General features: G+C 38.8%; 2 long non-coding RNA genes across 3 annotated transcripts in view; one reads left to right on the top strand and one right to left on the bottom strand.

Moving 5' to 3' along the window:
* Positions 1-25,697: 25,697 nt before the first annotated feature.
* LOC120536773 lies at positions 25,698-30,337 on the bottom strand. The gene is made up of 2 exons (XR_005635195.1): positions 30,292-30,337; positions 25,698-26,286 (listed from the first exon to the last, which is right to left on the bottom strand). It is a non-coding gene; the product is annotated as an uncharacterized LOC120536773 (long non-coding RNA).
* Positions 30,338-70,533: 40,196 nt separating this feature from the next.
* LOC120536772 overlaps positions 70,534-72,089 on the top strand; it is a 13,292-nt gene continuing 11,736 nt past the window's right edge. For both annotated transcript variants that reach the window (XR_005635194.1, XR_005635193.1), the window contains exon 1: positions 70,534-70,814. This is a non-coding gene — a long non-coding RNA (uncharacterized LOC120536772). The remainder of the gene's footprint in view (positions 70,815-72,089) is intronic.

Here is a 72,089-nt window from a genome sequence, read left to right as displayed (position 1 = left end):
ACCAGCCTTTTTAACACTTCAATATCTTTATGTAAGTATTTTTAAGTGGTCCTCTGCATTTGGGAATTTTAGCATTTGGGCAAACGTGCAAACCATGAATGCTCAATTTTACATTTGTCTTTTGTATTGTCTATTTTTCTTTTAATGTGGTTTTGAGACCATATGCCTATTATTATTAGTTTTGAGTAAATACTTTGTTATTATACTCAAGTGTGTGTTCTGTGTACTTTCACTTTTATTTCACTACATTTTCAATTGCAAATAGTTACTTTTACTCTGATATATTTTGCTGAACACATTTGTTACTGCAATATTAAACCAGAAAACTCAAGCGCTATGCATATACACACAATGTTTTACACAGTCAATTGCCTAAAATATTACCTTCCCCAGTTTAGTGAAATTTGAAGAATTGTGCACCACTGGCTCTAATACAAGGTCATTTTCATAGCATTTCCGAGTATACCTCCATTAAAACAGAGTAGGACTAAAATGCTAGAAAGGCACTGCTTAAAGTGCAGTTGCTTGGCTCATAGTGTAGTGATTGTAATACATATCACATGCAAAAGAAGGTGGTCTGAATTGTATTTTTTAATAGTATATATGACAGGATGGGCGGTTGTATGGTGGCACAGTGGTAGTGCTGTTGCTTCACAAATAACAGACCAGTGTTCAAGTCCAGGGTACTCCATGCGTGGAGTATGAATGTTCTTGCCATGTCTGTGGAGGATTCCTCCTGATGCTTCTGGTTTCCTCCCATGGTTTAATGACATGCAGATTAGATGAAAAGGCAATGCTTAACTGACCCTGTAATATGTGTGTGACGATAACTGTTTTCATTGTTTTTGGTGCGAAAGGAAGGAGATGGGCGGTCTAATTGCCATTAGTTTGGCTCATTGGATTTGCCGTCTGGTATCAGGTTGTTAACAGTTCACTCTATTGGTCCTGCAGACCATTTTTGTTGGAGTTTGCTGCATTGCTCTCCCTATTGTAGTTAATCAGCCCTTTAGCTTTCCTAAATTAAAAGATCTTGGAGGTGTGGTGCACCTGCAGCTGCATACTCTTTATTTGGTTAGTATTTGTTTATGTTATTCTGAGTAGGTTTTGGTTGGGATAGAGGGAGTTTGTGTTGAGATGTTTTAAGGTTGTTACAATGTTTATTGTGGGGTTACCACTAATGGATGCCATGGGATCAGGGTGAGGAAGGGGCTGACAGTACACTTCTATAAAGTGACTGTACTCTTTTTTTCTTCTTCTCCTCCTTCCTTTATATTATTCTCTAATACATGACTGACATCACTGTTGCCTCCTGAAATGTTTGGGTTCTTAGGCTGAAAACACAATAGGCAATTAGGCAAACGATTAAGTATCATCGATCATCTATAGCATAGAAAGGTTGAGACTGCCTTCTTACAAGAAACTTAACTGTTGCCCATAGATATGCTTAGGTCCTTCCTAGAGTCTACATTCTCACATTTCCATCCTTAATAATCTCAATCTCCATATAGAAAATAATCTAATTTTTGGTCTGGATGCAGCACAGCATCACTATTCTTCATAATATTTTGAGGGCTTTGGGCTCAGAATGTTTAAATTGCTGAGGTCCACATTTTCTGTTTCACATATAATAATAATAATAATAATAATAATAATAATAATAATATTGTTATTAAGTTCCATTTATAGAGCTCCTTAAACAAACCCAAGGTCGCTTTACACAGTAAAAAAAAATACAAAAAAATTACACAGAAGACAAAAGATAATAGAAGAGGAAAGTTTTCAGTTGAGATTTAAAGGTGGAAAAGAGGAGCAATCTCAGAGAGACTGAGGAAAAGAGTTTCAGAGTTGAGGAGCCAAAACGCTGAAGGACCTGCCTCCTGGATGGGACAGTAAGGAGATTACTGCTCGAGGACCTGAGAGAGTGACAAGAAGTGTATAGTGCTAGGAGCTGAGAGAGGTAGAGAGGGGCAACGTTATGTAGGGCTTTGAAGGTGAGAAGCAGAATCTTCAATTTAATCCTTGATGGCACCAGTAACCAAGGTGGAAGAGAACAGGGGAGATGTGAGCAGAACGCTTTGTGTGGGTGAGGACTCTGGCTGGAATTCTGAATATACTGAAGCTTCAATATAGATTTTGCAGGGAGGCAGATGAAGCGGGAATTACAGTAATCAATACGAGACATTATGAAAAATGAACCAGAGTTTGAGCATCGCTAAAGGACAGAAATGGACTGAGACAGGCAATGTGACAGAGATGATAAAATGAAATTTTGAAAGGAGACCTACTATGTAGCTCAAAGTTAAGTGATGAATCAAACAAAACAAGAAAACAAGATTTCTGACAACAGGAGCAGGTATACCATCAACAGAAACAGAGAGGTTGAATGCCTTAGAAGGTTGGGAGTTTGGGCCTACCACTAAAACATCAGTTTTATTAGCATTAAGTCTGAGAAAGTTATTTTGCATCCATAACAAGATCAGTGATGCAGTCAGTGAGTGTGCTGGGAGGTGAATCTGTAGGGAGTCTGTACTAAGTTATAACTGTATATCATCTGCATAACAGTGGAAGTTAAGGCCATGCCTATGAATAATCTGACCCAAAGAAAAGATATAAAGTAGAAAAGTAATGGCCCAAGGACTGAACTCTGAGGGACACCATGCGACACACAGGTGAGGTGAAGGATTTTTATTGGCCGAGTGTGACAAACTGTTGCCTATTAGAAAGATTTTATGTGAGCCATTGAAGGGCTAAGGAAGAGATCACTACAGCAGAGAGACGTGACAGGAGGATTTCATGATTAGCAGTGTCAAATGCTACACTTAAGTGCACTTTGAATTGCTAAATCTGACGTTCTTTCTTATTATTTTCAGTGCCCTCTTTCATCAAGTTTAAAATTCTAGAACTATCTGCTGTTCAAATGAATGGTGTAGATGGCTCCAGAATTTTTAATGGCCATCCTTAAGTGTTACAACTATGAAATCACTTGTTTGGGTTAAGTTAGATTAGAGTTGGGAGCATAACCTGCTATAGAGCTGTGATTAAATGTCCCTATATATTCATTTCATTTATTTTTGTTTCATTTACTTTCATTTTTAATTGTATATTTACTTAAGAAGGGTTTTTATGTAAAAAGAAAGCCTCACGTTTTCAACCAGACTTTACAGGATAAAACTGTTGTTACCTACATGAATGCTGTTCTCTACTATTATAATGCAGTTGAGTAAATACAGCCATTTTTTAACCAGTTTTTCTTTTGTTAATTCTGATTATTAAAGTTTCACAGTATTTCTTGCCTTGCAAATCATTTCAATATGCATGTTTTGAGCCATTAAAATCAAGGCTCTTACAAGCCTTTTATTGAACAGAGCACATTTTAATCATACCCATGCTCAGTGCTTTACTAACCTTGTTATTCATTGAAACCTGTCTTATAAAATGAATGTAAACCCTTTATCTGGTTAGAGAAACTGGGATTTGGGCCACTGGGAAACAGGGATAATACTGTTAAATTTCTCCACGAGTAACCTGGCTATATGTTCATGTAATCCCTTAACTAGGTTTCAGGTAAGGATCTTCTTGTTTGCACATGTCTGTTGGACCTTACCCCGGTTTTATGAGTGCATGTAACCTATCCCAGGGTTTCAAGTGCTCTTTTCAAAGCAAAAGAAATGCGAAACTCATCAAACTTTGATCACAAATGGTCTAAGATTAAATTACAGACTAATCCTTTAATTTCTTCTGTCATTATGTCTAACAACTACACTTCACAAACACTCTAGTCTTTTAGTGTTAATCGCTGTTTGTTCTGTTCCTTCTTCCTCCTGTTCTTATTTACAGTATAACCTGTTTTCTTTTTTCAGTGATACACAATATTACTGTGTATGAACACTTACTCTGGATAGGTTGGCTCTTGCAGAAATTACACAGTGTATTTGGGTCTTACTATTATTAATGACATTTTCTTGAAACTCACTTTACTTCAGAATCACTTTTCAATACCTGCTTCCCTTTGCATCTAGAAGAGCTAACCTAAAATCAGTTAGGTCTGCAAGTACTTTAGAAAACATTACAAAGAGAAATTGTTCACTCAAATATACAATGTTTTTGAAAAGGTTTGAGTATATGTTTCAAATTGATATAATGCAACCAAAGAAGGCACAGCCACACAGGATGACCACTCACTCTGTGCATCCTACAATTGGGTTGGCGTCTCACAGTCTTGAAGCTGTTGGCAACCCATAAAGATATTTTCTTTATCTCTGTGTTGCAGCTAGGGTCTCCGATAGGTTGGCTGGGTGCAACCCTATTAAACAGGCTCGAATCCTTGCATCATTCTTGTCTAAATTATTGACTAAAATATGTAAGCAGATCAAAAAATAATGGTTGATCCATTATATTTTCCACTGTTTGGTATCTTGATATTGCTTCCTTCCATATATCTAGCTGGTTATTAGGTCATCACAAGGATGGTGTTGCTTGCTATCTTGTCATCCTGAGGAAGATGTAGTTGAATCCCTTCTCATTATGTCCATCAGATAAACAAGTGTGTTATCTAGTCACTTTTGGGAGCCTGCAGCCATTTGAAGTGCTTTTTCCTCCTGTATCACTTTTACCACATCAAGCCTTAAGCAAAGCAGCAAGACCAGACAGAGTTGCTTGTTTCCCTTGTTCTATACTGGGAATAGCCTTTAGTATCTTTTTCTATAAACACATCATTATTAAACAATCTTTGTTTTCCACACATTAAATATTTTAGGAGATATCTGTTTTTTCTCTGCTATATAAACTAAAATACATAAATAAAATAAATCTGACTCACAAATCAGATTCCAGGAGTGTTAAGTTCTAAAGTTTTATGAATTGTCAAAAATAGCCCACAAATGAAAGGGATTATACCTGTGTATGTTCATTTCCCTTGAAGTAAGGTAGTTTATCTTAACTGTCATCCCTATAATCTCCTTGTCCCAGTGTTTTTGTGTGGTTCTTCATAGAACCATTCCTTGACAAGACACCATTCCATTATTGGAAGTGTTCTTTGCATATGAAGTTGGTTCTTTCTGCTTTGTGATTGCTGTGTCATTATAAGCAGCAAGAGTCCTTTTAAAATTACGTGCCATTGATATTTCACAAATTTGGTACCATCTGTTCATATTTATTTTCTGTAAAGAGCCCATTAAAGATCTAAATAAATGAAGGTCCATTTTGGAACCTTCATGTGGCTGGGTCTTTAAGAAACAAAATTGCTCCCCTGTGGCATCACTCTGAAGTTTAGCATCTTTAAAATAATAGGGATATTGCAGGATGACAAATCTTGTCTTTAGACAATGTAGGCAATACCTTTTCATTTATCACAATGTAGCTCATATCGTATTTCCCCAATCTTTGACTAGTAGCCACTGTAAAATTAAGCCACTCGACACACGTATAAAGGTTTGGGGCAGCCACCCATATAATATTCCTAGCTGCAAAGGAGTCTTTAAGTTTCAGCACTGATGTAATCAGTACGGAGTCCAAAACAGAACTGCTCAAGGGTTGCAAAGATGGCGGTTATAAATGATCAAACAGGAAGTGACATTAACAGGAAGTGATGTTGGTTGACCGGAAGTGATGTCTCTCTGACATCAGTCTGGGAATCGGGACAGGAAGTGACAATCTTGTGGGCGGAACTGGAAGTGACGCTTTCCTGGGCCGGAACTGGAAGTGACGTTCTTCTGGACGCCGGAACTGGAAGTGATGTTCCTGATTCAGATAGGCTTTCCCTGCGGCTGGTCTGCAGAGATAGCAAGAGAAGGTTTATTGCACCCGCCCTCCCTGGCCTGGCGTGGAATTACTATTACTTGGTCCACACAACGCCCTCCTATTCACACGCAGTGTGACACCACATTATGGCTATGTACTACTAGTCCTGAGTTCAAATGATAATAGAATACTGTAATTACTACTTAGAACACCACATCGCCTACTGCTATGTAAATTTATACTGCACCACCTTACTTTAGTTAATTAAAAAGAAATCTAATTAAATCACATTTTTCAAAGTTATTTTTAATTAAGAAATGACATGAAATCTTTAAATCTGACAATCAGTTGCTAAAATTGCATTTCTTTACAGTGCTAAAATAGAAGGCATTGAGTACTCCATCCTTATTGAGTTTATAAGTGTACTTTGATAGAGTTCAGTTAACATACTCTCCTAACATAAAGGTGTCAGACAGATGCTTCAGAGCGATGCCATAGAGGAACTAATTTTGGGTCCCTGAAGACCCATCTAAATGAAGGTTCCAGAGAAAACCTTTATTTATTTAGATCTGTCACAGGTTTTATACAGTAAATAACCATGAATAGAGGGTAACAGGTTTGTGAAATATCAATAAATCATGATTTTAAATGGGAGTCTTGCTGCATATAAGTGCCTAAAAATCAGCTGCCACCTACCTTAATGATTACCGCCCTGTGGCTCTAACCCCAGTAATAAAGAAGTGCCTTGAGAGAATCCTCCTAAAGTACATCAAGGATGCCATCCCTGCTGGATTTGACCACCATCAGTTCTTGTACAGGAGAAAAGATCTACAGAGGATATCGTCTCAATACCACTTCACACAGTCCTGACTCATCTGCAGTGCCCTAACACTTCTGTTAGGATGCATTTCATCAATTTTAGTTCAGCATTTAACACCATAATCCCAGAGAAGCAGGTACAAAAGCTTTATAATCTGGGTCTGTCCACGTCCTGTCCTGTTCTCACCAACAGGCCTCAGGTGGTTAGAATTGGAGATCGTAATTAGATTCAACAATAACCTCATTTATTTGGAATTCTAAACATCCACGCATCAAAAGAGCGACCCTACAAAGACAAAAGGCAGAAGGCGGCATGGCTCTACCTAACTTCCAGTTTTATTACTGGGCGGCAAATATACAGGCGATAAGAACCTGGACACAAATAGAAGAACATACACAGGCATGGACCGCAATAGAAGTAAAATCCTGCAGTACTTCTTTGTATTCCTTGCTTTGTGCTCCAATAAACACACGTTATCGGCAATACACTAATAACCCAATTGTGCTCCACTCACTTAGAATCTGGAACCAATGTAGAAAGCATTTTAAGACGGAGAAGCTTCTATCTGTGGCACCCCTGCAAAAGAACCACCTCTTTCAACCCTCACAAACATATGCAGTTTTAATATCTGGAAAAATTTGGAATTAACTTGCTTAGAGATCTTTATATAGACAACGTCTTTGCATCCTATGAACAATTACATTCCAAATTTAACATTCCAGCTACACATTTCATTCACTATCTTCAAATCAGGAACTTTGTTAAACAGAACCTTCCAGATTTTCCTCATCTTGCACCCTCATCCACGCTGGAAAAATTATTGCTCAATTTCAAGGAGTTAGACTCCATCTCTACAATATATAAAATCCTTTTACAATCCCTTCATTTCAAAGATCCAAGAGGACACTGGGAAAATGACCTCTCAATTAATATATCAGAAAAGGAGTGGAAAGTAGCAATGCAGAGAATTCACTCGAGCTCCATATGCGCAAAGCATACAATTATACAACTCAAAATTATATATCGAAGCACATCTGTCTCGACTAATACTCTCCAAAATGTTTCCAGGGCATGATCCAACCTGCAAACGTTGCAACCAAGCCCCAGCCTCACTGGGTCACATGTTCTGGGCCTGCACCAAATTAACATTATTCTGGACAAAAATTTTTAATTACCTGTCAGACAGCCTTGGACTCACAATCCCTCCTAACCCATTAACAGCTGTGTTTGGGGTTCTTCCAGAGGGTCTTAAAGTGGAGAAAGACAAACAAATTGTGATTGCATTCACTACACTGTTGGCACGCAGACTTATTCTGATAAACTGGAAGAACCCAAACTCTCCTCTTTAAGTCAGTGGGAAACTGATGTGTTATATTATTTAAAATTGGAAAAATCAAATACTCAGTTAGAGGATCTGTGCAGACTTTTTTCAAAACATGGCAGGATCTAATCAGTAATATTTTGAAATGATTTTATAAAGCACAGAGAATTTGTTGATTTAGGTATTTTTACAAGCCTTAAATTTTACACCGTTTGGCTTGCTCTCTCTCTCAAGGGTGGGGATCGATCTGTTCTTAGCATAATTCTTTTTTTTGTAAAACTTGATTGCTATGTATTGATTGTAATAAAATTAATAAATAATAATAAAAAAAAAAAAAAAAAAGAATTGGAGATCGACATCAGCCACACTGGTTCTGAACACAGGCACGCCACAGAGTTGTGTGCTCAGCCCAGCACTCTTTACGCTATGTTCACACGATTGTTCTGCCATCCATGCCACAAATATGGTTGTGAAGTTTGTGTATGATATGACCGTGGTGGGTCTCATATCAGACAATGATGAGACTCACTAAAGAGAGGAGATACAATACCTAGCACTATGGTGCTCACCCAACAACCTCGCCTTGAACACCAGCAAGACCAAAGAGGTCATTGTGGTCTATAGGAGGTCCAGAAGAACAGAACATGCTCCTATAGTCATACATGAGGAGGCTGTAATGTGTGTGGACAATATCAAGTTTTTGGGTATCCACATCACATCGGATCTGACCTGGTCTTTGAACACATCTCACCTGGTAAAGAAGGCCCAACAAAGACTCTTCTTCCTCAGGAAGATGAGACATGCTGGTTCTCCTCTCAGCTGCTCACAAACTTCTACAGATCCGCTACAGAAAGCATTCTCTGTCACAGTATGACAGTGTGGTAGGGCAGCTGCACAGCACAGGACAGGGAGGACTTGGCACGGGTGGTGAGAACAGTACAGGGATCACGGGAAGTCCTCTCCTAGACCTGGACTCTATATATGCTGGAAGGGTGCAAAAGAGGGCCAAATGTATAGCTGCGGATCTCACCCATCCAGGAAATAGACTGTTTGTACCACTGCCTTCGGAAAGCAGTACAGAAACATAAAACACGTACCAGCAGACTGAAAGACAGCTTTTTCCCCAGAGCTGTGAAGTCCATCTGCCCCTGCTGATACACACACATACATCTGACCCCGAACCTGCCCCTGTAGACATGCACACGCACTCTTCCTTGTAATCAAACACACACATTCGTATTCCTCCCCTGTAGACCCACACACACAGATCACTGGTCTCTGCAGGCGTAAAGGAGACCTCAGGAAAAGTCTGGACCAGATGATGTTTTATTGCTGCTATCTTTTATACTTATTATGTTTATTTTATTATTTATAGTGTATTGTGTATTTAAGTATTGAAGCGAGTCCTACCAAAAAAAAAAAATGTTATGTGCATGCATAATGACAATAAAGAATTCTATCTAGATAATAACACAGGCTAACTTCAAGTTTTCTTATTTGTTATGTGCTGCTAGATCGCTACCATAAATTAAAGATTTTGTTTTTCCTATGTATTAAGAAGTTTTTCAAAGCACAATTAACCAACTTTATATACAAAGAACCCTCCCAGAATGAAACGGTGCTCAAGCAATGAGAAACCACACAAACCATTTGAAAACCATATAGTGCCATTAAAGAACCAGGAGTGTAATTTATTTTGATTGCACATTACAAATAGCAAAGTAAAGAGCAGAAGCTTTGACTGTTTAGTAACATGTTATAATTTTAAACAATAAAATAGACATACAGATTTTTCAGGTATTTGCATTTATATGGTGGTGTGCAGACCGCCAAGTTCCACTGCTGCCAATCCTCACCCATCTTTGTGTGTGTGTGTGTTTGGGAATCATAAATAAAAGTTTATGAAATATTCATATTTGTAAATTCACTAAGAACATGATAGTTGATTTGTTAATAGATAGGTGACCTCCTTGAGAGTGTGGCTGCATTTCATACCCCAGCCAGTTTAGTCAGCGCTGATGGTAACTAAACATTATCTTTGGCAAGCAGCTTGTGCATATGTCCAAAGTCACAAATGTAGACAATTGATAACAATTTATAATTATAAAGCAGAGTCACTTATTTAAAAATATATATATATATTACAGATAACAGAAAATTCTTCATATTGCTTCCTAGTACTGAGCTACATGACTATCTGTCTGATGTTGCACCAGAATATCCCTAACCTAACACAGAACTTAGCTGTGAAGCGTAGGGCAAAACAGAACAAAGTTGGGCAAAATCAGATGTGCTAGGTTCAATTGCTGTGAGTGATTTAGTAATGAGCAATCCTAGCAAGGTCATACTGGACAAATACTGAGGCAGCTCCATGCAGGGCAAGTTTTGGTTTGTTGCTTTCCATGCATGTATTCTGCATCCACCACTGTGTTTCAACTGTTTAATACACACATGTGCTTTCCGCTTGGTTAAGTGCTATTCTAGTGTTGAGCGTGTCATTAACATACTCTGTAGCATGATCAGAAGTCTGGTGATATGGTCAGGTGGACAGGAGGACAGAAAAGCAAACTCAAGTTAAGCTGGAAGAAAACAAAAATCTGCAGGGGTTCCAAAGCCAAAGACCACTTAAAACACACTGGGCATTCCACCTAACCCTAAATGTGCTTAAATCATTCCTCATTGTTTCCAGGCTTCTGAGAGGATTTCATGCAGTACGTCTTGTAGACAGCTGGGTCACTCGCCTTTATTCTAGCATCATACAGTAGATGGTGATGGCACAAAGTGCCACTACATGAGAACAGGAAAAGATAGCAGAGAAAATTAGAGATTAGCAAAGACTGCAAATCCCTGAAGAGTATGATAATTCTATGTCTATATAGTTTATTAAGAGTACAACAAAATGTATCTACAAAAATGCCAAATTTATTGGTTTTAAGAGTTTTTAAGTATTCTACAATATTAGCTTGACATATCTCTTATTAAAGTATTCCGGATGTTTGGTGGTTTACAGCAAAGGCCACCTCACCACTCCTTTTAAGCTTGGCTCTTGGAATAATAAGCAGACCATCATTAGAAGATCACTGTGGCAACCTAACGGAGCAGCGGAAAGAAGAAGAAGAGTTAAGACTGAAACTGAAATATTAATGAGTAACATAGAGGATTAAAAAGGGCAAGGTCGTAGAGTGGAATTTCAGAAATTGGCACAATAAGGGTAATTATTTGCAAGATGCCAGATGCATGATTTACTGCAACAGTGTGTAATGGCATAAAAAATAAGCCATATGAAGATATTAATTTTCAAAACTCACAATACTGACCTTTCCTTTAATCAATATATAAAATAAGAAAATAGACTGAAAAAGAAACTCAGTGTGAACTGTGTGACCTGCCAGCAATAAGGACACCAGAGTAAACAACCAGCAATTAGAAAACCTGCATCTTTTCACATTTATTTAAACTATCCTTAAACCTTTACACTCTGGACTCTCTTATTTTATGTTAAACACACTGTGTATATTTTAAACAACTTCTATAGACTGACTTTAAATCTTTATTGACTTGAGCCTTGTATCTTTTAGATCATTCTTTTAGAATCTTAAAGAGATTGTTAATTTATTTGACCTACTAGGCTCACCCGCCTTTTAAGGCACTGACTTTAAGTTGACCACTTCTTAAGGCAGTTCAATATGTAGATCAATTTGATATTTTATACAAACTCATTAATTTGGTTATATTGCATTTGAGCGTATTACTTTAATACTGTAGTTTCTGTTATTTTTGTGATGAAATTTAAACTTTTTTCTATATTGAGGTCACCCATTTGAACCCCCCTGATATTTACTACGCGGTGAGGCATTTGTACTCCATCAACATTAATTATTTCCAGAGACATAATTTTGTCTATTTTTCCAGCGCATCGCGCACAAAAGCAAGGGAACGAAGGGAGCACCAGAACTCTGCTCACATCGCTGCCGCTTGCACTCAGTCGCAAGCCGCAAGTTGTAAGTCTGTAATAAGTGGAATACCGCAACGTTTCCATTCACAGGACGGAAGGACAATCCCACCGCTTTTATATAGTAAGAAAGAAGAAGAAGATATCGCACAGTCTGGAAAATCATCTTTACCTGGAAAATGAAACTACAAATCCCATCGCATTGCAAAATGGAGCACTCACGGATGGAAGGACAACCCGACTGCTTTTATATAGTAAGATGTAATCAAAATGGACAAACAGCCCAAGAAAGGCAAACTCTGAGTGGTTATTCTTGTAAGCCTTGTTAATTCAATGTAATGTAACGTTAGCCCTTTAAGTTTGGGTGCATGCTGGGCAGAAAAGATGGAAGGAAGAAAAGCTGGTAGAACAGAGGAGGTGAAAGAAAAGCAAGTAGAGATGAGAAGAAGAGCTCAAAGAAATTAACAGGGACCTCTGCAGACTGAACATCAATTTGAAGCAACTCTGCATCCGGACTTTAAAAGACTCATATTCCATCACCTTAATTTTCTGCATAAAAATTTTCAATAAGACTCTTTTTCAAATATTTATCTTAACCTTTGTATCTTTTCAAATATATTTCCTACATTTGCTACCATCGGTTTTACTGTGTTTTTATTAATGTTACTTGATAATACTAATTTTATACTGTTTAATTGGATCAAGGTATATTGTTAAGGGCACCTGGTTATTACCACATTCCTACAGAAGTTAGCAGCTGAAAAGAGACGTCTTCAATACAAAACAGTGTGGTGAGCAGGCCCCTGTTTTGGTGATTGTCACGGGTATAGCTCTGGTCTGAAGAAAACCATTTGGTTTGCTTCAGCAGAGCCAGAAAGTCTCTGCTTAAAGCCACTGTTCACATGCAGGAAGACTCTACATGTGGGGCAATTTAAAGCAGCTGTATTTAGGCAAAATTCCCTGATAATTTACAGTGTCAAATGAGAAAAGCCTCTGCTGTATAAATGAACAAGAAAAGGTGATATAAAGGAAGAAAGATATGATGTGTGACATAAATAACAAAGGGAATAAGAGATGAAGAGATAGAAGGAGGAGACAAATTAAGAGTGGTCCATTACACGTACAGTGACAGTGGTATTTATAAAACAAAAGTGGGTGGGTTCCCAGTCTCAAAGTAGTGTTTGTGTGTTAGTGGGATGTGTGTTTGGCTCTGCATGCTGCCACATCAAAAGTAACCAGAGGAAAAGAATGGACAGTGTGAGGGAGTACATGCAAAATGATTTAACTGGCAGCTTGAATAAATTTGAACATAATTAATATTATATGCTGAAAGTTACGGTAAGTGTGCTGTTTTGCAAACATCTGTGCTGTTGTTTGGCCCTTCAAGCCATTCTTAATTTAAGCATAACAGAGTTGTGTATGATGAGTAGAAACTGAGTTAAAAAATTTTTAAATAAAATGGAAAAAAAAGTTAAAAAAAATTTCCAGTCTAGAGCAAATAATCATATCAGTGCTTTCTGTTTTAACATGTTCTTGGATCTCACTGTATTTATTTTGTGTGAATAATTTCACAGTCACACCTTCTTTCTGCCATATCATTATAGAAGTAATTTTACAGTCACACCTAGTTTCGGTTATAACTTCATATTTTAAAACACTTACATCATGTCACCCAAGCGGGTGTGGGCATACTTATTGCCTCCCGACTTGATCCTGTTCATTGGGGTTCACCCCGTAGACAAGAGTGTAGCCCCTTCCGCCTTCAGGTGGAGGGACAGGTCCTAACTATTGCTTGTGCGTATGTGCCGAACAGCAGTTTAGAGTACCCACCCTTTTGGAGTCCCTGAGGGGCTGCTAGACGGCATACCTTCTGGGACTCCCTCTTTGCTGGGAGACTTCAATGCTCACGTGGGCAATGACAGTGAGACCTGGAAGGGTGTGACTGAGAGAAATGGCCCCGATCTGAACCCGAGCGGTGTTTTGTTATTGGACTTCTGTGCATAGGGATTTCCATATGTGCACCTGGCACCAGGACGCCCTAGGCCTCAGTTCAATGATCAACTTTGTGGTCGTGGTCGTCGTCAACTGATCACCACCTGGTGGTGAGTTGGCTTCGCTGGTGGGGAGGATGCCGGTCAGGCCTGGTAGGCCCAAATGTATTGTGAGGGTCTGCTAGGAACGTCTGGCAGAGTCCTCAGTCAGAAGTAGCTTCAGCTCCCACCTCCGGCAGAACTTCAACCACGCTCCAAGGGAGGTGAGGGACATTGAGCCTGAATAGGCCATGTTCCGTGCCTCTATTGTTGAGGTGGCTGACTGGAGCTGTGGTTGTAAGGTAGTCGGTGCCTGTCATGGCGGCAATCCCTGAACCCCTGGTGGACACCGGCGTGAGGGATGCCGTTAAGCTGAAGAAGGAGTCCTACCAGACCCTTTTGTCCTTTGGGACTCCAGAGGCGGCTAACAGGTACCGGCAGGCCAAGTGGAATGTGGCTTCAGTGGTTGCTGAGGCAAAAACTTGGGCGTTGAGAGGAGTTTGGGGAAGCCCATGGAGAACGCCTTCCAGACGGCTTCGAGGAGATTGTGGTCCACCGTCCAGCGTCTCAGGAGGGGAAGCAGTGCAGTGTCAACACTGTATATGGTGGGGATGGTGCGCTGCTGACCTCGACTCGACGCTGAGGGTTAGTGGGGAGTATCAAGACCTCCTCAATCCCACTAACATGCCTTCCAAAGAGGAAGCAGAGACTGGGGACTCAGAGGTGGGCTCTCCCATCTCTGGGACTGAGGTCACCGAGGTGGTCAAAAACTCCTTGGTGGCAGGGCCCCGGGTGAATGAGATAAGCCCGAGTTCCACAAGGCTCTGGATGTTGTAGGACTGTCTTGGTTGACATGCCTCCGCAACATCGCATGGACATCGGGACAGTGCCTCTGGATTGTCAGACGGGGTGGTGGTCCCCTCTTTAAGAAGGGGGATCACACTCCTCAGCCTCCCTGAAAAGTCTATTCGGGGGTCCTGGAGAGGAGGGTCCATCAGATAGTCGAATCTCGGGTTCAGGAGGAACAGTGTGGTTTTCGTCCCTAGTTGTGGAACAGTGGACCAGCTCTACACCCTTGGCAGGGCACTGGAGGGTGCATGGGAGTTTGCCCAACCAGTCTACATGTGTTTTGTGGACTTAGAAAAGGCATTTGACTGTGTCCCTCGGGAATCCTGTAGGGGATGCTCCGGGAGTATGCGGTACCGGACCCCCTGATAAGAGCTGTTCGGTCCACTGTACAACCATTGTCAGAGCTTGGTCCGCATTGCCAGCAGTAAGTCAAACCCATTTCCGTGAGAGTTGGACTCCACCAGAGCTGCCCTTTGTCACCGATTCTGTTCATAACTTTTATGGACAGAATTTCTAGGCAAAGCCAGAGCGTTGAGGGGTCCGGTTTGGTAGACTCAGGATTGGGTCACTGCTTTTGCAGATGATGTTGTCTTGTTTGCTTCATCAGACCGTGATCTTCAGCTCTCTGAATCGGTTCGCAGCCGAGTGTGAAGTGGCTGGGATGGGAATCAGTGCCTCCAAATCCGAGACCATGGTCCTCAGCCGAAAAGGGTGGAGTGCCCTCTAGGGTTGGGGTGAGATCCTGCCCCAAGTGGAGGAGTTCAAGTATCTCGGGTCTTGTTCACGAGTGAGGGAAGAATGGAGTGTGAGATCGACAGTCTGATCGGTGCAGCATCCGCAGTGATGCGGGCTCTGCATCGGTCTGTCGTGGTGAAAAGGAGCTGAGCCGTAAGGAAAAGCTCTCAATTTACCAGTCGATCTGCTCCTACCCTCACCTATGGTCATGAGCTATGGGTAGTGACCGAAAGAACAAGATCACGTAATGCAAGTGGCTGAAATGAGTTTCCTCCGCAGGGTGTCCGGGCTTTCCCTTAAAGATAGGGTGAGAAGCTCAGTCATCCGGGAGGAGCTCAGAGTAGAGCCGCTGCTCCTCCGCATCGAGAGGAGTCAGATGAGGTGGCTCGGCATCTGATCAGGATGCCTCCTGAACGCCTCCCTGGTGAGGTGTTCCGGGCATGTCCAACCGGAGGAGGCCCGGGAAGACCCAGGACACGCTGGAGGGACTATGTCTTCCGGCTGGCCTGGGAACTTCGGAATTCCCATGGAAGAGATAGAAGAAGTGGCCGGGAGAGGCATGTCTGGGCATCTCTGGTCAAGCTGATGCCCCTCAACCCGATCTCGGATAAGCGGAAGAGGATGGATAGATGGATGGATGGACATCATGTCAGCCTTTAAAATTTTTTGTGACTCGGATGGTAAACAGTTTTGTTTTTCTTTCAGACTCTTCTTATAGCTCAGATTCACTCTTTTCTTGCAGCTATCTGCAATATGTACTCAGTTCTATGGCCTGATGTCTGCTTTCTGTTGGAGGACACTTTGACAGATATCTGAAGTACATGCAGCTGGGATTTGTTGTATAATTTGTCTACTTTTTGGACAAGGTGAAGATTTGGGGAACCTTTTAAATTAATGAAAAAATGTTAAGTTTAAGCTCAAAATTAGATGGCCTTAGCTGCCTGTTATACAGTGTTATTCTGATGAGAAGCTCCAGTCTCCCTCCTTGGCGGGTGCAGATTTAACAGCAATTTGCGGTGGTTGGCTAATTGATATAGGAAGAGTGGGGAAGTGGAGGAGTTGATGTCAGTTTGCTCCTGGTCGATCTGCAGAATATCAGAGGAAAGGGAAAAGGTTTTAGCAACAACCAGGCCCCTCAAGTTTTGGAGTGGTTTTGCTTACATTACAGCACATTTTGCATTTATCACTAGAGATTCAGTAATATTTTTATATTGTTTTCTTGTGGTATCCTAACTAAATACTGAAACAATATTTTATCACAGTGGTTATAGTGCACACCTGTAAAATGCAATAGATCAGAACTGAAAAACTCAGAATAAGGGTCAACACATTAATGCATACAAACATCCTACTGTAATCCGGTTTTATAATCATATTCTATGTACTTTTTATTATAATCTTAACAGAGGTGTATAAGATCCTGTATATATTCTGGGTGTGGAGCAAGGTGTCTGAAAGTTTCTTAATATCAAGTCAAAGGCATTTTCATAGCAAACACATCACTGTGGATAATGAGATATGTAATGCTTTATACAGTAACACCCAGGACACTGTATAGCAAGTGGTCAAGATAATCCATGTAATTATAGGCCAGTAAACTTAACAAGCTCATGGTAAAATCAATGGAAGAGATCATAAAAGAAGGTCAATCAAAACATGTCAAGAACAAACAATCAATATGGGTTTAAATGTGGGAGATTTTGTTTAACAAATTGACTGGGATTCTATGATAAGACAACAAAAGCATGCAGTCAGAGCAGTATGAATACTATTATTTACCTGGATATTTGGAAACCTTTTGTCAGCGGTCCCACATGGAAAGTTAGGTTTAATGATAAGATTCGATAGTATCAGCTCCTTCATGAAATATAAGAGGGAGAGGAGATTTTTCTGTAGAATTTTTAAACAAGTTCAAGTAAAGGCAAATTACCTTTAGAATATACTGTAATTGATTAAATGTGAACACAGTAACATAAGGCTAGGCACACCAAGCCATTTAAATATATTTATATTTTCTGGAAATAGCACTTTTTAAAATTCATGCTTTTTTGTTCTTGTTTTAGTTCATTCCTTACTACTGTTGACATGAATAAAGGAAACTGGAAAGTTTCTTTTATACATGGGAAAAAAATCCTGTTTAGTATTCCAAGTGGGAAGAGACTGTCCATTCCTTTATGAGGCCTCTGTGACCTTTCAATATCTAGAGGATAAATTGCTTTGGCCCCATAATGCTTTTATTGCTGCCTACCTTGACAATGTAGTCATCTGTTCCATCATTTATTGATCTTCCAGTCCTTAAAGACTCCAGAACAGAACTAGCTTAATCCATTTTTTGTTTTTGTTTCACTGGTAGTACAGAACTCAATGCAGAAGTTAACATGGTATATGGCACAATCACAAACATAAAGACATTCACTTATTTGAGACCAATTCAGAGAACCCCGCTAAAATAACAAATTTTCCCAGAATAAAATCTCCACAAAGATAGTAAATGTGATTTAGGCCTAGACTAGTTGTAAAATAAAACTGCACCTATACTGACCACCTTTAATAATAATAATAATTCTTTGCATTTATATAGTGCTTTTCTCACTACTACTAATTTCAGGTTAAAGGCCTTGCTCAAGGGACCAACAGAGCTGAGTCCCTTTTGGCATTTTACGGATTTGAACCAGCAACCTTCCAATTGCCAGTGCAGATCCCTAGCCTCAGATACTGAAACTGAAACCTCAAACAAGGTAAAATTTTGGCAAAAACAAGTTTGGTGTTTTCCTAAAGAAAAAAAAAAAAACAGATGAAATAAACAGCAAATAAAACCCTGTTGTCTCATTGGGTCTTTCTACTCAGCATGTTACGTACTTTCCAGCGTAAAATAGAGAAAAGATTGTGGCTTTTGGGAAATTTTCAAAAGAAACATCTCTAACCAGAGGTATGATGCAACTAATCTGTTTAATTTTTGTCAAAACCAAAACCTTACTCATAGTCTCAGTCAAAGTCTCTTCTTGGTAGTCACTACGCCCTTGATTCTTTTGTTTTGCCAATAATATTTCTTATTTCAAAAATAAACACTGTATTTATTTTGTTTTTCATCAATACAATTTTTGTTTTTGTTTCACCTTGAACTCACCACAGTTCTTATTTGTATAACTAATCCAAATTCAGATATGGATTTGTGTTCATTACAATTTTTATGGCGGTGGTGTACGAATGCCATGTAAAGTCTCATTGACTAGCAATTACTGTCAACAATAAATCAATAAGCTCCAGTTTCCTCCCACGATTCAAAGACATGCAGGTTAGGTGCATTGGCAATTCTAACTTGTCCTTAGTGTGTGCTTGGTGCATGGGTGAGTGTGTGTGTGTGCCCTGCGGTGGGCTGGCACCCTGCCCGGGTTTGCTTCCTGCCTTGCTCCCTGTGTTGGCTGGGATTGGCTCCAGCAGACCCCGTGACCTTGTGTTAGGATATAGCTGGCTAGATAATGGATGGATGGATGGATGGTTTGTTGGATAAATCAATAAAAATTTCTTTTAAATGGACAACTGCTAGAAATTATGTTATGGCTAAAATCATAGTGAGCCATGTCATGGAGAAGACTTCAGAAAAACAGGCAGAGTCTTCAGAAAGGCAGTCAGAATTTAGTCTTTATTGCACAGTAAAGGAAACCATTACAGAACACATAAAGCCTGTCTCAATTCAACTGAAGTGAGCCTCGAGCATTGGGTGCCTCAGATTTATTACAATTCTTATCACAAAATGTCCCCTTTCACATCTTTTGCCATCATCTGCTTTATAGGGTTTGTCATGATAATGACCTTGCTCAGCACTTTTTCTCATAACAGTCACATACTGTTGCAGACCTTCTCACAACAATACCATTGGCCCCATAGACTCCTGATAACAATCTTCTTCCCAGTACATTTCCTCATAAATTTCCTTCCCAGTCCTTTTTCTCATAACAATTTGTCCTTCTCAGCCTGTCTTCTCATAACAGTCCCTTGGGCTCAAAGGACGTATCCGCCACCTGATCACCCTCTCTTCATTCTCACGCCCCTAACCCTGAGCAGTTAAAGATTAACGGCCTTTTGGTTAATCAGTTCTCACCATTAATTTGGAATTGTGAGAACTCACATGTGAAAACTGGACTGCACAATTAATAATTCAGTTAATGATTACTTGTTCCACTAGCATACCTTAATGCTAAAATAATAGTCAGCTGTGCCAGTAAACGGCAGAGCGCAGCTTCACTGATGATGGCTAAGCTGTGTTCAGCTTTGGCATGGTGTTTCCTGGCTACTTCAGAGAAAGAAAAGTACAAGCCTTTAGCAATTAATTCTTACATAGCTTAAAGGTTACTAGATTAATACATTTCTGCTGTAATGTGATTTATTATTACAATAATTAATAAAGAAGCATTGATATATATGTCTGACTTGCCAGCACAGGGCCTGAGCTAATAGTGACAGAAACAGGCCGCCCTCAGCTCACCGGGTCTGCTTAAAAGTAACAGAAAGGCCCTAACCTTCAATAATCAACTCTTATACTTCTATACAGCTCCAGCTAGCTAACAAAATACATTTGGCATGATTTACCTTGATTGCCTAATATATTGATGTGCCTTAATATATAAATCTAAATGCCATCTAAATTCTTATGCTTAACATGTAAGCTTGCCTAGTACTTTTCACAATTAAATTAAGGCATTGAATGCTTGCAGAAGCTTCTTTTGTCTATAGGCAGTTGAAGGTCCAGCACCAGTGTCTGCTTACTAGCTGAGCTCCTTCAGAAAACACAATGCCCTCGATTCAAAGAATTTCAAAACAAAGCAAGTAAAAGACAGGCAGGCCGCACAGGACAGCGGTCATTAAAGCTGCTTCAGGTCTATGCCTCTCATAGCTAATAGTATTAAAACTAATAATAAAGTACATTGATCTTTAATCAAAATTCTCAACAGCCACTGGAAGGGACCAGTCTTTAAGCCGCAACTTTCCATGTTTCTGGAGTAATCCACGAAAGCACTTCTGGGATCAGGAATGCCCCTTGGGCCTCCCAATAAGGTTTTGGCATGCAGGGCATGTTCTTACAATTGTAAGTGTTGTGAAACCAACAATACATTGATTTAAATGAATCTGGCACACCAGGGGCCTCATGTATAACGCCGCGTAGAACTCGCACTATAACATGGCGTAAGCACAAAAGCCAAAATGTGCTTACGCACAGAGAAAATCCAGATGCAGGAATCTGTGCGTACTCCAACTTCCACGTTCTTCCGCTACATAAATCCCGACCAGCGTGAAAACTAACGCTGCACGCGCATTATGTAATGCCCCAAATCCTCCCAGAATTACGCCTCTTTGAATATGCAAATCAATATAAATCGCCTAAGCGCAGCCTTCTGTGAAAAGACAATGAGAAAAGCACGGGAAAATAAAAGAATTTCAGCGAATACCAAGTGGAGGCAAAGGAAAAACATACTATTTGTTCAAATAAACCGTGGTATAATCAACAAAAGGAAGTTGATCGAGTGACATAGCGTGTTGGAGAAACTTGAAAGCTCACATTCACAAATCACACAGTGCGGAAATAATAATTTAATCACGTAGTTTATTTTGTCATTAAAGTAGAACATCATAAAATTCATCTTAAAATCGTTTAATTAACCAGTTTCTCAAATGACATCGTAATTAAAGTAGCACGTTAAATGCTTTGTTTTGTATTTGATCTTCTATGTGCTCTCTGTGTGTGAATCACTACTTGCTTTTTAAACCGCTCTCTTCCTCCAACTGGACACAGAGTCCATTACATTCGTGATATTACAGCTCTCTGAATAACTAAAATACTGAGATGTATACGTGATATCATTTTCATGATGATAGGAGTTAAAGCACGTTATTAAACATGAGTTTCACTTGATGAAATAATTTATTGTAGCAGTACAATCAGGGGCGCTCTAGGCTTGTCGTGGCACTGGGCAGAGGAAGAATCGGTGGCTCCTTCGCCTGCCCGTCAGTAAGGTAGCTTATGCACAGTGGATGGCTGCATAGCCGCCTCGTGCTCATGACACAAGCATTTAACTTTTGCCAAATTTGTCGCTGTGTTTTTAGCTGTGTTGTTATTTTCTCTTTCTGTTTTATATTCAATATATATTGGCGTAGCCATCACTGCAGTCAGTGCTTTTCTTTACCCAAGTAACCGATCGCCATACAATCAGCTCTGTAATAGACGTTAAGCCATCTGTAAGCTTAGCGCCGATTCTTCAAAACGTTTAAAGAACATTGAAATATCTTCGTAGTACATGTTTAATTATTCTATCCTAACGACATTCCCAGTGAAGAGTATAAATTATTTAAATGAAGTTAAAGTTTTATCTGTATAATTTAATAAACTTATTTTGCTGAATTTCACCTTATAAATGATATCGTTTCTGTTTCTGAACCTCGAGGTCCGTACAGGAAAGGCTTTAAAACATTTTGCGTGGCTGAGACAGCGTGTCCTTAAAGCTGTATACTGATAATTCCCTTCCGATCAGCTGCTGCTGTGATTCACACTCAGATACAGTGATATAAATACTCTGAGTGGTGCAGTGAGAGAAATATTGAAAAAGATGATCCGCTGTGGCAACTCCTAACAAGAGGAGCTGAAAGAAGAAGAAGAAGAAGAAGAAGAAGAAGAAGAAGAAGAAGAAGAAGAAGAAGAAGAAGTGAGAGTAACAACGCTTAAAGCAGTTATGGTATTTGGAATACTATCGATGTTCCCTCTACCATTATATTGTTACAAGTTAATTATAATCAGATGCATTACACTAATAAACAATATGCGGTTAGTTTCGGTGTATTTATAAAGCCGCCAGGAAAATAAGGTGTAACCACACAGGAACAGTAGCACTGCTTTGACGCTGGGTGCCGCCAGTTTGCAAACCCGAGCGGAGAACTGCGTCGACAAGGCATGAGGTACCGTGGAAAAGTGCGTGGATTTACGCCAAGTGTAGGTTTTATACATCGCGATTTGAACGTGGAAAAGTTCTTACGCAACATTTCTGTGCGTACGCACCGTTTATACATGAGGCCCCAGAGCTTTAAATCTGTGCCATTTTTAATGAAAATTCAGCCTTGTATAAACACTTCAAGTTTATAATTGTACGGCTTTGTAGTAAGAGAGGACAAACCATAATAAAAAGAATGGGCACACAGACGACACACACTGCTAGACTCAAACATGATACTCTGGAGGTGTCCAGCAGAGGCGGCAATCATTGTGCAGCCAGGTGCTTGCTGGACACATCAAGGCTGGCAAACAATTGAAAAAACTATTTTCTACAAAGTGAAAGGACCCCAAGTGGAAGAAGCACATGTAAGGCATCCTTATGGGCTTTTAAAATTTAGGACTGTCAGGTGGTCCTCCTCACTGGTGGTTGAAGATCAAGATGCCACTCCATGCCATCAGTGTAATGTCGTGGGCTTTGTGCATTTCTGATATTGAACTGCTTTCTTTTTCTAGGTACTGTAGTTAATTTTAAGGAAACAAATGGTGCTGCATTTTCATGCATCTTTGCTGGTTGGTGAATCTGTACATTACAGTCAAGTCCAAAATGGATTAATTGCAAAAACATGATTGTTTCCAAAGACAATAAATAATGAAACAATAGAGTAAAAACATGACAATTATTGCCAAAGGAGCAATACAAAATATCTTGTTTTGGCTAATTGGGACAAAACACTAAATAGTAGAGGTATCACAGACATAAGAATAAAGGAATACTGAAGAAATATTTTGATAATCTTCTTCTTCTTTTGGCTGCTCCCATTAGGGGTTGTCACAGCGGATCATCTTCTTCCAAACCTTAGTAGTGCAAAATTGCCTTTGTTAAAAAGTTCCAGTGACCTGAAAACTGCTAATAGTTTTAAGAGCTTGCATCTGGTCATTATAAATAAGGTCTGCAGAGCATGAGACAGGTGCAAAAGAAATGACACAAACCTATTTCATTGTGGCCTTAATTGCTTTCCTGTTTTGAATACTTGTTGGCCTAAAAGTGGTAAACACAGATGTTTGCTGAGCTTAAACCGATGTATTAGAGATTTTTCAGGTCATCTGAAGGTCTCAAGGTCAATATAAATAAAAAAAACACCATCAGGGACCTTTTTGCAATGATTCCAATTTCTATTGGAAAATTTACCCTTTCATGTACCAGGTTCCAAACTGCTCAAGAAGGAGCTGCCCAAGAAGGAGTTGTTTTAGTCAGTTCTTTTATGATTTCTCCTTCTTTTTTCATGATTTTATAGTGCATATAATCTTTATATTGCAGGGGTACATGTGCCACAAAGGGAGGTTCTTTTATGTCCTGGCCTAATATTAGTTTGAAAATATGCATGCTCACACATCTCAAAATGACAGAGGAGAAAATACTCAAATGGTAGAGCAAAAGCATTTAGCTTCAATTTTTAATGCTAAAATAAATTCACGAGTCAAACAGTTCTGCAGAATAAGAATCTCAGATTCAACAAAATGATGGGCAACATCTTTGTGGCTGAGATCTGGGCTCCTTAGTTGTTTTCATGCAGTTAACTATGGATAAAAGGTCCAAAGCTATGATGCAAGCCTAAATGGCTTCCAGAAAGACAGCTCTTAAATTTTTCACTGTTGTGAGTCTGTGAGTTAAAAACACTCTCTCCTATTATCATATTCAAATATCTGTTACAATTTTTACAAGAAGCAATGCACATCCAAATAATCCTTTTCTCGTGGTAACCAGAATACTATAGCATACTCATGGTTATATAAATGATTTTGTACATGACCTGCATTTAACTCTTATACTGTACTAGGCTGACCCGCCTTTTAAGGCGACCGACTTTTAAGTTGACCACTTCTTAAGGCAATTCAATATGTAGATCAATTTGATAATTTATACAAACTCATTAATTTGGTAATATTGCATTTGAGCGGTATTACTTTAATACTCATAGTTTCTGTTATTTATGCGATGAAATTTAAACTTTTTTCTATATTGAGGTCGCCCTTTGAACCCCTGATATTTACTACACGGTGTGGCATTTGTACTCCATCAACATTAATTATTTCCAGAGACATAATTTTGTCTATTTTTCCAGCGCATGGTGCACAAAAGCAAGGGAACGATGGGAGCACCAGAACTCTGCTCACATCATGTCGCCTGCACCGCAAGCTGCAAGTAGTAAGTCTGTCATAAGCGAATACCGCTATGCTTTTCCACTCACGGGATGGAAGGACAATCCCGACCGCTTTTATATAGTAAGAAAGAAGAAGAAGATATCGCACAGTCTGGAGTAGAAAATCATCTTTACCTGGAAAAACGAAACTACAAATCCCATCGTGCATTGCAAAATGGACGGGCGTGTGTGAAACTCAGCGCTCGCGTAGCACTCATGGGACGGAAGGACAATCCCGACCGCTTTTATATAGAAGGATGATACTTGTGCTCTTTTGAGCAGGAGTCTGGGCGGTGCATCATGTTTGACCGCTGTTCCTTGTGAGGCAGCTGTAAGAAACTTGTATTTGTGAATGGCAGAACAGCAATAAAGTTTATACTCCTTGGAAAACCTGCTGAACTCTCCTGTGAAACTTTGTGAAAATATCTGTTCTTGTATAAAGCTAGGAAAATGCTCTAATTTCATCAAAAATAATTTGTATCTTTATTTGATAATATTAACTGAGTTGTAAATTGAAATTAATAAATTAAGAGTTTGTTAAGTGAAATTTGCTTAAAACAAGGATAAGCTCTCTAAATCATTCAAAGGACAAAAACAGGTTTCCTCATAATAAATAGCATGAGCATAGTGATGGATTTCTTACCAGTGATACCTGGTTAGGAGAATACATACAGTATACAGTCTGCCCTCCATATCCACAGGGGTTTGGTTGAAGGATCCACTCAATTCCCTTATACAAAATAATGTAAAACGCCATAGCATTTGCAAATTACCTTTGCACATATTCTCATATACTTTAAATCATCTCTTGATTACTTACTTTATAATACATAATACAATATAAAGCTATGTAAATAGTTTTTATAAAGTACTGTATTGTTTATGGAATAATGACACAAAACAGTTTGTGCATGTTCAGTGTGAAGCAAGCATGTGTATACCTAACTACATGTTAGCACCAATGTAACATTTTCATTTTTGAACACTTCCAAATTGCTTTCATTGAATCACCTGAAAGAGTGAATGAAACACAGAATATTTAAAAACAAGTACATATAGAAAATATAATTATAAACAGAGAAATTAAAATTTATTCTCTCCCTCTCTCTCTCTCACACACACACACACACAGTGTTAACACACTGATTGCAGACATTGATGCCTTGGAGAATGCTCAGTAATACTATACAAGAGATGGAGGAATACCCTCTTTACACTGATTACCAGTGAGTGGCCTTAAAAGGACTGTTTGTCTTCTTCAAAACTGTTTCTGCCATGCTGCTTAGGTCTTCAGCTGTGCCACAGTCTCTCAGCTGCCTTGTCTCTTTGTAACGTCATGCACTCCACCTGGATCCACCTCACCATGTGGGTCAGTGGCAACCCTCATGCCACACTTTTCCCCGACTCTTTGTGAAAAGAGCCGATGGTCCAAATCCGAGACTCGCCAGTGACCAAGCATCTGGTCCAAAGGGCTGTAGCAGTTTGGAGATATGTTTTAATTGCTATGTCCGTGAACCTCCTTACCTCCTGCTCACAGAGCTGCTTCATAAGCAACTTATCCAGGTATTCTCACCATATCAGGCAGTCCTCAGCCACCTGAGATGCATGTCCCCAACAGGTCTGGACACTGAGGTCGCTACAATACTGATGTCAGGATCTGTAGAAGATGAGGGTTGAGAATTTTCAAGCATAGCTCACAAATGCAGCTACTTTAGTTAAAATCATTGTCATAGGAAGCTGCCTCTCTCTTTCTTTGCAATGTGAAACAAATCTTGCTGTGGTTGTAGGTATGTTGCTATTTCTCGGTAAGTGAAATACTACAGCAGGGTATGTCTACACATCATTTGATTTATGTGGATTCAGTATAGTACTCAATGTGTGGCAAATTCAAGTTTTGCTTTTTGAGACTCCTGAATTTCTTTTGTCTTCAAATATTTTCAATCTGTTGTTGGATGAATCCACAGACAAAAGGGCTGACTGTATGTTACTTTGATTTTCTTATACTGAGAAATAAAACTTCTTTCAGTGTTTATATAATATCTCTGTCTTCAATTGCTACATCATTTATTACAAATATATCCTTAAATGGTAAACCTTGTGTAATAACATTGTAGAAACAGTCTGCATCATGGCAGATTTAATCAGTTGTTTTAGAACTGTTGATATATTACCACCTTGCTTGTCACTGCCCTCAATTTTCTTCCTTTAAAACATTTTGGTCTCTGTTGTAAATTAATACTGGTCAGAAAAATTAATTGCAACTACAGGGTGAGCCAAAATGAAGTGCCATATTTCTCAAGGTCATTGTGTGAGGTAAAGGTAGCTGAGTGCGTTGGGGTCAGGGGTCCTTTGATAGGCGATCCCTTGTAGTTTTCAGTCAACAGCATGCCTTGGTCCAGTGCACACTGTGCTTTCACTGTCATAACATTCTTCAAAAACAACAAATCCATCATCACTACGCAGTGAGCCTTCTGAACGCACTTCAGCATTCCTCCTTAACTGTGATGTTCCAAATCAAAAAGAATTCTTCAGTGGGTGGTTAAATTTACAACAACATTGAACAGAAAATCTGCAGGCCATCCTGGGACGGTACGAATGCTTAGAAACATCTATGCTGTAAGGGCATCAATTTTGCAGTCTCCTAGATGTTCAGCATGCAAACATGCTTCTGCCATAGGCATTTCCAACATGTCTTTGAGGAGGATTTTGCATGAGGACCTAAATTTCCATCCATGCAAAATGATGGTAGTGCAGGAACTCATGGTAGAGACTGAAGGAGCCATAGAGAGTTTGTGTGAACATTTTGAAAACCATTCATTTGAATGGTTGCATAAATAAGCAAAACTTTTGCTATTGGACTGAAACCAACCCTCGTGAACTTCATCAGACACCCCTGCACAGTGAGCATGATACAGTTTGGTGCACCGTCGTAGAATTTGATATTGTACGCCTTACTTTTTGGGGAGCAATGGTCACCATCACTTCAGAATGTTACTTTGAAATGCTAGAGAACTTTTTGTGGCCCCAACAGGAGGAAATGGATGTGGTGGATGCTTGCTTTCAATGGGATGGAGCAACAGCTCTTACAGCATGGAGATCCATGGAAGTTTTGGGAGGTGTTTCCGGGAAACTGATCTCCTGTCGGCGATGTCGGGTGGCCTTCATGGTCACCTGGTCTTGCTCCGTGTGATTTCTTCTTGTGGGGCTCTCTCAAGTAGAAGGTATACACACACTGACCTCAAAACCTTGAAGCCCTCAAGAACGTTATTCGCCACGAAAATCGCCGCTATTCCCCTTGAAATTGCTGAACGAGTCACATGAGTGTTCAGAAATCATCTTGAAGAGCGTATCACTGATGATGGCCACAACCTTGAAGACAACATTTTTAAAAACACAGTGAAAAAATCTATTTTGTATACTTTTCTTGTGTCGTAATGAAATTTATTTTATATTGTAGAATTTTGTAGAATAAACATTTGAAATTTGGTCCTTGTTTTTGGCTCACCCTGTACTAGGCCTAATTTTGAAATTTAGTACAGTTGTGCCATTCACAAATGAGGAAACAGGACTTGTTGTACTGTATATAGCTGCATACCTAGCAGTACTACCACTTTTAGATCACCACAGATGTTCAAGTTGCATTTGATATACTGTATATGTATACTTAAAATATAAGAGGAAAACACAAAATAAGTGATTGTAATTAAATGGCATATGATAAGAAAATTTAAAAGTGATTTTTGTGATCGGCAGGCCAAAATCCATAAGATATACTCAAAAGTGTTAAGGAAGGAAAATCTTCTTTGTTAAGTATTATTCATCTAATTATTTAACTACCTTATTGGCAAATTATTTTCTAATGGCAAACAAACTCTGAATGGAATGCCAGTTTCTTAATGGGCTCAGATACACATACATGATAAACACATTCTTTAACCTGGGACCAAGCTGGCATCACCAATATCCTAATATTCACATCTTTGGAACGTGATTGGCAGCTGCTTCACTTTAAGAAAACCAAATGGGGATAACGCACTGCAGAAAAACTAGATAGCCTGTCTTAATTTAGGGTTAATATAGTGGGTAATTGTTACCAGAAAATATTTTAATTGTCCCTGTAATTATCTAGGCTCAAATATTCATGGCCACAATACAGTCCCTGTAAATTCGATAGAACAAAAGGGCAGTTCACAGGCTGATCAGACTGAAATGAGTCAAGCAAATGATAGGATGCAAGTTGACAGTGCAGCTGTAAAGCAGTTAACTGCTCAAGTGTCCAAACTAAAAAGAAATTTGACAAGATTGTGAACCCTAATGATAATTTGAAAGCTGTCTGTCCACCTACAGCTCATAATACAAGTATTTAGCTGCTGACAGCTGAAGTGTCTATGCTAGAAAACATTTGGAAAAGATCATGAAGCAAACTGGTAACAGTACTCGGACAGCTGTCTGTGCACTAACACAATTGAACACTCAGGTCTCAAGGGGTAGTCCTAAAAGAAGAAGATTGTGCCCAGCAGGGAAAAGAATGGTGTACTCTCTGCTTTCGCTCTGGTCAAATGGGACACAGTGCTGTTGGTTGTACTAAGAGATGGGAATCGGTAAACTGGGAAGGCCATTGGATGGGGACAACCAGTGACCAACAGGAGTAACAGGTCCCCCAGAATGAGGCACCCACAATGCAAAACACTTATCTACTGCCCCTAAAACAAAGCATGCTGCCCAACTAATTGGGAGTTGTTGCATGCACACTGCGTAATCAATGGAATTCAACCACAAATGCTGTTAGACACAGGAGCACAGGTTAGTATACTGGGGAGAGAGTGGGTAAGAAAGACATTGCCTGATGTTAAGATTCAGTCACTTTAAGATTCCATTTGAAGGGTGGCTTGAGGTGTCACTTCAGATGCTGAGCCCTATACATGGGCAGGTAGCCATTGATGTTCCTTTGTTAGTAAGCCAAAGTCATGTTAACTGTCCGCTGTTAGCCTTCAATTTTATAGAGGAACTGATCCAAGAGAACTGTAACCAGACCTACACCACCATTCTTAGCGCTGCTGAGTAAGGCATTAAATCTGAAAGGTGACGCAGCAGATAACATCATCTCTGCAGTAAGAGTAAAACGTATTACAGTAAGGATGGGAAAAAGGAGGCTTGTTATTCCAGCTGGCCAAATATGTCAAGTAAGATGTAAAATTGGGCTTTGCCTAGAGGAGGCACAATGTTTTGAGCCACTAGCAGTGAATCATTTCCCAGAGGGGACTGAACTACTCCCTGCCATTGTTGACAGCCCAACTGGTACTTCAAAACTAATAACCATACCCTCCAAAACTACATCCTTGCATGATATCTACCTTGCTAGAGGAACAATATTAGGCAGCAAGAACATGTAGTGAGACATCAGATTTAGCATCTGATCACTCCGATAAGGAAGCTGAAACCTCATATACCACCTGCTGCTTGCCACACTGTCTTGAGCATGTCAGATGTGAGATCACAGAATCTGAGTCATGCTACAGGCTCAGTTCTGCCCAGAACCACAAGAACAACAAAACAACAACATTTATTTATATAGCACATTTTCATACAAATAATGCAGCTCAAAGTGCTTTACATCATGAAGAAAGAGAAAGAAGAATTAAAATAAGGGAACACTAATTACCTTAGAATAAAAGTAAGGTCTGATGGCCAGAGAGGACAGAAAAAACAAAAAAAAAACTCTAGATGGCTGGAGAAAAAACAAAATCTGCAGGGGTCTGAGGCTACGAGACCACCCAGCCCCTCTAGGCATTCTACCTAACATCAATGACCTCAATCAGTCCTTATTGTATTCAGGGTTCTCATGGAAGAACTTGATGATGACGGTCATGTGGACTTCCGGCCTTTAATCCATCAATGGAGGGACATCACGGTGCTTTGATCAGGTGGTGGTGGTGGCACAGGTCGCCACCCCAGAAATCCGGAAAAAGAACAGAAGAAAAAGTAGGGGATAGTAAGAATTTTGCAGAGCCACCATGAATAATAATGATAATTAATTGAATAAACAGAGCATCAGGCTTAAACTAAGATGAAGCTATGAGAAAGCCACGTTAAAATAATGTGTTTTCAGCAGTTTATTAAAGTGCTCCACTGTATTAGCCTGGCAACTTCCTATTGGCAAGCTATTCCAGATTTTAGGTGGATAACAGCAGAAGGCCGCCTCACCACTTCTTTTAAGTTTAGCTCTTGGAACAATAAGCCAATACTTATTTGAAGATCTAAGGTTATGATTTGGAGTGTAAGGTTTAAGACATTCCAAAATATAAGATGGAGCGAAATTATTTAAAGCTTTGTAAACCATAAGCAGTATTTTAAAGTCAATTCTAAATGACACAGGTAACCAGTGTTGTGACATCAAAACTGGAGAAATGTGCTTGGATTTTTTCCTAGTTAATATTCTAGCAGTTACATTCTGCACAAGTTGCAATCGATTGATGTCTTTTTGAGTAGTCCTGAGAGGAGGGCATTACAGTAATCTAGTCGACTGAAAACAAAAGTGTGAACTAATTTCTCAGCATCTTGCAGTGTTATAAGAGGTCTAACATTTGCTATATTTCTTAAATGAAAAATGCTGTCCTAGTAACCTGATCAATATGTGATTTAAAATTCAGGTCACAGTCAATAGTTATCCCTAAATTCTTTACCTCCATCTTAACTTTTAATTCTAATGCATCAAGTTTATTTCTAATACCCTCATTATAACCATTTTTACAAATCACTAACATTTCTGTTTTCTCCTTATTTAGTTTGAGACAATTACTATTCAGCCATTCAGAAGCACAAGTAAGACATTGTGTCCATGAATCAAGAGTGTCAGGGTCGTCAGGCGCTATTGATAAACACAGTTATGTGGTAGTTCACGTTATGCCCGAGATAATCTGACCTAACAGAAGCATGTAAATTGAAAAGAGCAGCGGACCCAGGAGAAATCTTTCTGGACCACCATATAGAATATCAAGTGTCTTTGAGTTATAATCACCACAACTAACAAAGAATTTTCTACCTGCCAGGTAGGACTCAAACCAATTTAAGACACTGCCAGAGAGGCCCACCCACTCACTAAGGTGATTTCTAAGAATATTGGGATCAATGGTATCAAATGCAGCACTCACATCTAAGAGGATGAGAACAGATAAACGACCTCTGTCTGCATTAACCCGCAGGTCAAGTCATTTACTACTTTACTACGAGTGCAGTTTCTGTACTGTGATTTGTTCTGAAACCCGACTGAAATAAATCAAGAATAGAATGTTTATTGAGGTGGTCATTTAACTGCGTAATGACTGCCTTCTCTAGAATTTTACTAAAGAAAGGCAGGTTAGAAATAGGTTCTAAAATTTTAAAAAGCAAATGAATCGAGATTATTTTTCTTGAGCAGGGGTTTAACTACAGCAGTCTTAAGACAGTCTGGGAAGAACCCCCATATCTAATGACGAATTCACTATGCCAAGAATACTATCGATTAGCATGCCTGATACTTCTTTCAAAAACTTGTAGGTATTGGGTCAAGGACGAGGTGGAGGGTCTCAGTTGAGAAATTATTTTATATAAATCAGGTAAATTTATCATGATGAAAGAATTTAATTTGTTTGTAATGGAGTACTGGGATTTAAGATGATCAATGTTGGGGAGATGTACTATATTACTTCAAATATCATTAATTTTTGATTAAAAAATACAGCAAAATCCTCACAAGTTTCACTGTAAATATTTTGGGGCATTCCATTGAGTGACCAGAATTTAGCAGATGATCAATTGTAGAGAATAAGACTCTGGGATTACTAGCATTGTTATTTATAATTCTAGAGAAATAGCAGCACCTCTCAAGATGGACTGTGTTATTGTATTCTGTTATTTTAACCTTCAATATTTCATAGTGGATAATCAGTTTAGTTTTCCTCCATTTACGCTCAGCTCTCCGGCATGTTCTCTTTAGATTAGACCTGGGCGGTTCTAGACAGGCATATATGAGGGGGCAGACAGAAATGTGAAGGGGGCACATGCTGGCGACGGAGACGGGAAAGGGGTTGGGTGGTGGTGCTCTGGATAACTGTTTTTGTCATGTAATTGGATTGCACTTTGTCAGGCCTCTACCCTAAGACCTGTCCAACTTGGGTGTCCCACCTGAAGGCTAAGCTTCTGCTGGTGTAGCTCTTAGGGTCACTGAGGCACGCAAACCCCCTGACCACGATAAGGTGGCAATCCCTCAGGAGGAAAACTGAAAAATAAAACAACAAAAAATATAATAAAATATTCCTCATCAGATTATAACAACTAAAAACATGACATTTACCTTAATTGGATGGCCTATATCAAATATATTCGAACCCAACAATAACACTTCTCACTATTGCCAATATTAACAAAACTAAAAAGGGTAGGCCAAGTTATAAAAAAAAAAAATTCACCAAGTCTTGAAAATAAAACTGAAAAATAAAATAAAGAATAAAATAAAATATCCATCCAGATTACAACCAACAACATAAAATGTATCTTAATTGGATGGCCTAATTCTCAAATAAATTTGCAAAATAAAGTAAGAATAAAATAAGACCTCTCAATATAGCCAATATTTACAAAACTAAAAGGGTTGGCATAGTAATTAAAAAAAACAATTCACCATGTCTTTTCCTACAATTCTCAAACTAATTTGTAGAACACAACAGATTTAGAACAGAACATTTGAACTTTTTTCTTCTTTTTTGTCTTTTTGTCTTGTTTTAAGCTTGTTTGTTTTGTAAGCAACTGAACTCTCTGTTTGTAACTGAACAGCTCCACTCTCCTTTCTCCTCAATCCACTCTACAACAACAGTCTCCTGTTTCCCTTTGCAAAACTCTTACAAATTCATCCATATCCAAGTTATTTGTTATGGACTTCTCATGGGCCAAGATCACCAAATTCCTCTTTTATGTATGTAACAACGATAGGGGTTAGGACCCGTGACAAAGTGGAGAAGGAACTCTCACACGATGCTGAAGACACACCAATTACCAGGGCTGTTACATACAATTTATGCAACTCAGGAAAGGCTTCCTTGTACTCCTGCAGGAGTTTACACACAGTGGACAGGTCTGTTTCCTTTGAACATTTTTTGAGCAGCATCTGTTTTGCCACAAGAACTTCATTTTCAGACTTACAACATCTGCTACAGTGCCAGCCATCACAGCCAGAGGGTGCAACAGGGTGGGATCTAGAAATGCACTAGATTTGGGTGCAAGACTAGATATGGCTCTCATCAGGTCAATATTCTTGTGTGAAAATCTAGTTTCCATTTCTGAAATGGCCCTGTCAAGGATGTTGAGCAGGGATCTTTTCAGAGACTGATGGGGGAAATGGTAGGGTCACCAGAGTCTGTATGGCCCAAAGTTGAGAGCACAACACTTTGACCCAGGTGTTTGCTCATTGTTCTCCTTCTCTTTGTTGGATGTGACTCATCCTCAGCAGGAGATGACACTCCCCAACAGTCATCCTCACGGATGTTTTTTTTAAAGAGTCCCGTGCTGCACTAACAACCTCGGAAGCACTGCACAGATCAACTGACTGAGACTGTAGAATAGCATTTGCTGGTTTCAAGACACCAAGCACCCGCACTGGGAACTTTCCAATCTCAAAGAAGTGATGCCTCTTAATTTGGCATAGCAGGCCTGATGCCTCGGTGCACAGGTCAACTGCAGCATCATCATCCTCTGTCATCTCAGATAGGATACTAAGGATTTGTTCTTGATTGTCCACAGTGCACCTTGTCACCTCATAGTGGCTTGTCCATCTGATCTCAAGCAGCCTTTTTAGACAAGGTGCATCATGTTTATTGAGCACATAGTGGTGGTGAAAAAAGTTGTAGAGTGAACTAGATAGGCTAAAAAATCCTTTTGCACATGACTCACTCTGCATGGCATGCACAACCACTAAGTGCAGTTGGTGGTTGTAGCAGTGGATGTATGGGACATATCTGTCAAGCTCTTTTGGAGCAGAGCTTGTACACCACCTCTAACCCCACTCATCACAGAAGCCCCATCATAACACTGGCTAAGTATACTGTCAGCACTGTAGCCAGCATCAGAAAGGTGTAACAGATCTCAGAGGTGATGTACTCTGCATCAAGTTGTTGCAAGTCAAGCAACCCAATAAGATGCTCCTCTGGCATGGAATTTCTGACAAACCGTATTATCACAGACACATTTTCCACATTGCACCTATCCCTGGTCCCATCACTTTTGAGGCAAAACCCTGCAGAATCAGCACTTTCATATTTTTCCTGACCTCTCCAAGCACCATGTCAGCCAGTGTTTGGATAATTTCATTTTGGATATCCTTAGATGTGTATTTTGCATTTTTGGGATACCCTTAGCAATGCTTGCTAGCTTCTCATCCTTCTCTAAGGTATATTCCATCAGTTTTAGAAAAAATACCTGAAGCAATGTCATCATCATTACTCGCTGCATCATGTCTCAAGGTTTCTGCAGTCCCACGGAGCCCCAACTCATTTACACAGAGAAACCTTATAGCACTACCAATACTCTTGACATAGTAATGTTTTTTTTCAAGTTGTGTTTTACCAACCAACATTGAATCCACAGTCCCCCTGTGGCCTCTCTGCTTTTATGCTCAGTCCAGATGGTTGAAGCATGCACATGGTTGTGGCTGGACACATGCCTCTGTAGCCCCTTGTCTCGATCAAGTGCTGCTTTCCAGTTGTTAAAACCAGTTAAGGTAAAAACTACATCCCTCTCATTAACAGTGCTGCCATATTTCCGACAGGGAAACAGAAGCATGCATCCCCACAACAGAGTACTCCAGCCATGGTGGTGTGCGGTACCAGGCAGGATTGAATGATCTTAATGTTGTACCACCAAATACACGTTTGGGGTAACTACCCAGTATTGGCTGGGATGGTGTATTGCCATTTAAGTCACTGGGTAGCTGAGCGGGTTGCTTTGGGGCAGCAATTGTTGGCAGAGGTACAGGAGAAGCAGTGCCTGTTGATGCCACAGGAGTAGACATGCTAGCTGCTGTCTCTGATGTACCAGCAGCAGCATCATTGCTACTGCTATTGGTACAGGCAGGAGCAGCGTCACACTTTTTAAAAGCTTGGGAAAAAGGATGCATCTCACAGCATTAACTTTCCCTTTGTGAGCTGCTGGAAGCTGGGGTGGAAAGTGAATAAGCTTTACTAAAATCGCTGTGATTACATCAGTATATGAAACGAGAAAACTGTTGAGTGCAGAGTTGAAAGCTGGGGGGGCTTTGTGTCGGGTCTGACAGACAGACACAGGTCCTCCAGTCGGCTCTATGCAGCAGCAGGCTCACAGTGGTGCTTGTGGGATCGAGAAAGAAACACTTCTCTACCAGACTGAAACTGTGAGAAGAACAATGGACTAGTCCCCCATTGACTGTACAAATATAGATGTATTTTTAGTTATTGTTAATTATCTCACGAGTCGCTATGATTTGACGACAGAGATTTGCTGCTTCCTCAAAGCCTCCTGCTGTTGCAAACTCATTTTGCTCTGCCCTGCCTACTGAGAAACCTGACACGGGTCATTTGCATACTAACAGTGATTGGATGTTTAGCTGGGGAGGGTGAGTGGGGATCTCTGCGAGTGCTGTGTGAGCTGCGCACAAGCACGGAGGGAAAGAGCGAACAAGAGGTGAAACCTATCATCTCATTTGTGCCTTTTCCAGTGGATTTTTCAGCTACTGTAGTAAATCTTGTCCATATTCAGTTTGTGGGTAATCTATTATTTTCTTTCTCAACTTCTAAAAGTTTGATTTAAGGGGGCAGGACGTTTGTTTAAGGGGCATTGCCCCTCTTGCCCCAGCGCATAGCCGCCCCATTGTAAACTGTTTATAGCATGCTCAATTTAGTCATAACAACTTCATTTTTAATTTTCCGTTTTATGTTCAATGCAATTTGTTCTCTAGAAAATTATTTAATTTGAAATATGTGAACATTTTTCTGTGCTGTTTTCAGTTCCCCAGGCAGGTTCTTGGACAATGCGGTGTTCTACCTTTTCTCAACATGTGCAGCTTGAATTTTGTAGTTACGTCTCCCTCAATTGAAGCCCGGATGTCCTTGTTAACTCGTTTTTTTTATTATTTTTATTTATTTATTTATTTTATTTTAAAGAGGGTATGACAATCTGCCTATTTTGTTATGGCACAGAAGGATACAACATATATAAAAATGACAAGAAATTCTTCTCTTATCTCTGATTTCAGTATCATGTTTTTGAATATCAAAGATCGTAAGATATCTTTAAAATCTCTTGCTCTATCGTAAGCAAAATGTTTCCTGAAATTCAAGATTTTTGATGAATTACTCAGAATTTGGGTTAGTCCACAACCCTAATGTTGGCTGAAAAAGTGCTTTTGTTTTATATTCTGCCTTTGGGTCATTGCCCTCAAGGGAATTTCCAAAATAAGTGAATTATAATCTCCTTACCCTGTTATTGTTATAGCCTTTTAAATAAAAAATAGGAACAAGAGAAGTTCTGGGAAATAAGCATTTTTTCCCTTTCTGAAGCAAATGTGGTTTTCCATTTGAAAATAATACTGTGATTGTGAAACTTGAGAAACAAATAATAAATCTTTTAATAACAGCTGCAGATTAGTCATTCAGTCAGTCATTTTCCAACCTGCTATATCCTAACTACAGGGTCATGAGGGTCTGCTTGAGCCAATCCCAGGCAACACAGGGCACAAGGCAGGAAACAAACCCGGGCAGGGTGCCACACTACCGCAGGGCATGCGCACACACACACCAAGCACACACTAGGGACAATTTAGGATCGCCAATGCACCTAACCTGCATGTCTTTGGACTGTGGAGGAAACCAGAGCACCGGAGGAAACTCACGAGATACGGGAGAACATGCAAACTCCAAGCGAACCCAGGTCTCCTAACTGCTACCACTGTGCCACTGTGCCACCCATACAGCTGCAGATGATTTCATAAAGTTGTTGGTTATTTAAGTAGAATGTGTTGAAACTCCTAGAGTGGGAAGATCTCATGGCAACATCTTCCATTTTAGACTGTGCAACATTTGATTACTTTTCTAAGAATTTTCCGTCATAGTCTTCATTTATGCCATCTTAGCATGTAGGAGGCTGTTGACAGCATGCTCCCATGAAGACAGTTACATAATATGTCATGCCTGGTGATTCAGTCCAACTAGACTCTGACTTACTCCCACACAATCAAATAGGCTTGATTTTGTCTTTAGTTGTAGGGGTGGGTTCTATGTGCAGGAGAGCTGGCAACCAATGAATGGTCATTCAGAAGTAAAATTTGTATAACAAAGTAACAAGGAATAAAGAACACAGGTGTTTTGGACCTCACAAACAAAAGATAAGCTTGTCTGTCTAGTATCTCATGTTTTACATACCACAACAAAATAGGAAAAGAACCAAAAAGGCTTGAGAATGTGCATTAATTCACTTTTTAACCCTTTGTACGGCACCTGCTTCATCATGTGGCATGCTATTGGCTGTCACAAAAGAGTCAAGCATGACTGTGCTAGTAGGTTGGCACACAGTTGGTAAATTAAAGAAGCCCAGCAATTATCAGTCATTTAAATTTACATGGTCTGGTGATGTGACATTGGTTTTAATAGCCTCTTACTGTGAGGTGTTGCACCTGGTGCTTCAAGCTGTCATCAGAAAGCCCTGAAAAAATTGGTTAAAATGATTTGCATCAAGCAAGAACAATTCGGAAACTCTAACTTGGCCCTATATAACAGAATGTGAGTGTGTGTGCAGTTGTGCTTTGGGTGTTATAATCAAAGAATCTAAAGCTGTCTTTGAATTTGTAGAAGCTGAGAGTGAGGAGACCTTCTGTCCAGGAATGGTCATGTTTCTCTGGCTAGACTTCTCAGGTGGCAACTCACTGAAAAGTACTTGCATTCACACTATCTAAGAAAACCAAATCATGCTATTCTTTAAACATAATCTTTCTTGTTAAAACCCATTCCAAAAGTATTTAAAGTTGTATTATTTATTTTAATAGCACTTTTTGATTAGGGATAAGGTCCTGTATTGAGGGAAACAGGGGACTTTCTAAACTATGATATATTTCACAACTAGCAGACCTGGTACGCTTCAGCTGCAGTCGCTGTAGTTGGAATAATTATGTACCTACATTGGACTTGTAGAGCTTCTTTATATACAACATTTTTGGTTTGTCCTCCTGGAGCCAAAATATATAAATTTTCCTATGACTAATTTGTGAACATGCTACATAAAGCTGGCCATGTGAAAAGCAAGAAGTCGTAAATCAATACCTGCAACAGAGAAAGTTGACCTTGAGCTTTGTTTATTGTTAATGCAAAGCAAAGTTTTATAGGAATTGCAGTCTTTTAAATTGAAACGGATAGTCATTGCTAGAGATCATTGGAATTCGAGGAATAAACACTTTTTCACCTTTTGCACAGCCAGTTAGTATTGAGGCCTCAATAATGTTTGATTGCAATGCTATTACTCTCAAGCGTGTACCGTTACATAGTTTGGAGAATTTAAATTCAATAAAATTACTGGTACACCAACTTTAAAGAACAATTTATTAGGAGCCATTCCAGGAGGATTAAGGGAATTCAAAACTCAAAAGGATAATGAACTGTTTCCTCACCATCTAAAACAGAATCGATAGAAAAGTAAGATTTTTATCACCGGGCAATTTTGCAGCACATAGTTATTTATCTCATCAGCGCTATTGTTTGTAGGTGACAGGAGAGCTCTTTCACATAACCATGCATCATTTTTTCCTGTAAATTTATAACATTCGGGTAAAGTCTTTCTGTCAGTTCTTCAACGGTGTTGACTAAGTTCGCAAGATCATTTGGAATGTCAATGATTCCATTTGAAGTCTCTTTTATTTCTCCATTGCCTATTGCTAGAAGCAATTTTGAAAAAGCATCTGCTGAAGTGTCACAGTGTAATAGAACTCTCATATTAATGGTAAGAGTCAATGTGTGAATACAACTCCAAAGAAATGATGACTTTAGTGATGCTCTGACTTCATCGCCCGTGTACCTCTTGGAATAACTGGAAGAGTTTGTCTGAAATCTCCTGAAAAGAGAACAGTGACTCCGCCCATTACATTTTCATTATTCCTTATGTCCTGAAGCATTCTGTTCAAACCTTCTATTCCTGCTTTGTGGGACATAGTACACTCATCCCAAATGACACAGTCTTGTAAAACTTGAGCTAGAAGAGTCCCTTTCTTCACATTACAGACAGGAGCTTCATTGTAAGTTAAGTTTAAAGGCAACTTGAAAGCTGAATGAGCAGTTTTTCCCCAGCTAAAACTGGCAGAAGGTTTGGGAGTTGATTTTTGAATCCATCTTCAACCTGAAAAGGTCCAGCTAGCTCATCTTTAATAATACCAGCCCATACCAGTACCCCACCTCCACCTTGCTGGCGTCTGAGTTGAAGTGGAGCTATGTGCCCATTACTGATCCAGCCCATCCATCTGGTCCGTCAAGAGTCACTCTCATCTCATCAGTCCATAAAACCTTTGAAAAATCTGATATTTCTTGGCCCAGTTTTGACGTTTCAATTCATGGCCTGGGGCCCCAAGACAACGACTGGTTAAGAATAAAATGCAGCGACAAACTGTGTGAGCGCCCCATTGATAGTGAATGCAGTAAAGTGCAATGACACTGTTATCGGGATCCCCTCAAGGGGCCCCCTCGCTGACAGCAGCCAGCCAACCACGCGATCTCTGTTGCCGGCAAAATACAAAACTTCCTCAGCAGTCAGGAAGCGGAATTACAGTATGCTTCAGGAAGCAAAAAAGAAAGAAGAGAAAGGAAGAGGAGGATAAGAAAAAACAAGACAGTGGTAAGTGATAAATTACACACATAAAATAACTCTACTTGTCTTGTACAAATGGTGCAATTTTGCAGCAGGTAGGCTAGCAGAAATATGTTTATGTATCATACATAAATGACATGACATTGCTATAGCTTTGTAATAGGTTTTGATGAAAGTGGCATAGCATGCTATACTAACTATTCCACTGTAATAATCTATTTAGGAAAACCACACAATAAATTCTGTGCATCAAACATTAGCTTGGGATGTTTTTAAACATTGGTAGTCGACTCACAGCACTACTAATAATTAGTAAACATTTAATTATAATTTCATTGTTTGTTAACAGTAAAAGTTTATTTATATAGCACATAAAATACAGTACAGTCGGACGAACAGCTGCACAGTGCTCATTCAGTAAATGCATAGCTAAAGACTAAAGATTAATTAACTGTCAATTTACCTTCTATTAATGATTGTTTATCTGTACAGTGGTGTTTTTTGCAAATGTTCAATTGTTGAAAATGTTCAAATTTTATGCACTTTATATGCAACAGCAGTATTTGCACTCTAAACATTTTTATTTATGCACAGTATATGCAACAGCAGTATTTGCAATGTAAACCTTTTTATTTATATAAAGTGTGAGTGAATTTAAACTGTATGGCTATGCTGTGGTTCCTTTATGCGTGCGTGCGCGTGCGCGGGGCCTCCATGTCCATTTTGCTTGGGGCCCCAAATTCCTTCAAACGGCCCTGCCGGTTTCAGCCTTTCTTACCTTGGCCATGTCTCTGAGCACTGAACACCTTGTACTTCTGGGCACTCCAGGTAGGTTGCATTTCTGGAATATAACAGCACTGGAGGATAATGGGTTCCTGGTAGCTTCACATTTGATTCTTCTCAAATCTTTGGTAGTTAATTTGCATCATTTTTTCTCAACACGTTTCTTGCGATCCTGTCGACTATTTGCAACAAAGCGTTTGGTGGTTCTGCGATCATGCCCCTATATCTTAGCAATTTCAAGAGTGCTGCATCCCTCTGAAAAACTTTTTTCACTTTTGGACTTTTCAGAGTCAGTTAAATCTCATTTTGGCCCATTTTGCCTGAGGAAAACAAGCTGCCTAATAATTATGTGCACCTCGATTTAGGGTGTTGGTCTCCTTAGGCCATAACCTCCCTCATTACACAAATGCACATCACCTGATATGCTTAAATCTAATAAACACTCAAGTTTATTCAGCTTGGAGCTGGAATATATCTATAACAATGACGCTATGTTTAAAATACACACTTGCCTAATAGTGTACACAGTGTACTGTATAGTCACATGCTGTGGTTTACTCATCTTGTCATTTGCACTACTCACATGTCTTCTCACATTAACCTGGATGTCACCACTCTAATTAGTTGGAAAGTCCAAGAAAAACAATAGGCCATTCCATTAAATGTGAAATTGTAAGTGAAAATTTTAGGTAAAACACTTTATTAAACATTATTAAGGTTTGTGTTGATGACTAATGCTATTTCTAAAATAATTCTATTAATTTAATAGTTATTTGAACAAAACTAGGGAAGGCCCAGGGAATGTTTAAAACTGTTTTCCATTTAAATTATTTGTAAATAAATGTTACAAAAATTTAATTTCGAAGGGATTTCAGGAGGGATTAACTGCTTTTTAAAGTAGGGAAGTCTTTACCCCTCAGCTATTAGAGCCCACCACACACATTGCTTTTACTTGGCTCATACTATAATGATTGTAATACATATCACATGCAAAAGAAGGTGGTCTGATTTTTTAACAGTATATATGACAGGGTGGGTTGTTGTATGGTGGTACAGTGGTAGTGTTGTTGCCTCACAAAAACAGACCAGTCCAGGGTAATGGTGATTTAATGTTCCTTTATTTATATTTATTTCATTTATTTTTGTTTCATTTATTCAAATTTTTATTGTATATTTACTTAAGAATTCTTTGCTCACTTAAAACGAATCCTCAAGATTTCATCCAACCTTTACAAGGTAAAACTGTTGTTATCTACATGAATGCTGCTCTCTACTATTATAATGCAGCCGAGTATATGCAGCCATTTTTTCACCACTTTTTCTTTGGTTAATTCTGATTATTACATTTTCACAGCATTTCTTGCCTTGCAAACCATTTCAATAGACATGTTTTGACCAATTAAGATCAAGGACCTTACAAGCCTTTTATTAAACAGTGCATATCTTTTAGTCACACGCATTCTCAGTGTGATTATACACTCACCTAAAGGATTATTAGGACCACCATACTAATACGGTGTTTGACCCCTTTCGCCTTCAGAACTGCCTTATTTCTATGTGGCATTGATTCAACAAGGTGCTGAAAGCATTCTTTAGAAATGTTGGCCCATATTGATAGGATTGCATCTTGCAGTTGATGGAGATTTGTGGGATGCACATCCAGGGCACTAAGCTCCGTTCCACCACATCCCAAAGATGCTCTATTGGGTTGAGATCTGGTGACTGTGGGGCCATTTTAGTACAGTGAACTCATTGTCATGTTCAAGAAACCAATTTGAAATGATTCGAGCTTTGTGACATGGTGCATTATCCTGCTGGAAGTAGCCATCAGAGGATGGGTACATGGTGGTCATGAAGGGATGGACATGGTCAGAAACAATGCTCAGGTAGCCCGTGGCATTTAAACGATGCCCAATTGGCACTAAGGGGCCTAAAGTGTGCCAAGAAAACATCCCCACACCATTACACCACCACCACCAGCCTGCACAGTGATAACAAGGCATGATGGATCCATGTTCTCATTCTGTTTACGCCAAATTCTGACTACCATTTGAATGTCTCAACAGAAATTGAGACTCATCAGACCAGGCGACATTTTTCCAGTCTTCAACTGTCCAATTTTGGTGAGCTTGTGCAAATTGTAGCCTCTTTTTCCTATTTGTAGTGGAGATGAGTGGTACCCAGTGGGGTCTTCTGCTGTTGTAGCCCATCTGCCTCAAGGTTGTGCATGTTGTGGCTTTACAGATGCTTTGCTGCATACCTCGGTTGTAACGAGTGGTTATTTAAGTCAAAGTTGCTCTTCTATCAGCTTGAATCAGTCGGCCCATTCTCCTCTGACCTCTAGCATCAACAAGGCATTTTCGCCCACAGGACTGCCGCATACTGGATGTTTTTCCCTTTTCACACAATTCTTTGTAAACCCTAGAAATGGTTGTGCATGAAAATCCCAGTAACTGAGCAGATTGCGAAATACTCAGACCAGCCCGTCTGGCACCAACAACCATGCCACGCTCAAAATTGCTTAAATCACCTTTCTTTCCCATTCTGACATTCAGTTTGGAGTTCAGGAGATTGTCTTGACCAGGACCACACCCCTAAATGCATTGAAGCAACTGCCATGTGATTGGCTGATTAGATAATTGCATTAATTAGAAATTGAACAGGTGTTCCTAATAATCCTTTAGGTGAGTGTATGTGTTTTATTAACTTGGGTATTGCACAAGCGTGGCTTATGAAATGCTATGTAAACCCTTTGTCTAGTTAGAGAACCTGAGATATTGGCCTTTGAGAAACAGAGTTAACATAATTAGATTTCTCCATAAGTTACCTGGTTATATGTACATATGAACTATTAACTGGGTTTCAGTGAATGATTTCGTAGTTTGCACTTGTCTGTCGCACCTTACATCAGTTCTCTGCATGCATGTAGATTCTCTCTGAGTTCTCGTTATGCAAGAGAGGGTTTTAAACATACTTTTCAAAGCAAAATAATTGTTCAACTCGTCGAACTTTGATGTAATCTTTAGACATAATGACAGAGGAGATTAAATGATTAGTCTGTAATTTAATTATAGATCTATAATTAAATTCTATAGATCTATAATTAAATTACAGACTGATTCTTTAATCTAATCTGTCATTATGTCTAAAGACTGCGCTCATAAACACTCTAGTCTTTCTGTGTTATTTTTGAGGCTCTACTTCATTCTTTCTCCTGTTGTTATTTATAATGTTTTCTTTTTTTATTTCAGTCATACTCTATATTGCTGTGTATGAACACTGATAGTTTGGCTCATTCAGCAATTAAACAGTGTATTTGAGTGTTACTATTATTAATGACATTTTTATTGAAAATCACTTGACTTCTGAATCACTTTTCAGTGCCAGCTTTCCTTTACATTCAGCAGAGCTAGCCTAAAATCAGCAAGCTCTGCAAGTGCACTAGAAAACATTATGAAGAGAAACTGTTTAATCAAATATTCAATGTTTTTGAAAAGGATTCCAGTGTTTGAGTATACTTTCCAAATAGATATACAGCAACCAAAGGAAGTGCAGACTAGCAGGATGACCCAGGAGCTCAACGTTTTCCCTTCTCTCACTCTGTGCATCCTATAATTTGGTTACGCCTCACAGTCTTGGAGACTGTAGGCTAACCATAATGATACTTTCTGAATTTTGTGTTGCAGCTAGGGTCTTCACATAGGATGACTGCGTGTAACCCTATTAAATAGACTCAAATCATTGCATCATGCTTGTCTAAATTGTTTACCAAAATACATAAACAGATCATAAATTAATAGTTGATCCTTTATATTTTCCTCCATTTGATATCTTGATATTGCTTTCTATCTATCTTCTATATGTCTAGCTGGTTATCAGGTCATCCCAAGGATGGTGTTGCTTATTATTTTGTTGTCCCAAGGAAGGTATGGTTGAATCCCTCCTCATTACATCCATTAGCTAAACAAGTGTGTCTTCTAATCACCTTTTGGGCCTGTAGTCATTTTAAGTGCTCCTGTATCACTTATGCCACGTCAGCGTAGAAAAAGGCTAGACAGATTTTCTTGTTTCCATTGTACTATACTGGGAATAGCCTTTAATATCTTTTTCCATAAATACATCATTATTAAACAACCTTTTCTATTTCCACACATAATATATTTTTATAGAGATATCTATTTTATTCTCTGCTATATAAACTAAAACAAAAAGTATCTGACTCACAAATCAGATTTCAAGAGTGTTAAATTCCAAGGTTTTATGAATTGTCAAATCGGAGCCAGCAAATGAAAAAGAATTATAGCCATGTATTTTCTTTTCCCTTGAAGTAAGGAAGTTTATCTTGACTGTCATTCCTATAATTTCCTTGTCGCAGTGTGGTGTTAAAGTAGAGACCTGATCCATGGATTTTTCTTTGCCTTTGAAGTAGTGTTTCCTACACGTCAAATAAATTGTACTTTTTGGACCTCTCATATGTGAATCCAAGAGCTGAGAGATGCTTACATGTTACCCCTTTTTGTCCTCAGGCAGTGTGAGCGCTGAAGTCAGAAAACAACGGGAGAACTTAAACCCAATTAAAAAATAATTTCTTTATTCTTAATTCTTGGTGAGTTAGAGAGAATATGAGACTGCCTCTTCCCAACTCAGTCAACTGATTTGGATTTTGGCAGAATACCTAAAGCAAAAACGTTCTCTCTTTTATATCCTAGAAAAGAAAAAAACCTTAGCAGTTCATTTCGAGGTTATACATAGTTTAAGGTTAAATCTTAAGTTATGACATACTGGAATGTCCTAAAACATAAAACAAACAGCCACTTGCATTCCTAAGGAATACACCCTTCTAATTATACACACTTAGAATAAATTAAAACATTCTTACAGTCCATTACATTAAAGATCTTACATTCTTCACAGGGTCTTCTGATAGTATCAGAGGTCAGCCTTTTCTCATAAAGGAATGCAAGCAAATAATGTTTTAATTTTTCTTTCTCAACGGCAAGACTGTAATCCAGAATAAGAACATTGACCTTTTCCTTTCGGTTCAGCGAGATTAATTTCAAACTGAGTAAACAAGACTTTATCAGTGTTTAATCAGCATTTCTGAGAATAACCAGGGAATTACATTGCCTGTAAATGCACTTACTGTCAGTTTCATTATCTCCATTCATTATGTATTGTCATTATTGAGATTCAATTAGGGGTGTGAGAGAGAAACAAAAAGAATTAATAAGAAAATGGACAAAATGAAGAACATACGACTAGGAAAAGAATGTACGTCTTAATTTTGTTGACTAAAACAAAAGTGTGAATTAACTTTCAGCATCTAGCAGAGGTCTAACTTTTTCAATGCTCTTTAAGTAAAAAAAAATGCAGTCATAGTTATCTAGTTAATGTGCAATTTAAAGTTTAGGTCTGAGTTAATGAATACCCCTAAATTCTTTACCTCTGCCTTGACTTTAAAACCTAAGAGAACAAGTTCATTTCTAATACCCTCACTATTTCCATTTTTGCAGACCCCTAAGATTTCTGCTTTTTCCTTATTAAGTTTGAGAACGTTTCTACTTGTCCAGTCAGGAATATAAGTAAGACATTGGATCAGAGATCCCATCAGGCACTAGAGATAAATACAGCTATGTGTCATCTACAAAGCTGCGGTAGTTCACTTTGTGCTTTGAGATAATCTGGCCTAATGGAAGCATGTAGATTGCAGCGAGCCCAGAATAGATCCGTATGGTACACCATACACAATGTTATGGATCTCCAAAGTACAAACACCACAACTAACAAAGAATTTTCTGACTGTTAAATAAGACTTAAACTAATTTAAGAGAGAGGTCTAAGGTAATTTTATAACCTAGTGTAGGGGTGGCGAACTCCAGGCCTGGAGTGCCACAGTGGCTACAGGTTTTCATTCTAACCCTTTTCCTAATCAGTGACCAGTTTTCGCTGCTAATTAATTTTTCCCCATCACTTTAATAGCCCTGTTAGAAGAGTTCAGTCCTCTGAATTGATTCCTTTCTTCATTAAATGACAGCCATGCAGAAATGAGATGTGAAACGAGCTAACGGATGAGCAGCTAAACTGGGGCTTCAAACTCCAGCCGATTTCACTCCAATCACTTTCTTAATGAGAAGCCAATTCTTGCTGTTAATTAAACCCGTTACTTATTTCCATGGCTTGTTGCAGCACACATTTCAAAACTGTTGTTTTTCTGTCCTTTCTAAGAGCACCAATGTCAAAATGTTTGGGTGACCTGAGAGACCAACCTTACTGAGCCCATCACCTCTCTTTAATTTCAGATATTGTGTGATGGGCACAGGGAGCTGGTCATGTGGTGGCTTGTTTTGTGTCTCATTATTTTTGGTTGCTAATTAAAGAAAAAGAGACAACTATGGGGCCTGAGTCAAGTTAGTTAAAAGAAGTAATCAGCAGCAAAAACTGGTCATTAATTTAGAAAACCTGCAGTCACTGTGGCACTCGAGGCCTGGAGTTTACCATTCCTGACCTAGTGGGTAAGACTGAAACTGAAATAAGTTATTAATTAATGAGAAACATAGATAATTAAAGAAAGTCAAGGTCACAAGATAACAAAGATGATTTTCAGAAATTTGATTAAGGGAATTTCCACAAGATGCCAGATGCATATATTTAATTAATATATAGAATAAGAAAATGGACTGAAACAAAAGAACTATGTGAACTAACACTCATTTAATCTACCAGCAATAAGGACACCTACATCTTTTCACATTTATTTAAACTATTCTTAAACTTTTATACTCTGGACTCTTTTATTCTATCTTAAACACACTCTGTGTATATTTTAAACAACTTCTATAGATTGATTTTAAATTCCACATCTTTACTGACTTGAACCTTGTATCTTAAACAAATTGTTAATTTATTGGACCTAGTGTAATCGGGATCCGAATGTACAAACAGTCTGGGAACAGCAAACACTTCTTGAGTAAATTTTGTAATCCTCGTTAATTCAACATGAAGGAAGGCAGGCAGTGCAGAGCAGGGAAGAGAAAAGCAAGAAGAGATTTGAAGAAGAGCCCAAAGAATTGACAAGGACCTCTGCAGACAGAACATCAGTCTGAAGCCACTGAGCATCCAAATGTTAAAGACTCATCTTCCATCGATTTAATTTTCTGCATTAAGTATTTTCAATATGACTCTTTTACAAATTCATTTCTTAACCTTTGTCTCTTTTCCAATACATTTCCTACTTTTGCTACCATCGGTTTTAACTGTGTTTTTATTAATGTTGCTTGATAAAATTAATTTTATACTGTTTGATTGGGTCAAGGTAAATTGTTAATTGCATCTGGAATTGGTGATTGCCACATTCCTATAGAGGTTAGCAGCTGAGAAGAGACATCTTCAATACAAAACTGCTCGCTGAGTGGGTACCCGCTTTGGTGATTGGCACGGTGTAGTCGATCAGATCTGAAGACAACCGTTTGGTCTGCTTGTTCAGAGCCATGTGCAGACATCTGTCCATGTGCAGATAAGACTGTACATGTGGGTGCTATAAAGCAACTATATTAAGGCAAATATTCCCCAATAATACACTGTGCCAAAGACTCTGCTGTATAGATGAATAAGAAAAGATGACATAGAGGAAGAAATTTATGATGTGAGACTTAGATAACAAAGGGAATCAGAGATGAAGAGATAGAAGGAGTAGACAAATTAAGAGTGGTCCACATACTGTACAGTGACAGGGGTATATATAGAACAAAAGTGGGTGGGCTGCTATACTCAAAGTAGTGTTTGTGTGTTAGTGGGGTGTGTGTTTGGCTCTGCATGCTGCCACACCAAACGTAACCAGAGGGAAAGGATGGATAGTGTGAGTAAATGCAAACTTGTTTAACTGGCAGCTTAAGTAAATGTTTACATAATTCATATAAGCTAAAAGTTTTTCTTTCAGTCTCTTTTTATAGCTCACATTCAGTCCTTTCTTACAGCTATCTGGAGTATGTGCTCAGTTCTATGGCCTGATATGCTTTTGTTGGAGGACAATGTGACACATATCCAAAGTACATCCAAAGTACATCCAAAGTACATGCCTGGATGTATTGTATAATTTGCCTACCTTGTGGACAAGGTGAACATTTGGGACACCTTTTAAATTAATGAAAAAAATTAGATGGCCTTAGCTGTCACTCTGAACAGGAACTCCAGTCTCCCTGTGTTGTGAGTCCAGATTGAACGGCAATTTGTGGTGGTTGGCTGGTTTATATAGGAAGAGTGGGGACTTCTGGGAATGTGGAGGAACTGATGACAGTTTGCTCCTGATTAATTTGCAAAACATCAGGGCCTCCTCTTGGTGTTGAGTGGTTTGGCTCACATTAGACTGCATTTTGCATTTTATCACTAGAGATTTGGTAATATTTTATATTGTTTCCTTGTGGTATCCTACCTTAAACACTGAAAGAATATTTTAACAAAGTGTTTATAGTGCACATCTGTAAATCTCAGTGTACAAACATCCTGCTGTAATCTGGTTTTATAATCATACTCTATGTACTTTTATTATTTATGATGTTAACATAACTTTACAAGATCCTGTATACATTCTGGGCAAGGAGCAAGGCGTTTACAAGTTTTCTAATATGAGATCAAACACATTTTCATAGCAAACATATCAATGTCAATTTATTTCCCTAATCCCTGTTTATAACATGTGATCAAGCTAATCCATATAATCATAGGCCAGTAAGCTTAACAAGCTCATGGTAAAATCAATGGAAGAGATCATAAAAAAAGTTATATCAAAACATGTCAAGAACAGATGCATTAGTGAGCAATCAACATGAGTTTAAATGTGGAAGATTTTATATAACAAATTGGCTTGAATTCTATTATAAGACAACACAGTATGCAATCACAAAGGTACATGTACTATTTACTTATCTGGATATTTGGAAACCTTTTGTCAGTGGTCCCACATGGAAGGTTAGTTTAATGATAAAATTCAAAGTATTGATCGTCAGTGCCTTAATGAAATATAAGAGGGAGAGGCAATTTTATTGTAGAATTCTCTAAACTAGTTCAGGCAAAAGCAAATAATATAATTGATTAAATGTAAACACAATTACAAAAGGGTAGGTGCACATTTATGAAACCAAGGCATTTAAAGTGTTTAATTTTTAGTTATTTTTTCTGGAAATAACTGTTTTTTTAATTCAGGCATTGTTTTCTTTATTATTTGAGATCTTATCAAGAGACATGGGAACTGTTAATCCTTACTATTCTTGACATGAATAAAGAATACGGGCAAGTTCCTTTCATACAGATGACAAAGAAAAACAAAACTGTTTAGTATTCCAAGTGGGAAGGGACTGTACTTTCCTTTGGGCAACACAAGGACTCTGCAACCTTCCAACATATATAAATTGCTTCTGCCCCATAATGCATTATAGTGCTGCCTACTTTGACAATGTAATCCTCTGTTCCTGCAACTGGGAGGAACAACTGTGGTGTTTATTGATCTTACAGTCCCTAAAAATACATGTCTACATAGTAATCCCAAAAATGTTACTTCGGTGTAACCGAGGCTAAATATTTGGAATATGTGGTGGGACAAGATAATGCTAAACCCCAGTTTTCCAAAATTGCAGTCTAACCAAATTGGCCTTGAATGAAAACTAAAAGGCAAGTCTAAGCTTTTCTGACACATATCTACATATCACATACTACACATATCCTGTTTCTCTGAAAGGGTGATGCTTTTAATTCACCTGAATTCATCTGGACCTCAGGGCTTTGGCATCCATTAATCTAGAAATAGCCAAGATTTCTTGTCAATCAATCAGGGCCTTTTATAATCCATCCATCCATTTTCCAACCCGCTGAATCTGAACACAGGGTCACGGGTCTCTGCTGGAGCCAATCCCAGCCAACACAGGGCACAAGGCAGGAACCAATCCCGGGCAGGGTGCCAACCCACCGCAGGATGCCTTTTATAATTCTATGTATAATTTTGTTTACACTATGAAATAAGATCAAAATAAAGAACATACATACATATTCAATTACAGAACTGAACTAGCTTAATCCAGTTTTTTTTTTTTTTTTTTTTTTTTACTGGTAGCACAAAATTCAATGCAGAAGCTAACACAGTATAGGGCAGGAGTCCCACAGTCACAAACATAAAGACATTCACTCATTTGGGACCAATTCAGAGAAGCCCATTAAAATAACTATTTCCAGGTTGGTGTAAGAGGTTTGATGGAGGAAAATATGGGAGATGGTGGGAGAGGTGGTTCAAGGAGGATGGGGGTTAAGTTTGGGAGAGTGGTCGGAGTTCACTAAAGATCTGGGGGATGGATGGGTGAAGGTGAATCAACAAGGAGTTGGAGGATGGGAGGAGTGGTTGGATCAAAGGGAAGAGCAGAAGAATAAGCTTGAAATAGAATGAGTCGGGGAGAATGGAGAGGAGAGGGTGAGAAAAAGTGAGGGAGTTACATACTCTAGTCAGGCAGGGTAGCTGGAATATTAAAAAGAATTTTCAGCAGTACAAATAAAATATCAAGATCTGCAAGCATTTAAAATAGTGTCGGCTTACAGGAAAAATATGAACCTGAAAGACATAATAGTTAAAGCATCCTGTACGACTAGGCAAAAAACAAATGTGCTTGGCAGATCCTTTATAAGAACAGAAAGGTGATAAAAACTCGGCTGCAACAGTGGAATATCCCATTTTCCAGGTGCTATCCCTGACCACGACTAATTGTATATATGCAATACAGTGCACAAAGTGCTCCCTTTTATATATTGGGGAGACAAAGAATGCATTAAAACTGAGATGCGTTCAACATCTAAGATTTATTGAAAATCAAAAAAGTCCACTGTCTTGTATCGCACTTTCGGGATCCCACCCACACCCTGGTTTTCTTTCCCTCGAACACGACTTGCTTTGGACCAAAAAGGCCAGCTTCATAAGGAGGCACAGTGGATTGCTAATTTGGGAACAATCCACCCTAATGGCCTGAACGAACTGGTTAATTAATGGAATTAGTAGTAGCCATGTGTAAATGTGTTATGTTTTTGGTAAAGTTTTTTCTATTAGGCAGCTTGGTGAACCAGTGCATTATGGCATATCAGCTACGCTGATATCCCCTACCCTCACCCTGACTCATAATCTCAGTCAAAGCCTCTTCTTGGTAGTCACTAAGCCCTTGACCCTCTTGTTTTGCAAATAATATTCCATCCATCCATCCATTATCCAACCCAGTATATCCTAACTACAGGGTAACGGGGTCTGCTGGAGCCAATCCCAGCCAACACAGGGCAGGAATAAATCCTACCACTCGCCACCATGCCCAAATAATACTCCTTATACCAAAAATAAACACTGTCCTTATTTTGTTTTATAATGTTTATAATGTTTCATAACATTTTGTTTTGTTTCTTGGTTCACCTTGAGCTCACCACAGTTTTTATTTATGTAAGAAATACAAATTCAGATAGGGATCTTTGTGCATTCCATTTTTGTATGTTTTTGAATGCCATGTCTCTCACCACTGTAAGGTCTCATGGTCTCACAATTACTGTCAACCAATACAGTGGCAATCATTAATTAATTAAAAATGCTTTGAAATAGGCAGTTGATAGAATTATATTATGGCTATAAATGCAGTGAGCCATGTAATGGTGAAATCTTCAGAAAAAAACAAGTAGAGTCTTTAGAAAGGCAGTCAGAATTTAGACTTTATTGCACAGCATAGGAGATCATTACAGAGCACATAAAGCTGCCTCAACTGAACTGAAGTGAGCCTCGAGCGATGGGTGAGCCTCATATTTATTACAATTTTTTATTACAATCACTTCCGTCATCTGCTTTACAGAGTTTCTCATGATGATCACCTCGCTCAGCACTTTTTCTCATAACAATCACCTGGTATTGCAGAGTTTTCATAACAATACCCTCGCTCCTGTAGACTTCCCCATAACAATTTTCCGTCCCAGTCCTTCTCATAACAATTTGCCCTTCTCTGCCTGTCTTCTCATAACAGTCCTTTGGGCCTGAAGGACGTATTTGCCACCTGGAGGTGAGCATCAGCTGATCAGCCCTCCCTTCAGTCTCATGTCCCTAACCCTGAGCAGTTAAAGATTAATGGCCTTTTGGTTAATCAGTTCTCACCATTAACTTAGAATTGGGTGAACTCACATGTGAAAACTGGACTGCTCAATTAATAATTCAATTATGGATTACTTGTTGCACTAGCATCCCTTAAGGCTGAAATAATAGTCAGCTGTGCGGTAAACAGCAGAGTGCAGGTTCACTGATAAGGGCTAAGCTGCGGACAGCTTTGGTATGGTGCTTCCTGGCTACTTCAGAGAAAGAAAAAATACAAGCCTTTAACAATGAATTCTTACATAACATAAAGCTAACTAGATTAATACATTTCTGCTGCAACTTGATTTATTATAATAATAATTAATAAAGAAGCATTGCTATATAAACTTAAATGCTTATCTAATATATATGTATGTGTGCCTGCAAACCCAGACAACTGTGTCATTAGGCAGCGGCGCAGCCTCACACTGTCTGACTTGCCATAACAGGGCCTGAGCTACTGGCGATGGAAACAAATCCCCTCTGCTCAAAAGTAAAGAAAGACCTTCAATAATCAACTCTTAAACTTCTATACAGCTCCAACTAGCTAACACGATAAATTTTGCATGATTTAACTTGATTTCCTTAGGTACTGATGAGACTTAATAGAAAATTTAAATGCCATCAAAATTCTTAGGCTTAACGTATAAGCTTGCCTAGTGCTTTTCACAATTAAAGGCCTTGAATGCTTGGAGAAGCTTCTTTTGTCTATAGGCAGTTGAAAGCTGTTGTGATGTAAGATTTTGCATATAACTTGATAAATGTTTTGTATGTCTTTATTTATAATTTAGGCAAAGCAAGTGGTGAAAGGTATTCGTGTTTGCCTTCCCCATCCCCCTTTTACGACTGTCTCTTTGTAATTTTATGACAGGATTTGGGGGATGTGTCTTAAACCAGTTTGATCCCCACACAAAGCCAGGTTAGCTTAATATATGGTCTTGGGGGTTAAGGTGTTAAATGTACTATTTCACCCATTGGTCTGAGGTATGGCTGGTTGGAATTGGCTTGTCTCAGAGGCCTTTAAGTACCATGATGTCCTATTGGTTCTAGGAATTGAGAGAACATCTATAAATGTACTTGCTCAACCACATTCTCTCTCTCTGACTGACCCACATATGATGATGAAGACAACACATTGAAGAGCACAGCTCAGCAGCCATATTGAACAGACATGTGGCTGAAAGCTGAGCACCAACGATGCCTAAACTAGAGACATTTTAAGTAACTGCAAGTCTGTGTGCCACCTGAGCTACACATCACCATTTTATCAGGTTGTATGGTTGCCAATATTCAAATGTACTTTGCATTTTGTTATTATTTATGAATATTATCAGTAATACATTATTTTATGTGTAACTTAACTCCTGCTTGTCTTTTTACTACATCTAATTGCCTGAGGTTATAGATATAGAAGGGAAGGTGGAGATAAGTTATATACAGTGGTAAGTCTGTGAGATTAGGCATTCTAAGGCTACATATTAATAATACAATAGGGGAAAGTAGAGCAATACATATATTACTCTACCAAGATAAAACAATTGGTGTAGTCGGGCAGGATTTTGGGGTAACCAAGTTTTGCACCCTGTTTGCAATACTGTTTTGATGTATGTGTTTGTTTATGTATGTGAATTTTAGGGCATCCAGTGTACAAATGCGGTGGAAGTAAAACATTGTTTGGTTGCTGAATGGAATATAACCAACAAAGTGTAGAGACTTCATGTGTGTCACAAGGACACCCGCATGTTTGTTAGTACTGGTGGTAGTGAGTCCCTAATTAAAGTGCTAGGGAATGATGAGAGTTGCATAGCTTTGATGTCTCATGGTGGTGATGCCAGCCTATACTGGTAAAGGCTGATGGCAGTCAAGAGTTGCACCATGGGTAGGAAAGCACAAAAGGTAACTAAATCAACCCCAAATGTGTGCAGAGGGGCCACAAATGTTGGTTTGTGAACAGTTTATGCAGTGGCACATGGGCTGTCACTTGGGCAGAAGTGGTTGTACTGGCACCTGTGGCATGTTACCTTTCAAATTTTGATGTTAATTGTACAGTTGCATATGCTTAGATAGTTTGGGACAGGGGTCTAATTAGCAGTTAGACAGAGAACAAGTACAGATTAAAAATTCACACAATAGACTCAATTGTAGTGGGCTAGTTTAGTGGAAGGTGTGGACTTGTCTCATTTTGAACCACCAGATCTGATGACATATGGAGACTGCAGAAAGAGTTGACGCAAGCTGGAGCAGATACAAGTCATCGGGAGCGCTTCCAAGTTCTTCAGATTGTCTTTGAAATAAAGAAGATATGCAATGGACAAATGGTCACGGACAACTTTTAAGACTGGGAGAGCAAATACTGCCAATCAATGCACAAGTTATTCAACAGACACTTTAATAAATTTAAAGACATTGTTTATAAAGACATTGTACAAAACATTCATCGGGGTGGAGTGTTGTGATGTAGGATTTTGCATATAACTTGATAAATGTTTTGTATGTCTTTATTTATAATTTAGGCAAACCAAGTGGTGAGAGGTATTCATGTTTGCCTTCCCCCATCCCCCTTTTTACGACTGTCTCTTTGTAATTTTATGACAGGATTTGGGGGGATGTGTCTTAAACCAGTTTGATCCCCCACACAAAGCCAGGTTAGTGTAATATATGGTCTTGGGGGGGTAGGGCAGGAGATAAGATGTTCTATTTCACCCATTGGTCTGAGGTATGGCTGTTTGGAATTGGCTTGTCTCAGAGGCCTTCAAGTACCATAATGTCCTATTGGTTCTAGGAATTGGAGAACATCTATAAATGTACTTGCTCAACCACATTCTCTCTCTCTGACTGACCCACGTATGATGATGAAGACAACACATTGAAGAGCACAGCTCAGCAGCCATATTGAACAGACATGTGGCTGAAAGCTGAGCACCAACGATGCCTTAACTAGAGACATTTTAAGTAACTGCAAGTCTGTGTGCCACCTGAATTACACATCACCATTTTATCAGGTTGTATGGTTGCCAATATTCAAATGTACTTTGCATTTTGTTATTATTTATGAATATTATCAGTAATACAATATTTTATGTGTAACTTAACTCCTGCTTGTCTTTTTACTACATCTAATTGCCTGAGGTTATAGATATAGAAGGGAAGGTGGGGATAAGTTATATACAGTGGTAAGTCTGTGAGATTAGGTATTCTAAGGCTACATATTAATAATACAATAGGGGACAGTAGAGCAATACATATATTACTCTACCAAGATTTATGAGAGAATGTGGTTGAGCAAGTACATTTATAGATGTTCTCTCCAATTCCTAGAACCAATAGGACATCATGGTACTTAAAGGCCTCTGAGACAAGCCAATTCCAAACAGCCATACCTCAGACCAATGGGTGAAATAGTACATTTAACACCTCAACCCCCAAGACCATATATTAAGCTAACCTGGCTTTGTGTGGGGATCAAACTGGTTTAAGACACATCCCCAAATCCTGTCATAAAATTACAAAGAGACAGTCGTAAAAGGGGATGGGGAAGGCAAACATGAATACCTCTCACCACTTGGTTTGCCTAAATTATAAATAAAGACATACAAAACATTTATCAAGTTATATGCAAAATCTACATCACAACACTCCACCCCGATGAATGTTTTGTACAGTGTCTTTATACACAATGTCTTTAAATTGTTTCAAGAGTCTGATGCATAACTTGTGCATTGATTGGCAGTATTTGCTCTCCCAGTGTTAAAAGTTGTCCGTGACCATTTGTCCATTACATATCTTCTTTATTTCAAAGACAATCTGAAGAACTTGGAAGCGCTCCTGATGACTTGTATCTGCTCCAGCTTAACTCCAACTCTTTCTGCAGTCTTCATATGTCATCAGATCTGGTGGTTCAAAATGAGAAAAGTCCACACCTTCCACTAAACTAGCCCACTACAATTTAGTCTATTGTGTGAATTCTTAATCTGTTTGTGTCTAACTGCTAATTAGACCCCTGTCCCAAACTATCTGTTTAAGCATATGCAGCTGTACAATTAACATCAAAATTTGAAAGGTAACATGCCACAGGTGCCAGTACAACCACTTCTGCCCAAGTGACAGCACATGTGCCACTGCATAAACTGTTCACAAACCAACATTTGTGGCCCCTCTGCACACATTTGGGGTTGACTTAGTTGCCTCTTGTGCTTTCCTACCCATGGTGCAACTCTTGACTGCCATCAGCCTTTACCAGTATAGGCTGGCATCACCACCATGAGACATCAAAGCTATGCAACTCTCATCATTCCCCGTAGGCCACCCCTAGAGTTGTTTGCTCACCATATGCATACTCATTGTGCTAAACACCTCGGTTCAGAATTGGCCCACTGGTCCTGTGCCTGTACCACAGCCGACAATCTCAGCAGGGCTTCCATATTTTCCCAATTAGACTATACCTAAACATCGGAGCCCATATGTCTTGCAAATGTATCAGCTGCACCTGCTTTCCTGAAAAGTTCACCAATTTGCTCAGTATACCTTTTCTTATATTAATTATCCCTCTTAATTAATTAATACCCAGAATGTATACTTTATGAGCCCAAAATAATCCCCTTATTTTGGCATTCCTAACTGGTTTGTTCAGTTTCCACCCCTTGGAATATAAATTTGCTGCAGTAATGAACAAACCTTTCCTTTTAAACTATAGCTATTGTGACTAGTCCTTATTATTGCATGACTTGTGGACTTGTTACTCACTTAAACCCCAGTAAGTGTCTTTTCTTGCTGTCTCTTCAGTTCTTCTTCATGTCTTTGTCTTTAGTCTTTTGTTTTCTTTGTCGTTTCCTCTTTCTTTTTTCATTCACTATGTAGGCAGGTCTGCAAAATGGAAGGTGACAAAGCAGTTTCTGTCCATCTCATTTTCTTGGCTGTCGACCTGGTGCCAAAACTCAAACTTTGCTTCCAGGCATTCATTGGAACAGCTTGGCACTAGTGCCACGCCACTCCAATGTGCCAATGGTAACCCGATCTCCTGCATGGATTTTACTCTGCTAATTGCCTTCACTATTTATTACCTGCACCAAACCAAAGTCCATAAAAACCTTACAATAGAAGTAGCACTATTGCAAAAGGCCAGAAAATTGAAACAGAAATAACTATTTTCCCTTTCCTGTCTTCCTGCACTACCCTTCTATTTTTTTTCATTGCCTGTGTGTCCTTTTTTTATTGTATGGTAACTACTACCTGAAAGTGTGGACTGAAGCCTCTCCAAACCCAAGTTCTAAATCCAGCATTTCTGCTAAAACTGACCTGTGTTCTTTACTAAAGACCAGCTCACTTTTCTCCATTTTATTGCATGGAGAGTCATAGGCTGTCTTTTTGAACAACTGGTCAGTCAGGTTTCGAATTACTGAACCTAAGTGTGTGTGCTTTTTAATTACTGCTGGCCCCAGCACAGCTGTTAGGACCTTCACACCCCTGTGCATTCCTGGCTTCCTGCCTGAGCTTGTAAAACTTCCTGCTGCACCATCCCCATCTTTTGTTCTTTGGCTTGTCCTGTTTCATTCAAACCAACTCCTAAACTGGTGCACTTTCTTTCCAACTCAGCCATTCTTGCACTAGCACATTCAGACCTTTCACACACAAGCACTTGAATTCCTTTCATTTCCATTGTTCTTTGTTTAAATTCCACACTTTCTTTACTCAGTATCAATATGCCAATATCCAGTTCATGCCCTCTAGTCAACAATTGCCATTCACACTCACCAGCTCCTCTGCCTTCTATCTGATCTCTTTGTCCTAAATCAAATTTCAATGCAGCACTGGTTACCTTTCCTAACAGTGGTGAAATATCTATCAGTGTAGCATGCTCTTTAAATACTGGACAGGCCTCAGAATTACTTGGAGATTGTGGTGCAGTGGAGAATAAAGGAAGAAAACACCCTTGCTGTTTTCCTTCCTTTCATCTCTCTCCTTTTCCTCACACTCACATTCCCACTCTTTATCTGAGCACTCATCTGTCTCATGTAAGTCACCCACCCATGTTTTAGGGTTCCAGTCCGATCTGGTTACTATTGCCCTAACTTTCACCATGGGTGGTTTACATTTCTTTTTTCCACTTCTTTCACTGCTTTCTACTTTAGCAGCGGTGTTCTACATGCTAACACTTCACAATTATCACACCAACTGTTAAATCTTTCAAAACTCTCACTCAACATTCCATAACTTTCACTTTCATTCACTTTGCTATTTTCTTCCTTATCATGATCTTCCTTATTACCAATAATACAAGCTAGTAAACCTCTTATAACAGCAGCTGTCTTCTTTAAACCTGATCTCTGTTTTCTTGCTTTTAATCCTTCCAGCCCCTTCCATTTTGTGGCACACTCAGCTCAGCTTCTGCTTTCTCTACCTGAACTACAGGTTTCCTAGCTTTAGCCTGCTTCCTCTGCCACTCCACTGGAAGATGGCTGACTTTAAAATGAACTTAGGCATTTCTAAGTCTACAATTTACTCTAATACAATTTGCCAAATTCGTTATGGGTTGGCCTACTTTTGCCCCTGTAAGCAAACATACACATACATACACAAAGATTCTAAACAATAAGTACCGTATGAATGACGAATGCATGTCCCATCACTCCCTAGCACTTTAACCACTTAAATGCCGTATGAATGACGCATGCATCTTTCACCACTCCCTAGCACTTTAATTAGGGACTCACTACCACCAGCACTAACAAACATGCGGGTGTCCTTGTGACACACATGAAGTCTCTACACTTTGTTGGTTATATTCCATTCAGCAACCAAACAAAGTTTTACTTCCACCGCATTTGTACACTGGGTGCCCTAAAATTCACATACATAAACAAACACATACATCAAAACAGTATTTGCAAACAGGGTGCAAAACTTGGTTACCCCAAAATCCTGCCGACTACGCCAATTGTTTTATCTTGGTAGAGTAATATATGTATTGCTCTACTTTCCCCTATTGTATTATTAATATGTAGCCTTAGAATACCTAATCTCACAGACTTACCACTGTATATAACTTATCCCCACCTTCCCTTCTATATCTATAACCTCAGGCAATTAGATGTAGTAAAAGACAAGCAGGAGTTAAGTTACACATAAAATAATGTATTACTGATAATATTCATAAATAATAACAAAATGCAAAGTACATTTGAATATTGGCAACCATACAACCTGATAAAATGGTGATGTGTAATTCAGGTGGCACACAGACTTGCAGTTACTTAAAATGTCTCTAGTTAAGGCATCGTTGGTGCTCAGCTTTCAGCCACATGTCTGTTCAATATGGCTGCTGAGCTGTGCTCTTCAATGTGTTGTCTTCATCATCATAGTGGGTCAGTCAGAGAGAGAGAATGTGGTTGAGCAAGTACATTTATAGATGTTCTCTCCAATTCCTAGAACCAATAGGACATCATGGTACTTGAAGGCCTCTGAGACAAGCCAATTCCAAAAGCCATACCTCAGACCAATGGGTGAAATAGAACATCTTATCTCCTGCCCTACCCCCAAGACCATATATTACACTAACCTGGCTTTGTGTGGGAGATCAAACTGGTTTAAGACACATCCCCCCAAATCCTGTCATAAAATTACAAAGAGACAGTCGTAAAAAGGGGGATGGGGGAAGGCAAACACGAATACCTCTCACCACTTGGTTTGCCTAAATTATAAATAAAGACATACAAAACATTTATCAAGTTATATGCAAAATCCTACATCACAACAAAAGCCCAGCACCAGTGTCCCCAAAACAAACATGTCTGCTTGCTGGCTGAGCTCCTTCAGAGAGTACAACGTCCTTGTCTCAAAGAATTTCAAAACAAAGCAAGTAAAAGACAGGTAGGCCACACAGGACTGCGGTCATTAAAGCTGCTTCAGGCCTATGCTTTTCATAGCTATATAGTACTAAAACTAATAATAAAGAACATTGATCCTTAATCAAAATTCTCAACAGCCACTGGAATGGACCAGTCTTTAAGCCCCAATTTTCGATGTTTCCAGAGTAATCCATGGAAGCACTTCTGGGATCAAGAATGCCACCTGGTCCTCCCAGTAAATTTCTGGCATGCAGATTGCAATGAATCTGGCACACCACAGCTTCACTTTTAATGAAACATCAGCCTTGTATAAACGGTTAAAGTTTAAAATTGAACAGCTTTGAGGTGAGTGAGGACAAACCACAATAACAATGAATGGGCACACAGACGACACACACTGCTAGACTCAAACATAATACTCTGGAGGTAGTCCAGGAGAAGCAGCAATCATTGTGCAGCCAGGTGCTTGCTGGACACATCAAAGCTGGCAAACAATTGAAAAACAATTTTCTAGTGAAAGGACCCCCAAGTGGAAGAAGCACATGTAAGGTATCCTTAGGGGCTTTTTCAAATTTAAGACTGTCAGGTGGTCCTCCTCACTGGTGGTTGAAGATCAAGAAGCCTCTGCATGCCATCAGTGTACTGTCTTGGGCTTTGTGCATTTTGATATTGAACTGCTTTCTTTTTTTTAAGTACTGTAGCTAATTTTAAGGAAACAAATGGTTCTGCATTTTTCATACATCTTTGCTGACTTATTTCTACTTGACTGGGAAGTACTTGAAGTGTAGGAATCAATGTGCAATTTAAAAATGCTAGAAGAAGATTCAGATTCTTCTTCTTCACACCCCAGCCTAAAATTAGAACAATGCAGGGCCAGTTGGTCCAGCCCCAATTAAGGCACATCCTTAGCTAAAAGGCTAAATTCTTAGAGTAAAACTATTGTCGATTTTTCCATTTGAGATAATCCTGAAATTGTAATTTGACACAAGTAACCCATATCATATGAAAACTTTACCCTATCTTACAGGCAAAGGAAAAAAACACACACACATATGAGTGGTATTTACTGCATACCACGTGCCCTCGTAAGACGCAGCACCCTAATTTTTACAAAGAAAATCACGAAAATCATTTTGCCCCATGTAGGACGCACTATGTGATTGTATAGGAAGTGTTTAGAGAGAGCGAGAGAGTGCGACGCTGAGCACGAGCAAGCCCAAGCAGAAGAAGTAAACATTACATACATTTCCTTGTGTATGATGCACACCTGATTTCATCCATCCATCCATTTTCTAACCCACTGAATCCAAACACAGAGTCACGGGGTCTGCTGGAGCCAATCCCAGCCAACACCAAACCAATCCTGGGCAGGGTGCCAACCCACCGCAGGACACACACAAACACACCCACACACTATTGATAATTTAGGATCGCCAATCCACCTAACCTGCATGTCTTTGGACTGTGGGAGGAAACCGAGCACACCCACGCAGACCCGGAAAAACATGCAAACTCCACGCAGGGAGGACCCGGGAAGCAAACTCGGGTCTCCTAACTGCGAGGCAGCAGCGCTACCACGCGCCACTCCACACCTGATTTTCTAATGCTAAATTTCAGGGAAAAATGTGTGCGTGGTACATTGAGAAGCACCATGTGAAACGAAGACTAGACCTGTAACTCATTAGGATATACACAATAGATATAATGACACAGTTTAACAAGACACACGAATGGGAGCGCACAAAAGAAACATGAAAGCCATGCATCAATCAAATCATTAAATTTTCAGTGCAAACAAACAGAGACTATCTTCATTATTCTATGGTAGAAAGAAGTAAAATGCTGCCAGTCTCCTAAATATAGCAGCTTTAGTGCATTTCCAAAAATTCAGCTACTAGAAATGCTACTAAGTTGGTGAATCTATACAATATAGTCAAGTACAAAATGGATTAATTGCAAAAACATGATTGTTTCCAAAGACAATATATAATAAGACAATAGAGTAAAAACATGGCAACCATTGCCAAAGGAGCAATACAAAATATCTTGTTGTGGTGACATGGGATAAAACACTAAAGAGTAGAAGTATCACAGACATAAGTGAAAGTAAAATTGAAGAAATATTTTGAGAATAATAGTGCAAAATTGTCTTTGTTAAGAAAGATCCAGTGACCTGAAAATTGCCAATAGTTTTAAGAACTTGTATTGGCTCATTATAGATAAGGTAATTCTTTGCATTTTATATAGCACTTTTCACACTACTCAAAGTGCTCAGCAATTGCAAGTTAAGGGCCCAACAGAGCAGAGTCCCTATTGGCATTTTATGGGAATCGAACCGGCTTCCTTCTGATTGCCAGTGCAGATTCCTAGCCTCAGAGCCACCACTCGATATTATTTATTATTATAGATAAAATTTACAGAGCATGAGACAGGTACAAAAGAAATGACACAAACCTATTTCATTGTGGCCTTCATTGCTTTCCTGTTTTGAATTATTGTTGGCCTAAAAGTGGTAAACACGGGTGTTTGCTGACCTTTAACTGATAGATTGAAGATTTTTAGGTCATCTGATGGTCTTGTGGTCAATATAATTAAAAACGCACAATCAGGGACCTTAATTTCAATTAATTTCTATTGGAAAATATACCCTTTCATGTACCAGGTTCCCAACTGCCCAAGAAGGAGCTCCCAGCTGTCACAGTTCTACTTGTTTTAGTCAGTTTTCTTATAATTTTCCCCTTGGGATTAATAAAGTATCTATCTCTAATATTTAGCCACGCTGGTTTTTGGGGAGTTATTGAATTACAACTTTAGGATCTTCTTTTGAATTATGAGCTTTTGTCCTTTCTTCCCATGACTACATCATGCCATCTGGATAATGCATCACACTATAAAGAATGCTTAATAGCTATCAAATAATTTATTGTTTTATTCTTTCATTATGTGTAACCCACTTCCTTTGGTTCATGACTGCAGGGAGCTGAAAGTCTTTTATAGTTAAGCCAGAAACTAACTCTGGGTAGAATGTCTCTTTATGGAAAGATCTCAAATACTGTACAAGAACTGTACAGTTTAAAAATGTAACTGAAGCGTTATCTCATCATAAATTTAATTTTAGGAAAATTATGTGTTCAGATGATAATATGATGATAACACTTTTGTGTAACAAATTAGTAACAAAATATCTTTACATATGCAAATTGTTGAAACTGCCTGTACTATGGTTGTATGATTATTTTTCCTCTTTTTACTTCCACACACATAATGAAGATGAACCTACTTTTTAAAAGAATGGTCCTTTTGTTCAAAATATAAATTACATCTTCATATCTGTATCCATTATATCCAGCTACTCAATAGCAGCATTGTTACAAATCTGTTCAATAGGTGGAAGTGTTTCAATTCCTATTGTGTATTCTATTTTTATGTTTTTATTTCTTCTCTGTCTGTAATTAATTGATGCTTTCTTTCTCCTTCTCCATAAATTATATATTTTGAAAATTGTAAAGTCTTTTCATCACCTTTGATGCCAGATGGTGTCAACTGTTACAGAAATTGTGTGCTTTTTTTTAGTTTGACCCAATTAAATATGTTGTAGTTAACATCATGCTATAAAAATTATGCCTGTTTCATTGATAACAAATTCTACACCTAGATACCCTATCTTAAACATATTACACTTTCTTTTTAGGGTCACATGAAATAAATTAAGATTTCTCAGTAAGATTTAAGATTATTTTAACCTTTAAATGCTAAATAATGAGTTTCTAGCAGTCTGTTTTCTTTTGTGATTGGCAGTCTGGATTGTAAGATGAAGTGGTCCAATTCGGTGGAACAGAACTTGACTAGAATATATATAGTGGTTGTGAAATACCATGAACTTTCCATGTGTTTTTTTTTCTTTTATGTGAAATGGTCCTGCATTAAATATAAACAAGACAATAAAAAGTTACCCTACAGTGCTCATTGTATTATGTTTCAAAAGAGGTTCAGGTGAAGAACAAAGGGAAAAATATTAATCAGTGATTTGGTTATTTTCATCCATCCATCCATTATCCAACCTGCTATATACTAACTACAAGGTCATGGGGGTCTGCTGGAGCCAATCCCAGCCAACACAGGACACAAGGCAGGAAACAAACCCCGGGCAGGGTGCCAGCCCACTGCAAGGCGCACGCACACACACACCAAGCACACACTAGGGACAATTTAGTTATTTTTCGACCTTTTAATAGTTACACCAGTGAAACCTGAAACTGCACAGCAAGTGTTAAATACTTCTCAGATGGGATAATGACTATTTTTTTGGCATTTTGAAGGAAATTCATAAGACAGAATATAACATGTACACAGCCTGAAATCATGTCCTGCATTAAGGGATCACCTGCTGTTGTCTTCCATTTGGAGGTGGTATCCTCTTCACATTTACCAGTAAAACTGACCCAGTGGTCCAATGCAGAATAGTGTTGGAGCAACAGAGACTTCGTAGGTCACAAAGGATTATTCAGTTTGTACAAATTCAAAATTACAAACTGTTGCCAGAAACACTGCTTGTGTATATTACAAAATGTTGTTTTCTAGCTGTCCATATGATGCAGACACTAGCTACCCATGCTAGGTGCCCCTGCTTATCATTGACATGTTTTGGCCACATTCTAATGAACATCTGGTCTTTATGAAATTGAGTTGATCAGATAGTGTATAAGGTACTTTTAGTTTTAATGGTTTTTAAGTCTTTTATTGTAACAAATCTATAAATGGATTACAGTGTAAAACCCTTTTGACTCATTGGAGACTTCTTATCATCATATATGAAGATCATAGATGATTTATTTATACTTGGTACATTTTCCAAAATTGTATTAGTATGATACATTCATTATTAAATATATGTGGAAACATTTCAGAAGCAGTGTGGGAGGAGGTTTTGCATAAGTTAACATTAGTTATTTTAGTTCATGGAAATAATGACCTGCACCTGTTTGAAGTATATTTGCCTTTAAAATACACATGTTGTTCATTCAGACACCAGCATAATGGAAAACATACCATCATCACAGTTTCCATGATGTATATGAAAACAACCAGCAGTGTTGAAGTGTAAATATTCAAAAGGTGAAGGATGGAGAAAACAATGCATGCTGGAAAAACCTTCAAGCCATTAACACAGCTTTACAGAGACTCTGTAGTAGCGTCACATTAGGTTTACTTACCCTAATTAGTTTTCAAGTCATTCCATTGAGAGACAGTTAAATATTATATAAAATAAAAAATAAAAAATGAGAATAATTCCATTTTAGTTAGTACTTTCAATCCTGTATTGTTTCTTTTAAAGATTTTTATATAACACAGGTATCAGCTCTAAGAACAGGACACAGGCCTTTATAAACGAATCATAATTTAGTTATTGGGGTTTAAGAGATTTAGGAATATTGTGAATGATTCCTCATTGTTTAGAGTTATGAATGTAGTACCAGAATCTTGGACTACCAGCCCACTACAAGAAAATGTCAGTAGCTTAAACCTTTTGATGCTTCAGGCTTTAAGGTGCATTGATGCCAATTGTTTCTTGCCAGCGATTGGCTTTGCCATTTGAATGTCCTCCAATCAACTCTATGATCAAACAATAACCCCAATAATTATGCAGCAGAATAATGAAAGAGAAAGAAAACTGCTGACTTGATTAAAGGTAAAAGAGCTGTGAGGCATATTGACATTGGCGCTAATCTCAATAGTGTTAATTTGCATACTTCTGCTGAATTTTGTTGCTTCCTGATAGAATTTCGTGTATTAGTCAAACACGACCTTCCTCTTCTCAACCCACATTGATTATTTGCATAGTTTTAGTCACCTTTTAGAGCAAATCCTAATAATGAAACTACACTAGTTAAAGTAGTAGATGAATTGTGAGTTAATGTGGGCAGATGTCACATACCTGTTCTTGTTCTCTTAGACATGAGTGCAGCCTTTAACACCATAGACCATAGTATTCTTAAAAGATTTGTGGGGCTCTCTAGAAATATCGTAAATTGGTTCAAATCTTATTTAACATGTAGGAAATTCTGTTAGGTGTGGTGATTGTAGTATATTGTGGTGCATATGATGTACCTCAAAGATCTATTCTGGGTCCTCAATCTCTGTTCTCCTGTTAGACCAGATTATTTCAAAATACAAGGTGAACTACAACAGATATGCAGACAGATATGCAGACACACTGCTTTAGAATTATAACATTCTTCATTAATAAACTCTGCTTTCTTTCCTGTGCTGCTGTTCTGCTCCTCCACCAATTCCTTGAAGCACTGTGCTGCCATCTATGATGAGGGCCCCAGCTGTCCATGAGACCCATTGTGTAGAATTCTCTCAAATGAAGCCTAGAAACAATGAGGGATGTTTGAGCTTTCTACCTAACTTAACCTATGTTACATAGGTAGAATTTCCAGTGGGGCATGGGTGGTCTTTTGGCCTTGGAACTCCTTCAGATTTTGTTTTCTGTCTCTTCTCTATGGCCATTTGACCTGTCATTGTACTCATCTGTAGAGACCTCCAATACGATATTCTATATAAGGATACTACTTTTCTATGAATTATGTCTTATGTAAGCTCATATTGTTTTATTTTTTTTGTAAATGTTTCATTATTTTTCTTACCTAAATTAATGTATTTTCTTGTAACTATTTTTGACATCTTGTAAATCACTTTCAGCTACATCCTGGGTATAAGAGTGCGCTACAGAAAAATATTGTTGTATGGCCTTTTCTAGATACATGCTGCTGTGCCTTTAATTTTTCCCATCATTTATTTTAGGCAAGACAAGTTTAATTATCTTGGTATCATGCCATTAATAATACAATTATCTGTAAGGAATGCGGACATATATAAATATATTTCTGAAAGGTCAAGAATTTTCAAAACAATGTGACATAAATTTGGCAATGTGGCGGACGTTCCGTTTTTGTTTTTCAACAAATAAAAAACACACCCTACCCAAAGATATCATGCCATTGAAATTTATCTGATTATGTTAAGAACATGATAATAAACACACACACAAAAGACAATACATGAGTTATTTGATGCATTATATTTTGTAGCATATGAAACTAACATTGATACAGAATGAACCTCGCTATACTACAACAGAATCCTGCATTCAAGCATTTAAACAATCATACATACAGGATATTTTCCTGTGGAATGTTAGTCTCTGCCCCTTAAACATTTATTACTGGTGAGTGTGCACAGAAGACAATCATCCAATTCAATATATGCACACTCAGGCAGAGGTCCAATGTGTGTGCTGGCACCAGGAAGACGACAAACAGCCTCAAGAACAGATTAGGATACAAGTTCAAAATGAGGATGGACATTGTGTTCCTGCAAGAATGGGCTTAGGACCAACTGGATGATATATCCCTGATGTACAGTAACTAGTACTGGTTGATGTCCCTGCTGCAGCCACCAGATATAAATGAGAACTACAGCCGATAACACTCCACACTATGACGCCTGGCATGGACCCTGTGTTTCACAGGTAAGTGCACAATGAATGTCCCCATCAGACACATTCATAACCATCACTCAGCTCTGTCTCTGTCAGAAATGTACATGCTTTACTTACACTCTTCCTTTGCTGCAAGTGAAGAGTATGAGTTGATACATTACAGGTTATAGCACTTGGTATTTGATTTGGACCAGACTACAAACTTATCTCAACCTATGCCAACTTGTTGCCAAAAGAAGCTTTTGTAATTGTATACGTGTGAGAATATCTATATTGAGTTTAGTTTTCACTGAAGCTGAGAGTTGAGCTATTTACCTATTTTGAAATTCATTTAAACCAGTTCAGGCTTTTGAGGTACAGGAGACCATCCTAGTAACAAAGGGTGCAAGACAGGATCCAGTCCATTACAGGGCACACTCATGCACAAACTCAAACACACCACCATTGGGATAAGTAATGTAGAAGAAAACAAATGCCAACCCAAGGAGAATGTGCAGACACAGTGGGTTCTCAAACTGCGGGCGGCCCCGAAACGGTACAAGGGGCAACGAATAAATGAACAAGACATCAAAATTAATTTTTACATTTTTATTTCAAATTTAAATTTGCAAGTATATAATCACAACGAATGCATTATAACTAAAATTAAAATAAAACATTTCTAAGGCATAGATTTAATGACTAACATGTGCCTGCGTTAAAGTACACAGCCTGTCCAGGTTTGGTTTGATATTCGAGATACGACACACTGAGCTCCTTTTCTATTTCAAGTTTGTTTCTACTGACGAGCGGCGCCGGTGCTGCTGCTTTTATAGTCGCGTATTTTCAATCCAGAAAGTTCGAGACGTATTGGTATCTGTCGCGAACATTCGGGTAACAGTAGATGAGGTGATAATGCAGCGCGACTGCACCACATTGGCAGCGTAGCCAATATTGCCAAATTGAGTTAAATAATTTACTGCGTATCGGGTTATTTTCATGATACAACCAACAGCGGTATAACATTTATCGGACGAAAATACGTCGGCACCGAGAGCAGTGTTATCCACCTGTAGTTGTCACAATCCAGGCGATTACCCTTCCCTTTCCAGACAGGGACGACAAGTCCAGTTTTCCAGTCAGTTGGGATGAAGCCAGTCTCTCAAATGTAAGCAGCAGAGGAAGATGGACATCACGCCGTCGTATTGTGTGTGTGTGTGTGTGTGTGTGTGTGTGTGTGAGAGAGAGAGAGAGAGAGTATAAGTATGCGTGCGTTCTTTCACTTTCCAGTTGCTAAGAAGGCAGCATGGTTTCTTATAAGACAGATGTCGAAAATGTGGGTCACTTGAATGTAACCACTAACGTAAACGGGGTTTCCTGATAAGAATGCTTGTCTTTCACTTCTGCGTGAACGGAGCGACACAGCAAATTAGCCGAGTATTACTGAAGTTTTAGTTTCTTTTCCGTGTTATGTGCCGTTGAAAGAACAAACTCTTCTGATAGCTTGAAGAAATAAGTTAAATTAGAAAAGAACATTTAATTATATTTTTGCAACTCAAAGCGCAGGACACAATATAAAACAATAATACAAGACATGTACATACCCATTATGTAGTTTAGATTTATTGAGCAGGGTAGCGCTGCTGCCTCGCAGTAAGGAGACCCGGGTTCACTTCCCGGGTCCTCCCTGCGTGGAGTGTGCATGTTCTCCCCGTGTCTGCGTGGGTTTCCTCCGGGCACTCCGGTTTCCTCCCACAGTCCAAAGACATGCTGGTTAGGTGAATTGCGATTCTAAATTGGCCCTAGTGTGTGTTTGTGTGTGTCCTGTGGTGAAACATTGGTCCCTGCCTTGTGCCGTGGGCGGTCTTGTTCTGATTGGCTAAAACGTTAAGTATCTGGCTGTGTGACTGATCTTCTTTTCATACTGGTAAATAACTAGTACTGTACTGAGTCGCTGCTGTATTGTAGGTTTCGCGGGAGAACATACAAACTACACACAGTTGAAGGCAAAAACACTGATGGGCTTTCAAAAAGTTTTATGAGGATATGAGGTAGCACTTCTCCTTACAGTGACACCTGTTCCTACTGGAAATCATGTAAGTACAGATTATTATTATTATTATTATTATTATTATTATTATTATTATTATTATTATTATTATTATTATTAAAGTTTTAACTAATTGGAGGCATAAAGTAACATTGTCAGCCGAACAAGCAAAACACATGGTGTTAACGTTCCAAACATTTTCTTGTTCTCCGACGATTAAGTGACGTTCTGTTTTCAGTTGACTTATTGATTTTAGTACATTGTTTAATTACACACTCTATTGTAAGGTAATTGTAAGGTAAGGTATTGTAAGGTAATTTGAAGCGTTTTTTTTTTTGAAAAGTTTACATACTACACAGTTTGAAAATGCCGAAAGAAATCAGTTTTATATTGTTTAGTTTTCAGTTGAATGACATACAACCGGTTCTGCATATGACTTACGATGGTCCTGGGAACTGGCTCGGTTACTATAACGTCGATTCTATAAATTAGTTCCCCATTTTACTCCGTGGAGCCTCCACAAACGTTTTGGAGGATGGGGTTGTAATCTGGAGTCCATGTAGATTGAAGTGTCACACCAAATCAGTAGAATAGCTGAATTGTATGCATGCGGCTGTACAGAGGTACCCCGGCTTGCGGTAGCAACAGTTATTGATTAACTAGTTCGGTGCCGATTTAAATGAATTATCAAGTCTGAAACAATTAATTATTCAAATGATATTCTGCATTTTTATATTTTATATGACCCCGAGTGGCACCATCTCAAATGACTGGAACTTTAAAGAAGTGTTGTCAGATTTAGATCTCGCATGACCACTATAAATGAGGAACATCTTTTTTTCCCATATATGTACTTAACTATATCAGAAACCAAATGGAGGAACTGCAACTGACAGACATGTGATTTGTTACTTCCCTTTGAAGTTTTTGTTTTCTTTTCAAAGTAAATAACGTTTGAAGTAATGTATGTGTATTGTTCTCATTGTGGTCCCCTCCTGACTGTTAAGGAATCAAATGCATGTTTATAGCAACGTGTAGACAATGAGTGTACTTTATAACTTCACAGATCATAGCAACACATTAGACTTTGATTGCTACAATGTTAGTCAAATGATATTCCAGGTAAGGTTACACTGGATTTTTGCCTTCAATCTGTTGATGGGAAAGTAACTTTTAGCTTATTTTTATGACATGCAAATTATCTTTATTCTGTTTATTAGCAGTAATAATTTATTGCAAGAATGGCATTCAAATCAATATGCAATTGACAAACATAAGTCAGACTTGTTATGCTAATGCTGATTTTTTTCTACAGCAAGAT

Source organism: Polypterus senegalus, chromosome 10 (assembly GCF_016835505.1).
Source record: "Polypterus senegalus isolate Bchr_013 chromosome 10, ASM1683550v1, whole genome shotgun sequence".
Classification (NCBI taxonomy): Eukaryota; Metazoa; Chordata; class Cladistia; order Polypteriformes; family Polypteridae; genus Polypterus; species Polypterus senegalus.
This window is presented reverse-complemented; position numbering and strand designations above follow the sequence as displayed.